This window comes from Panthera tigris, chromosome B1 (assembly GCF_018350195.1).
Source record: "Panthera tigris isolate Pti1 chromosome B1, P.tigris_Pti1_mat1.1, whole genome shotgun sequence".
Classification (NCBI taxonomy): Eukaryota; Metazoa; Chordata; class Mammalia; order Carnivora; family Felidae; genus Panthera; species Panthera tigris.
In genome coordinates, this window is record NC_056663.1 from 86539293 (window position 1) to 86611381 (window position 72089).

The 72089-nt window shown below is 41.3% G+C and overlaps 1 protein-coding gene and 2 pseudogenes across 7 annotated transcripts; all 3 read right to left on the bottom strand.

The window, feature by feature from the left end:
• Positions 1–3352: 3352 nt before the first annotated feature.
• Positions 3353–31783, bottom strand: NOCT (nocturnin). 7 transcript variants are annotated; one of them, XM_042983895.1, is made up of 4 exons: positions 31354–31397; positions 10622–10659; positions 7505–7774; positions 4771–5817 (listed from the first exon to the last, which is right to left on the bottom strand). In XM_042983895.1, exons 3-4 carry the CDS (start codon positions 7764–7766, stop codon positions 4982–4984), a joined length of 1098 nt encoding a protein of 365 aa, XP_042839829.1. In that variant the 5' UTR covers positions 7767–7774; positions 10622–10659; positions 31354–31397; the 3' UTR covers positions 4771–4981. The 7 variants fall into 7 exon arrangements, with proteins under 7 accessions (XP_042839825.1, XP_042839829.1, XP_042839827.1 ...); XM_042983893.1 differs by lacking the exon at positions 31354–31397 and adding an exon at positions 19768–20224; XM_042983894.1 differs by lacking the exon at positions 31354–31397 and adding an exon at positions 19768–20224 and having other exon boundaries at positions 10622–10689.
• A 7228-nt stretch (positions 31784–39011) lies between these two features.
• Positions 39012–39204, bottom strand: LOC102966299 (annotated as a pseudogene).
• A 21037-nt stretch (positions 39205–60241) lies between these two features.
• LOC102954026 lies at positions 60242–60917 on the bottom strand (annotated as a pseudogene).
• Between the last annotated feature and the right edge of the window lie 11172 nt (positions 60918–72089).

A 72089-nucleotide genomic window follows, 5' to 3' on the forward strand; every position in this document is an offset into this window, starting at 1 on the left:
AATAAAGACACTAAGGTTTGAAAACAATGGACTCCTCAGTCGTAGTTAGGTTAGTCAGTGGCAGACCTAAAAACAACTTCTCTGCCTCTCAATTCAGTTTTAGCCTCAATCTCCATTCCCTCCCTTCCAAAAAAAAAAAAAGGCGGGGGGGGGGGGCGGCGGGTAGGTCAGTTTAGGAATAAGTCTGTACTATCATCTAATGATCCTTACTTTCTCACAAACTAAATCTTAAAACGTTGCAGAATTTTGCTGTGATGTTCTCTTCAGATTTACCAATCTGTGGAAACCAAAATGAGGTGTTGGACATATTCTTGGTGCCCAGTCTCCCATTATCTTTCTTTTCTTAGTTTTTTTTTTTTAATCTTAGAGACGGAGGGGCAGAAGGGGAGAATCCCCAGTAGGCTCCATGCTCAGCACGTAGCCCCACGCAGGGGCTTGATCCCATGATCCTTGGGATCATGACCTGAGCTAAAATCAAGTCGGACACTCAGCCAACTGAGCCACCCAGGTGCCCCCATTCCATCATAGTTCTTGATGTTTTTACATTATAGATAAGGATTCTGTAATCCTATTTCAACATTCTTGTACGCAAATTGTCCACATCTAGAAACCTGAATCTGTTTAATGTAGCAAGGTAATTTATACTCTGCTTTATTACCAAAAGAATTTCAGATAGTTTACATATTCTAAGAACAAGTGAAAGTCAAAAAATAGGTAAAAGAAAAAAGGATGGCAAAAGATGAAAGCATACAGAATACATGTTGTAAAATGTTACACAGTAATTAAAATTCAGCTACAAGGTTTGGTTTTGAATGTCTTGGAGGCCAAGGCAAAAAAGATGATCAGTAATGAGATTCAAAGAATCCAGTTTACCAGCTGCTTAGAAGCAACTAAGCTTTTCCTAGCATTTTGTCAAGAGGAATCGGGGGGCGCCTGGGTGGCTAAATCAGTTAAGCGTCCGACTTCGGCTCAGGTCAGGAGCTCACGGTCATGAGTTTGAGCCCCACATGGGGCTCTGTGCTGACAGCTCAGAGCCTGGAGCCTGCTTCCAATCCTGTGTCTCCCTGTCTCTCTGCCCCTTCCCCACTTGCACCTGTCTCTCTCTCCTTCATTCTAAGAAATAAACAACAAACAAAAAGGAATGGCCGTGTCTGCATGTCTAATCTTGCATGAGTGTTCTTAGATGTGGGCTTTACACAGAAATCTGGGGAACAAAGGCCTGGAATTGTGAGTATTCTGTTCATCACTCAAAGGCAGATATTTTTTTACTTTACAAATCAAAGTAGGGTTGACATTCTCTCATGAAATTTAAAAACCAGATCACCCACAACCTCACATATGCCTGGAAGAACAATTAGGAAAAAAAACCCTTGCCATTCATTCTATCAACCTCTCACATATTTGGGGCTTTATTTTCTATTACTGCTATTAGTTCTGCATTTTCAAACTGAAAGATTACTCTTCTTGGAATAGTAAGAGTGGGTTGTTACAACATCCATGAATATTTTAAGACATCAAGTACAGTGCCCTTCCCTTTCTTGCTCTGAACCTTTGAAGGAAGGTTCAGTGACTTACGTGTATAACAATTTACAGTATTGTTTTACAAACACCTCCGATATCTGTGGGGTTGACAGGACAGGTACAATGCAAAACTCTGTAGATGAGAAAACAGAGGCCCTGGAGATGGAGCAGCTCGTCCAGGGCCACGCCGGTCATGTGTCTTCGCTTGGAGCCTGGCCCCTTCTACTTGATATTGTTTGTTTTCTCCTCCCCTTGTTTCGTGAGCCCAACTCCAGTCCTCTACCATTCTGGGATCCATCCACTCTAGATAAAAGCTGGACTGTGCCATATTTTTATACATGTCATTTAAAAAAGCTCTTTCTGCAAGTACATTTGTTTTTTGGATGACTATCCTTCTCTAAAATTGAAATCAACTATGATTATGAACATGTGTTTTTATCTCTTTTTAGAATTTATATCTTGGATATAAGCTTCCTCAAGCCTAAAACACATTATCTAATTATATTCCCTTCACTATTATAAAACCTTGGATGGTTTAAAAATTCGCTCAAATAGAGAATACTGGCATCAATTTCCTCTAGTTTGAAACACTCCGAGTAGCTGTTCTCACTGCTTAAAAAAAAAAAAAAAGCTACCATCAAAGTATGCAAATAGTATTAGATATTCTACTTTTGAACTACTTCGCTGCCATCAGAATAACTGAAATCTACTCTTTCGGCCACTATTTGGCCTCTGTATCTCGCTTCTGTTCTATACTGCGTATGTACTACAAAGTATTTGACTCAGGTGTTTGACCATTTTTCATTGAACCGATCTCTTCCTCCTCCACATATCACTTTTCTCTCCAATTGTACTCACTTGGGGCCAAAGGAGCATGTTGGCAGGGGAAAGAAGCACGTACTCTGGAGTCAAGAACTATTAGCTGTCATGTCACTTTGGTCCACGTATTTGATGTTTTACATCCATTTTAAATTAAGAGTAGTTGTAGAAACATTAATAATAAAGAACAGCTGTAAGATCATATATGTAAAGCTCTTAGAGGCAAAGGTGTAAGGAGTTCAAATGTTAGTTTCTTTGTAAGTATACACCACCATGCTTTGCTTGAGTAAATGAGGTGGTCATTCCTATTCCTACCACCTTGTAGAGGGGCATCTACTGAAATAGGGCACGGAGGAGGAAAAAAAAATCCATCGCCCCTCATTCTCTCTTCAAATCGGCACAATTTTACCTTCTCTCCGAAGACTCTTACTATGACCACGACTAAAATATTATGTGATATAAAAAGAAAAGCCAAACCAAAAGGTACAGAGGGATGGAATAAGAGAAAATCGTTAAATGGAACATGCTTAAAAATTTAGAATACAGATTTGTTACTTACCATTCTGCCTTCCGGTTACTCGGATAGTCCGTAAGGCAAAGGTGTCTATAAAGACTTAAAAGGAAGAATAAAATATGAAGTATAATCCAACAAGATTTAATACACTACTAAGAAATTATTTACCTAAATGCTCCCATAATTACATTTTAAACAGACAAATACAAAAGCATCAAACACAAGCATACTGAAGTGTTTAGGCCTCCTGTCACGGTAACTCCACAAGACCACTCGTAACGAAGAGTTCCATTATAGGTTTTCCCCCATCTCCTTAATTTATGGGAACATTACAATCACAAGGTGTTTCCATTTTTTTTGTTCATTAGCATTCCCACCAACCCCTAGCCTAACACTCAACCCATTGCCCGTTAATTCATATATTGGTGGACATTTTAAATTCAGACATTATTTTGGCTTTCATACTCATCTGGAATTGTTTGCTTAAGGCTGTCGTGATAGTTTCTCTTCAGGCTGGTGTACTTTGGGGTAGGCAAACAATATTTAATGCTGGTACTAGTGAGTATTCTAATCAGTATTCTGTTTCTCAACAGCATATGATTACCATTATTGAACCGAATGACAGTTGGTATAGATGTTCTTCCTGCTTACCATTCCTTCCAGGCAGCCCTAAGATTTTGTGTGTGCAATGTACTGAAAACCTCATTTGTTTCCAAAGTAGCTCCAATGCAGAACATTTGGGTGAACCATTTTGGGGGACTCCAACCTTGATGCCTAGAGATACTACGTAAGCACAGCACAGATGCCTTTCATGTGCAGCTACAGACCCACCTTTGTCCGCTTTGAAAATGAAGGTCTGTGGGTAAATGGATACTGTCAGTCACCATGTTAACAGTATTCAAAGATCAAATCTACTCCCAGATTCTTTTTTGCACTAAAAAGACAAGATATTAAAAGCACTAGCTTTAAAAGACCATTTATTATTCTTAAATATTTACAACTCATGGGTTAAAATATTTACCAGTTTATTACCAATAGGTTATTTGTTGGGATTTTGTTTGGAGGGGGCTTCGCCTGTTATCTTTACCACTTTTATTTCCTATGGAAGAGAATTCCAGGTTATCTTTCAGACTTTTTATACTCTTCTTTCTAGACGTTTTGAACTAGTCACCTGGCTATCTTAGGAAATTTCAATGACAGCTTCGTTAATAGGCTTTCTACTTCCCCGTCTCTGAAAAGCAGGTCCCACTTACTTTCTTAGCTACTGCCACGTAACAGTTCCTAATTGTGAAAAGCACAGTCCAATACAAATAGACACTGGGTGACTTCAAATGTATATACCATAGCATTCCAATGGAAAACTATAAATGCAAAACAGTGATTAAATAATGAAGACTGACTGGCCATGGAATCTCTTTAAGAAACACAATTATGGGAACATGGAGGCATAGCAAGCATTACTTATGAAGAATGCATCAAGGAAACCTGATATTGTCACTTAAATAACAAAAAAATGCCTTCAGGCTAAATAGTCCCTTCGTACACGGCTACTGTTAGACCTGAAGTAAAAATATCTTAGAGATTTAAGAAAATCACTATAAATTACTCTATAACTTATGGTTTGCAAGGGTTTAAAATGTTCATAATGTTATTTACTTCATCTTACATGAAGATATACAAAAATAAATATTGCCATGCATATCTTGTTGGCATTCTAAAAACCCACAAATAAATAACTTGAAATGCTATCTAGAGAAATTGCTCCTGTATACTTATTATTATCTACGGAGGACTCAAGCAAGTCTGTTTTTATATAGCATCCTTAAACTGAAAAAGCTACAAAACAAGCCTAATTGAAATACCCTTAAATGATCAAAATGTAATGCTAAGGGAAAGAAAACAATACAAGCCAAAACTGGAGTGCAAACACCTTTTTTTGCTGTAGGTTTTAATGGAAAAGGTTTGTGGACTAATGGGATTCCTGGGTTCCCAAGGGCATGCTGGAAACACGGAAAATGATGTAAAAGAAATTGGGAATCCTTCCTCAGGCAACTTTTTATCCTATTTCAGTTTCCTGAAACATCCCTGGTTAAGACTTCTTGTGATGAAAAAGACACAGACGAGCATTTATAAAAGTCCATCAGGTTCCTCATTAAAGCTGAAGTCACACACTAGAGACAGATGGTCTGAAGGGTAATTAAAAGACGGCAGCCGGTTGGGTCCAATCTGTTCTTCGGTGAGCAAATCAAGAGCTGACCTCACACTCAGAGCATGTTTAGAATACCAGATATAATCCAGCGTGTGCCGGCACTCCCCTGAGGTCCGGATCTTCCAGGTAGTATACGGGGGCTCTGACTGCCCGTCAGCACTCAGCAGCTTGTAGGCACTGTTCAGGTTGAGGCTGGAGGAAGCAAAGTGTTTGTAGACCTCCTCTGTTGGCTCTGCGTTGAAGTCCCCACAGACGATAAGGGGAATCTTGGCTCCTTGAGTGATGTTTTGGAGGTTCTGGAGAAGGTCACAACCCTGAGCTGAGCGAAATCGTTCCCAGCCAGTGCGTGCTTTTAAGTGGGTGACAGCGATACAGAACTGTCTACTGGACTCCTTGCACTCTAGGGTCTGTGCAATGGCCACCTGATTGGTTTTCAGTGTCATGGCCGTCAGCCTGATATTGGCACTATTGACTAGCTTGAATCGGTTCTGGAGAAAAAACAAGGCACAGCCATCTGGTCCGTTGTTGTGTTCCACATCTAGACAAGGTGACCAGGGCTTGGGGAAAAATGTGCCTTGATAGCCCAGTCTACTGAGGAGTGGTTGGAAGGTGTCAAAATAATGGTCCACCTCTTGGAGGCACAATATATCAGGCTGGTAGGCCAGGATTTCTTCTAGGATGAGACATTTCCTTTCTTCCCACTTGAGTGCTTCCACAGGGCATTGCACAAAGTTGTCTTTTCCTTCTCCAAGAGCTGAAATAAAAAAGCCAGTCAGCTGTCAGCTACTACAGGACACATGACTTCTAAGTACCTGGAAGTCTCCTTAGGTCTGACAGTACTCAAGACCCTCAGAACGCTTCCTCTACTTCAGATGCTTTGGGTGATTCTTCTCTGTCTAATCTGCATTAACCTACCAAACTAAATAACCTCTTACTATCCAAATGAGGCAAGCAATTTCTTTTCTTTCATATTAGAACTGTTTCATGTAGGGGTGCCTGGGTGTCTCAGTTGGTTGGGCAGCCGACTACAGCTCAGGTCGTGATCTCGCGGTCTGTGAGTTTGAGCCCCGCGTTGGGCTCTGTCCTGAGAGCTCAGAGCCTGGAGTCTGCTTCCGATTCTGTGTCTCCCTCTCTTTCTCCCCTCCCCTGCTTGCTCTCAGTCTCTCTCTCAAAAATAATAAACAATAAAAAAAAAAGTAAAAACAAAACAAAACAACAAAACTGTTTCATGTAACTATATTCTAGGATATAAGATCTTAAGTTTTAGCTTGAAACAGTGTTCTTTACAATCCCTGGGATCTAACCTATGTCAGAGGAAGTAAATATTTAACTCTGTACACTAATTTTTTAAGGAAGATTTTATTTTTAAGTAATCTTTATACCCAACCTGGGCTTAAAACACAACTCCAAGATCAGGAGTCACATGCTCTACTGACAGCCAGCCAGGCACCCCATCTATACGTTGACACTAACTATAATGAACCATAAAGACTGATGCAGACACTACTTGGAATGAATGGAACCTATTTTAAATAGGCAGCTTTTCCAATCAAATACTGGGAAGTCAGGGTATACACCCTTCTTAAAAAAGCTGCCTTTGTTTCTTTTTCTTAAAATTTCAACTGCAACATGAAAGGCAATTCTACAGAGAGCCGACTGACACATTTTTTTAAATTCAGCAGACCTACGAAAGACAGGCCTTCTGCCATAACAAAGTAATATCTTAATGAACTAAAGCATTGTCTCCTTAGCCTTCGGTTACAGATGCATATGGGTGGGAATCTAGCTTCAAGAACACCCAGACTCGGGGAGCCTGGGTGGCTCAGTTGGTTAAGCATCTGACTTCGGCTCAGGTCATGATCTCGCGGTTCGTGGATTTGAGCCCTGACAGTGCCGAACCCACTTTGGATCTTCTGCCCCCCTCTCTGCCCTTCTCCTGCTTGTGCGTGTTCTCTCTCAAAAATAAACATTAAAAAAAAAAAAAAGAATATCCGGATTCACCACCATCCACAGAGGCCCCATTCCCTGCAGAAAAGTCCTATATGTTACCCATCCAGCAGACTTAGTTTCCGCCTTGCCAATGCTATCTTAGTGCTGTGGACTGAAAGTTGGAGGCAACGGAAAGTGTGAGAATGATAAAAGACAGGGTCCTTTAAATATGGATGTGCTAGGAAGCAGATATTGTATTTGGATAGCCTACAAACATGAGGTAAGGTATAAATCTGGAGTTGCTGGATTTGTTAGTGAAAATCAGATGGCTCCCTTTCTCACCCTCCCCATCTGGGAGCTCCTCATACTGCCCTGGTCACCCCGTCCTCCTACACCTCTATCTGCCCACGCCTCTTCCCTCCACGTAACACATCAGTGCTTTAGGTATGCGCAGAAACAGAAAGGTAGTCACAGCAAACTTAACTGCTCAGGCACAAAAGCATCAGGCATACCTTGGGCAAGGATGTTCCACTGCATGACCCTAATAGGTGGGTGGCTGCTGGGGTGATCCGTCCTCAGGTCCACAAAATCCCTCTGGAATCGGGGGGGTCGAGTGTGCAGGACAGCCCTGCATTCCTCAAGGAGTTCTTTAGGATCAATGGGCTCCAGATGTTCTGGATCAGGTGACACCAAATACTCCGGGTGCTGGGAGGCAGTGCTGCTGTTCAGTGTCTTGGCGAGAGCACTATAGAGCCTGCTCGTGCCGTGTCCCATGGAGCACACTGCAGGGAAGGAGAGCACAGTCACACGCCCCGCTCAACCAGAAGATAAAACATTCACCGTCCCTAGAAGCCAAGAACCCGACAGAGGGCAATGTTGCCATGTTCATGCAGAAAGCCATTGCCACAGAGGTGGATTAAAGGAGTTGCCAGGTTCTAGCTTTCTACTAGGACAGGTAACTTAAATACAAATGTTAAAGTCGGTTTCTGATTAACTGAGATAATTCTTTTAAGGGAAAAATATCTTCATCTTTATGGCCTCTTCTAATTTAGGATTTGTCTTTGTAATTTATAAACCCGGTCTTGAAAGCATGGCTCAACAAACTTCACATTCCTTTTTCTAAATATTTTACTAAAAATTTGGAGGCCAGTTTGGAAAAAGCCAGATGTTAGAAAGCCCATGTTAATCTGGAAGAGATTAGGTTATAGCAAGCTGTTGCTGTGGACACCTCATCTATATAGATCCCTCCGTTATGGAAAGTAACAGTTGGGTTAAATCCATATCCGTTTCTCTTAGGTGTCTACCATACATCAGGGCTCTGGCTTTCTGTAGGCTCTGGACATCGCTGAGCAATATTAGTCTATAATATCAATTGCCAGATTTTTTAAGAATCTAGAAAAGGGGTTGTAGGTAGAAGGGGTAAGAGAAGGTTGCCCACATCTCCTGGGATCCTGTGAGGAGAAATGGGGTGGAGAGGAGCAGAAAACATTTTCTAGTGCTCCACTTTTTATCCTGATAGATTATAATTCACCAAGGAGAGGAGAGCACAATCTCCCACTAATTAGCATGAGGGAAACCGTACTTGTAAGCAGGTGATGGCTCTTTTATTCTGTTCAGTTAAGCATAAATTAGGGTCAATTTTACTTGGAACAACCTTCAAGATTCTGTGTATGATGAATGTTGGTATGGACGAATCTGGATTTCCCTACCACATCCATATCCTTGCCTTCTCTTCAAAGACACAGTTTTCTAGGGTGCATGGGTGGCTCAGTAGGTTGAGTGTCAGACTTCAGCTCAGGTCATGCTCTCACGGTTCCTGAATTCGAGCCCCGCCTCGGGCTCTGTGCTGACAGCTTGGAGCCTGGACCTGCTGAAGATTCTGTGTCTCCCTCTCTCTCTGCACCTCCCCTGCTTGTGCTCTGTCTCTCTCTTTCTCTCTCTCTCAAAAATCAATAAACTTAAAAAAAAAAACAACACAGTTTTCTTATAAAATACATTATCTGGCAGGCTGACTGACTGCACCTGAAACCAGCAATCATATTCACTGTCGCAGGACACAAAGGCAAATTCAAATATTTACCACCAAATGTCCTTAAACATCAAGGTAAATAAGCATGCAAGCATGCTCTCTATTGTTCCTTTTCATCAACTCAACGTAGTTTTTTTTCCCCCAGCAAGAAAACTAAATAAAGGCAAAGAAACAAACACATCATACATTTAAGCAAGCCTGTTCTCTCTCACACATACATGCGCAAACACATGCACACACCTGTCTCCAAAGTGCTTGATTTGAATATATTAAAATATTTTTGTCAATTTGCTTGCCTATCTGAATGCATGGGTCCAAAGGAAGAGATTTTCTTCTGGGCTGGTAGTACAACTTTGAAAATCTTTCTTCTGTACTTCTAGTTTTTAAGAAAAAAGAAGTGAAAGGTCTTACTGGTTTTTCAAGTGTAGTCTCCAGAAGAGTAGCACCACCCAAACTGTAGACCGGAATGTCACAGGGCACCACAACAAACTCCCATGTTACCACGGGGTATTTTAAATTTGAAATGTACAGCAATATTTGACATATGTCAGGCTCTAAGCAAGCTACTAGCCTGATGTAGCTTAGTTTCATTTGTCAGGCTGAGTTTTGGGGTGGTTACTGTGATAAAAAAACAAGTGTGCAAAAATGAACATGAAAAAGAGAGTAATAGCGTCCAACAGGAGTCTAGGGTCGGAGGAGTTATGTGAAGCCAGAAAAACCATCTTGAACCACATTTCTTTTTAAAAAGTTAGGAACACCTTCACATAAAGAGAGTAACATCCATTTTCAGACAATGAATGCAAACCAGAAAGACATGCCCAGAAAGCAAATCAAAACTGTATCTCACTACAAATGCAAATGAGCTTTCTTATCATTAAGAAAATGATAGTACAGCCTAAATCAGAATTAAGAAACTCAGAAATGAGGCAAGAATCAGTAATTAAAAAAAAAAAAAAAAAGATCATTTGAGAGATAGTGGCAAATATTATGTGCTTATTTTAAGCAAAGACAGTTTTGTGCTTAAACTTAAGCAAAGACGATCCAACATATGGGTAAAAGGAATTCTTGAAGCAGGAAAACCAATGCAAGGAAATGAAACAAATACTGAAAACTATAAATCAAGAAAACTTTTGAGAGTACAAATCATGGAGGGTTGAATTAAGTTCTGGAGAGGTAATTTCAGCATGGTAACTATAGTTAATACTACTGTACTGTATACTTGAAATCTTCTAAGAGAGTAGACAGATCTTCAGTGATCTCAACACACACACACAAGGTAACTGTGAGGTGACAGATGTGTTAATTAGCTTGGTTGAGGTAACTATTTCACAGTGTATTCGTATACCAAAACATCATGTGGCATATACCTTAAATATATACTACTTTATTTGCTAATTATACCTCAATTAAGCTGGAAATAAATAAAATGGTTTAAAAGAAAAAAAACTATATGAGGTTAAAAAAAAGACGTATCATGGATATATTTAAACATTACATGCATAAAGGTCTACCTTCTCTTTGCTATTCTAAAAACAAAAAAAGAAAAAAAACCTTAAAAAAACAATATTTGAAACTACATATTGAAAAACACATCACATACCTGAGAATATCAACCCAGAATGAGCAACACCAACTGGACTGTAAAGAAAAAGAAAATCCCTTGGGCATCTAGGCAAAAACATCGAGTTAACTTGTAAGGAAAGTAAATTAAGAGTATCATCAGACTTCAATTGCAATGTTTTATGCCAGAAGAAAATGAAGTTGCATATTTGAAATATATAACTCAAACTTTATATATATGGCTCATCTACATGTGAGCAAGGAATTTATATCTAGCAACATGGGAATATTGACTGACTCCATCAGCCCTTCCTGAGCAAATGAGCGGGGCTGACAAACTAGCCAAAGGTACTTTTGCACAGTCCTCCAGCTAAGAATGGTTTTAAAGGTTGTTAAAAACATACACAGACACACACACAATATGGAATAGGATCACTTTTGGCTCTCAAAGCCTAGATGTTTACTATCCAGCCCTCTTCAGAAAAATTTTGCCACCTCTGGAACTAGAGCACTAACTTCAGACCAAAATGGTAGGACTTTGATATAAGATGGGTGGTAAGCATTAAACATACTGCTTAGAAAACCAAGTCTAGGGGCACCTGGGTGGCTCAGTTGGTTAAGCGGCCGACTTCGGCTCAGGTCATGATCTCACAGTCCGTGAGTTCGAGCCCCACATCGGGCTCTATGCTGACAGCTCAGAGCCTGGAGCCTGTTTCAGATTCTGTGTCTCCCTCTCTCTGACCCTCCCCCGTTCATGCTCTGTCTCTCTCTGTCTCAAAAATAAATAAACGTTAAAAAAAAAAGAAAATCAAGTCTAAATGGGGTTGAGAGAGTACATTATATAACGGCTATGTGATCCCACAATGAACTTACAAAGATTTAATACAGCTGAGAAAGGGGGCAGGGAGTAGGGACCACAATGACGAAAATATATTTATTTAATTTTTTTTTTTTTTTTTTTTTTTTTTAAATATATTCTAGGGGCATCTGGGTGGCTCAGTGGGTCAAGTGTCTGACTCAATTTCGGCTTAGGTCATGATCTCGTGGTTCATGAGTTCAAGTCCCGCGTCGGGCTCTACACTGACAGTGTGTAGCTTGCTTGGGATTCTTTCTGTCTTCCTCTCTCTCGCTCTCTCTCTCTCTCTCTCTCAAGAATAAATATTTAAAAATATATATTCAATTTAAAAATTTTAAACTGGGGTGCCTGGCTGGCTCGGTAGGAAGAGCACACAATTGATCTAGAGGTCATGGGTATGAGCCCCATGCTGGGTGCACAGATTACTAAAATTAAAATACACTAAAATTTAAAAACCTGTAAACTGTTTTCAGAGATCATAATTAGTAGTGGTAGTGTTTGTATTGTTATTATTGTGAGACTGTTGCGTAGGTATGAAACAAAGCAAATGGATATTCTAACTCCATCATTCTCTGTTGTCCTTTTTTGGGTTTAGTTTTGAAAATGCATTTATAGACTTTTAGCCACAACACTCAAGGAAAACACTCTTGTTAAAGCCAACCCATTTTGGACTAATTGCAATGATTAAATCTGATCACCTATCTGTTGACTCAGCCTCTCAAAGTCTTTCAGTGGTTTTCAAAAATTAAATCTGCCCTCGAAAGACAAAGCTTTATAGCAAACACAATGAAGGCGCCTTGTGGCACAGCCAAGTACTCAGGCCTGAACGGGACAGATGTCAACACACCAATTCCGCTCCTGGTTCCGTCAGTGTTTAACTGTGCCCAGCTCTCTATACCTGCTTACCCAGCTTTCAAATGAGGGCCTGTCAAAGGATCCTCATTTTCTCGAGATTTTTTTTGGAAAATGAATCAAGGTTAGAACTGGTGGCAACCTCAAAATAACATTTCTATTACTTGTACCAGAGACACACATATTTCTCTTGAGAAAACTTGCATGTACCATTCAGAATGACTTTTATTCCTCTCATATTTGAGGCCCAGAATGGACAATTTCACATATTAACAGAACAGCTGACCCTGAACAACACAGGTGGAACATGTGATTCAATTATATGTGGATTTTTCACAGTACAGCACTCTAAATGTATTTTTTCTCATGATTTTCTTAACATGTTCTTTTCTCTAGCTTGCTTTCCTGTATGAATACAGCATATAATACATTTAACAGACAAAATATGTGCTAATCGACTGTTTACATTAGCAGGAAGGTTTCCTGTCAACAGTAGGCTATTAGTAAAGTTTTGGGGAGTCAAAAGTCACATGCAAATTTTTTTTACATGCACATTTTTAACTGTGCAGGGGGTCGGTACTCTTAAACCCCCTGTGTTGTTCAAGAGTCAACTGTACCTGGGTATGGAATGCACTGAAAATAAGCCTTTAAAGAAGTTTTACTAGCGTAGACCTCTTGCTCTTATTTCACTGTGGATTCATTTAGCTGCAAAAGATGTCATTAGGCTAAACTGTGAAGATTCTAGGTAGAGGGAAATTGTTAGGGAGCATTATTATAGTCTTGTCTCTGCTCCTTAGATCTTAAAGGAAACTGAAAGATGGTCCCTAAGATGGACTGATGCAAGCGTGAATACCAAGTTCTATAATAACAGTGACCCAGCACATGCCTTCTAATGGTAAAGTACCTGGGAAGCTGACTAATCAATCAACCAACGTGCTGCACAGTGAGCCTGAACTAGAAGAGAGAACAGATGATGCTGAAAGATGTCTCTGAGGTCTACCCACTCCTGGAGGAGGGCGTCAGTCTATGCCTTCACTGTACACTATACAATTTAATCTTTTACTCTCTTGGGTGTGGTCTTGGAGAAAACTTTTTTTTTTTAATGTTCATTTTAGAGGGAGAGAGCATGAATGGGGGAGGGGCAGAGAGAGAGAGAGAGAGAGAGAGAGAGAGAGAGAGAGAGAGAGAAAGGGGGGGACAGAGACTCTGAAGCAGGGTCTGGGCAGACAGCATCGAGCCCCACACGGGGCTCAAACTCACAAACTGCAAGATAACGACCTGAGCCAAAGGCGGGCACTCAAGTGAGTCACCCAGGCACCCCAAAACTCTAATCTTCTTAATCTAATCTCTCAGTCCTCAGGGATAATCTGTTGACAGTACATTAATTTTACATTCTTATTTCCCTATTCCCTGAGTTTGGGGATGGGCACTCATACCAATAAGATGTGTGTTAGATCTTTTCTCTCAAGAAATTAACAAGTGTTTGGGGAAAGATTAATACACGTGAACTAATGAGAGAAAAACTGAGTACTTACTATGCGGAATGGGCTAGGGTAAATAAGGGTTAAAATAATCAGAATGGATAACAATACCCAGAAAAAGACTTAAAATATGGAGCTCTAATTGCTGACTAAAACACTTGGCCCATCACAGGTAGCCACCATAAAGTCCTGCTTCCCTCTCTCAAACACACACATACTGGACACTAGCCCACTGGAGACAGACCAGTGAACTGACTAAAATCTGTCTTCATGGAGCTTCTGCTGTAGTGGGGAAATACAAGGTGATGGTCATCTGGTGAAAACGGCTATGGAGAAAAAAATGAAGAAAGGGAGATAGGGAATGCTAGCAAGTGGGGAGCTGCTAATCCGTGTGGGATGCTCAAGGAGGTCTCACTAAAGGATGGAATTTGAGCAGAGAGGTGAAGATGGTAAGGCAATAAATTCATTAAGTCTTATGGAGATCCAATGGGAGAACAAACATTCTGGGCAGAGGGAACAGCAAATACAAGTCCTGAGAAAGGACCACGCTTGGCAGGGTTCATAAATAGCAAGGCACTGAAATGATACACTGAATGAATAAAGAGCTAAGTGAAGCAGTGAGGACAGGGGAGCAGATTATACAGGGCACTGTAGGCCATTCTAAGGACTTGAGCCTTTATCTGAGAGGGGAAGCCACTTGAAAATGTTAAGCAGGAGTAAGAATCTGATTTACAATTAAAAAAATCTCACTGGCTGATGTCTTAAAAATACACTACACCGTAGGGAAGTAAGGGCAGACATAGAAAAAGCCATCAGAGGACAATTACAATCATCCAGGTGAAAGACAGTGTCAGTGTCATAGCTTAGACTAGTCAGTGACAGCAGTTAAAGTGGCTGGATTATGAATACTAAAATTGGAGCCAATAAGTTTTGGTGATAAGCTGGATGTGGTCTAAGAGAGAAGAATGGTCAAAAAGGTCCTGAGCATTGCCAGCAGAGCAACCAGAAAGAGGAGGTTTCCAATACTAGCTAGGAAGATTTGATGGGGTTTGCAGAAAATAGGAGTTTAGCAATTAGATACGACTAGGGTTCAGGAGAGAGGTACACACTGGAAATAAACGTTTAGAAGTTAGTGGACACTTGAGACTAAAGTGAGTGTAGAGAGAAAACAGGTCAAAGGATTGAGCTCTGCAGCAAACCGGGAAAGATGTGGTGAAAATCTGAGGATGACAAGCCAGAGAAGTAGAATAAGGGGATCCTATTCTGGAATCTTCCTGGAAACAAAGCAAAGAAAGTGTTTCACCCATGAAGTAGTCCCCTCTTGTGCCAAATACTACTGACAGTTCAAGCAAAACAAAGACTGAGACCATCTGGATTTAGCAACATGGAAAACTTCAGTGACTTTAACAATAGCCATTTCCAATTTTTGGTGGAGTTGTGGGGAAAAAAGGAAACAGGAGAGAGTGGAGACATATTTTGAGGAAATTTCGCCCTGAAAGAGAGAGCAATGTAGTGGCTAGAGATGGAGGCAAGAGAATTTTTGGAGGCTATTATACATGTTTAGTTTGCTAATGGGGGGGGGGGGGGCGGGTACCAGAGGGAAAAACGCTGAAGCAGGAGACTTTGGACATGACAGGCATGAAGAAGCCCACATATCCTGTCCCCCCCAAAAGCACTATAAACCTGAACAGAACTGTCAAAACCAACTATGTCAATGCTCTGGATACAGACCAAAGGCATACAACAAACAGAAGCTTCTGTTCATGAAAGCTACCGAACCCTGCACCAGGGCTAGTCCCCCCTGCCCCTCAAGCTCAATGCAAGTAGTTCAACTAGGGCAGCAAGGATACCAAATTATCAAGCCCAGGCCCTGTTGGCCTCCCTGGTGAGCCTATCAAATATTTAAATAAGAAATGACACCAATTTTCACAAACTGCCATTTATTGCTTCCCACGTACAGCCCCTCTAGAAGACAGTCTGGCAGGTTTTTATAAAGCCTAGACTTACATATGGCCCATAACTCGTGCCCCTAGGTACTTTAGCTAAGTGAATTGAAAACTTCTGTTCCTGCAGAAAAATACACACACAAATGTTAAGCAGTCTTATTAATAATCATCCCAAACTGGAAGCAACTAAGATGCCCTTCACCATGGGAATGGATAAACAACTGAATAACACGGTATCCAGCCGTGAAAAGGATCAAGCTGTCGATTTGCAAGAGTCATCCTTGCAACACGGATGGATCTCAACTGCATTCTGGAAGTGAAAGAAGCCAGATCCTAAAACTTACCTATTATGTGACTGTGTTCACATGCCATTTTTGAAAAGGCAAAACTATAGATTAGTAGTTGCCAAGGGATGGAGTGGGGAAGCGGTGGCTGACTAGGGGAATATTTGGGGTGATGGAACCAATCTGCACAGTCCTAGAGTGGTAGAGACACAATCCTATGCATTTGTCAAAATCCAAACAACTGTCTGTCAAACTTTAATGTGTACAAATTTAAAATATCAACCAGGAGGTGGAACGATCTCAAGAGGGAATGCAGACTTTGACAAATGAATCTAACTTTTTACAAATAAATGTATGGCAATCTCACAGAAGGGGTTCAGTAAAAAGGGAGCTATTGATCTGAGTAATTTTGGAAAACACTGTTTAATGGGAAACCACATGGCTCAAGACGAAAGGAACAGTATTCTAGTTAGTAAAGTTTCTCACAGGTGTAGTAGGTGTTAATCTCAAAACTGCTTCATATATATTGGTGTTGAGCAAGTAAAGGGGTAGTGGATGATGGGAACCCTATTTCTCACAGAGACTGAAGTTAAGTTAAAGAGCAAAAAAGGCTACAATGAATCATGTGGTCAGAGACAGGATGAATTCATGTTTCGCTTACCATACACATAAGATGTACAGATACAGAAATAACTATAGATATGTGTAGGATTCTGATTTTCCACTTGCTGTATGCCATTAGCTAACAACTGAGTTATCTCTGCCATCAACCTGCTTTTATGCATTCTAAAAACATGCATTTTATATCTTTATATGTCCAGGATTATTGTAAGGATAAAAATAAAGATATGAGTCTAAAACATTTCTTATAAAATATAATCTCTCTCCGAGAGAGAGAGAGAGAGAGAGAGAGAGAGAGAGAGAGAGAGAAAGAGAGAGAGAGAGAGAGAGAGAGAGAGAGAGAGAGAGGCAGGCGCCTGGGTGGCTCAGTTGGTTAAGCATACCACTTCAGCTCAGGTCATGACCTCACTGTTCGTGAGTTCGAGTCCTGCATCGGGCTCTCTGCTGTCAGTGCGGAGCCTGCTTCAGATCCTGTCTCCCTCTCTCTCTCTGCTCCTCCCCGACCTGTGCCCTCTCTCAAAATTAAACATTAAAAATATGTTTTTTAAAGACAATATAAGAGGTTGAAAGCAGACATGTATACAATTCATACAAACACAGAGCACATAACTAAATTTGTTTTAAACTGTTTTTTTGTTTAAAAAAAATTTTTTTAACGTTTATTTATTTTTGAGACAGAGAGAGACAGAGCATGAACGGGGGAGGGTCAGAGAGAGAGGGAGATACAGAATCCGAAACAGGCTCCAGGCTCTGAGCTGCCAGCACAGAGCCCGACGCGGAGCTAGAACTCACGGACAGCGAGATCATGACCTGAGCCGAAGTCGGCCGCTTAACCGACTGAGCCACCCAGGCGCCCCATGTTTTAAACTGTTTTAAACTGGTAGCACATACGATCACAAAAGCTAGGAAGTCACTGCTGGAAAGTTGTCTCCGTGCTGCTCCAGAGACTTCAATTACCCCAAATTATGGATAATCTTCCCTGACGTCTGTCTTTATATTTCTGGTATCCAACCTAGATTTTCTATACTTCAAAAATATTCTTCTCAAAAAGTCATGAGACAGAAAGAAAAGAGGGATTTGGGGAAGTCCCAACTCATTTTTTCCCATGTGTTCGGTTTTTCTTTTCTGTTCCTAGTCCCAAGAACATATGAGCTTACTTAGTTATTTCTTAAGGCTGTATTTCCCAAAACTTTCTGGTAACATACAGACATGTCAAAGTAAGTGCAAAATCCCAAGCTAGGGAATTAATAACTAAAAGTGAACACATAAAGACTTCACATATGGCAGCTCTTTCTGCCCCGGGGCCCTGTCCCCATGCTTTAAGAAAACCTGTTCATTATGCACCAGGGGAAAAAACCCAAAACAACACTTCACATACTATTTTTGCACTTAAAACACAGTACCAGCCAAGACTTAGACCCACATAAGGACTACAATGTAGTAAGGCTACAAAAATTTCAAAACATAAGAAAACTAAAGATTATTGGGCACCTTTCTTTCTCCCCATCCTAAAAATGATGCCAGTGACCACTAAGGATTACTGAATACTTAACAGGCACCATTTACAAATTCTGGGGTGTCTGCGTGGCTCAGTCAGTTAAGCGTCCAACTGTTGATTTCTGCTCAGGTCATGATCTCACGGTTTCTAAGATGGAGCCCCACGTCATGCGATTCTCTCTCTACTTCTCTCTCTCACTCTCTCAAAATATATAAACTTAAAAAATAAACAAACAAAAACAGAGAAAACCCAGGAGCACCTGGGTGGCTCAGTCGGTTAAGCATCCCACTCCAGCTCAGGTCATGATCTCGTGGTTCCCGAGTTTGAGCCCTGCATCGGGCTCTGCACTGACAGTGTGGATCCTGCCTGGGATTCTCTCTCCCTCCCTCTCTGCCCCTCCCCAACTTGTGTGCACGTGCACTCGCTCTCCCTCTCTCAAAATAAACTTAAAAATAAACAAACAAACCTTACACCATTTACAAATTCTGCTTGCTCTAACTGCATTTTCAATTAACTCTCATAACAATCCTAGGACGTAGGGACTCTTATTATGCCCTTTTTACAATGAGGAAATGACTTGGTATCAATTCTCATTGTTTCTCACCTGTTTTTTAAAAATAGCATTCATTTTGTTCTTTTGGAGAATTAAAACAAAATTTCTTTCCATACATAAATACATGTCCAATTTCAAGATTTTAAGTCATCCTAGTTTAAGTCTTATGCCATAATAGGGGTTGCTATGTGGCACTTTAAAAAGATCTTCAAAGGTTCAGGATGCTCAACATCCAAAGCCAGTTTCCTCAGGTGAGACAGTATAAATAATTCGTCCCCGAAAACACTGAAATGTATGAAATATTGACAAAAACCTCTGCACTAAACTTTATTTGGCACTCATACTGGCTTGTAGGTGAGTTTTTTATGTATTTAGAGATGAGTATTTTCTTTTAAGTTCTTCTCAGTACAAGGAAGTCACCTTTTTTTTTTTTTGAATGTTTATTTATTTTGAGAGAGAGTGAGCATGAGCAGGGAAGGGGCAGAGAGAGAGAGAGAGAGAGAGAATTTCAAGCAGGCTCTGTGCTGCCAACGCAGAGCCCCATAAAGGGCTCGAACTCACGAAGCGTGTGTGAGATCATGACCCGAGCTGAACTCAAGAGTCAGATGCTTAACTGACTAAGCCACCCAAGCGCCCTGGAGATTGGTATTTTTGATTTGACCCCATATTGTATTTGTTCCCCCTCCCCACCCCCACCAGGCATTTTACTAGAAAAAGTATCAGCCATCATCCTCAGTGTGATACACATTATATAATTTATACAGGCAACAGGCAGATCAAAACAGATTTCTTATGACTAGTTATGATTTAGCAATACCATTCCTGCCTTTTTCTTTTTCTAAAAGCGTATTTCCATATACATTTGGAACTGGGTATCTTCACTCCTTGCGTAAATACCTCACTGCTATTCTACTTAATAGGAACAAATACTTCTTCCCTCCCTCATAATAGCCTTTAAAGAGTTGCCAGAGAATTCAGATTTAGGTTTCTGAAATACCCATTTAGTCATCCCTTTCCTAGAAAACAAGGCAAAAGTGAGCTAATCACTAAAATACAGAATACAAGTTTACTCTTCATATCACCAATTATACATACTTCTAAAGCAACAGGCAGACTACAGTATAAGTTCCTGAGTGCCAACCGTCAGAGGGAAGTGATGAAGACTTAATGAAACACCTTCACACCATAATCAGAATGCCGGATGAGAATCCTAACAGTTAGACCCAAACTGACTGGGCCTAACATTCCAAGCAGTCCTAACAGCACTCAGAAATCACAACAGAAAGACATCTCTCCACATAATGTTTCTCTAGTTACCCAGCAGTTGCATACTCTGGAGCTTGCCCAAATCAGTCTGCGAATAATTTCTCTCACAAGTTTAGTCTCCTGAAACTGTGGCTTGGCCAAAAAATGCTGATTAAACGCCAAAAACTAAACAAAAACCAGGATAATCTGCATACACACCTGGGAAGCTGCTGGAGCTCACCAACCCTGGGCCCAAGGAAACCTCAAAGAGCAGAGTATACACAAACTGCAAACGACCAACGTCACAGGAAGCCATCATGGAAAGAGCAATCCTGTGCTGCCATCTGCTGGCCATGTGTTGAAACCTCAGAAAATTTACTTCCCTTGTTCAGCAGCTAATTTTCATTAGGCTTCTTGGGGTAACTAACCAAATACACATACATACATACATACATACATACATACATACATACATACATTAGAAAAGATGCCAAGAGACAGCAAAGCCCCAAGGAATTCTGTCAAACACTGACGAAGAACTGCCTTACACTGGTAGTGCGTTTTATGGTATACTGAGCACTTTTACTTGTGATCTGTTACCCTCTCAAAAACTCCTTGGCTCTTTCATAGATGAGGACACTAAAGTTCATAAGCTTAAGTGACTTGTCCTGAGTCACTATGAAATGTAACTATCTAGAGTTTTGTGAGACTGCAGTTGGGACCCTCTCTCTGTGGTGGTCGGCAGGTCGACCTGGTAAACACACATAACCGCCTTCAAGTTTTGTGTAGGAGTGTGGACGTGTAGCACATTAAATCCTGGATTCTAGGGGCTGGATTCTAAGTGCCAATTTAGGAAGAGACGACTTTCCGGTGAGGGTTAAGTATTTTAGCCAACGTCCAGTCTTCAAATTTCTGTTGTTGAGCACCCCTGACTGAATGTGACAGGCATGCCTGGAGCACTCGGCAATCAGGTATGTTCTTACGTGAAACCCCTGCGGCCAAAGCTTCAACTTTTCTCAGTGAGGCCAGGCTATAGTTTAGCAGAGGCAGAAACAGTCGTGAACGCGGGGACTCAAGTGAGGCTGCCTCGCTTCAAATCCCAGTTCCTCCTTTTACTAACAGGACCCTGACCAAGTTAGCCACCATTTTGCGCCTCAGTTTCTTCATCTGGGCATCACTCTAATGTACTTCACTGTGTTACTATGAGGACTGAGTTAAACCAGATATACATCCTAACTGGTCAGTTAAAGCTTAGCTATTCTACGTAGTGAAGCTCACTTTCCGGGTTTAAAGGGAAGGCTGTTCACTTTTGAAAGCCTGGCATACGCCATACTGCTTCCGTGTGTTTTCATTACTCTTTCCAACAATCTGGCAAAGGAGGTTCTGTATTCACCATTTCACAAAAACTGATACTGAGGTTACGACATGAGGACACAGTTTTTTTTAAGATTGCACAATTACTGAGAGGTCTGGCTCCGGAGCAAGTTCCTCGCACCTTGGACTCTTGCTCATCAGCATCTCCGACAGCACGGACAGCCAGGACAACTGCCATGCTGCCTTGCCAGGGCACACACGGGAATAAACAGAGGTCGAATTCCACCTGCTCCATCTGCCAACGTCACTGCCGCCACGGCACATGCGCTGGCATGGCACACGGTGTACAAAGCAGTGTAACAGCCTGCACGGCAGTGCTAGAGACACAAGTGAAGGTCGGGACTCTCAACCGAACGCGTCTAAAAATACCAGCACCTAGACACAGTGGGACAATCCGGACGACCTTTCCTCTCCAGGCAGCAGGGTATACAAGAATGCCAAAACGTTTTCCAGGCTCAGCCACACCTTCAGCCATGCCAGATTCATCTAGAAAACCTCACCACGGAAGAAGAAATCTCTCCACAGTAAGAGCTTAGGTTGCCCATTTTAATTGGTGCTCAACTGTGAAGCTGGCTGACCAACCATTTTCACAAACTGGGCTTTTTCTAGCTCAAAGTGAAATGTGAAAAGGTAGAAAAACTAACAATGTGGTGGAACTGCTCCCCACTAAGACATGAAGTCTGTGTTACTACACCTTGCCCCCCAAATAGTGCATTTTTACAGTTATGAACGGAAACGTGAAAGCTAAAAGGAAAAATCTGCTGACAGTACAGACATTTTCCCTTGTGACCAGGAGTCCACAAACTACAGTCCATGAGCCAAATCTAGCTGGCACCCTGGTTTTGTGCTGCCTGTGGTCTTTCATTTTTTAATGTTTGAAAAAAAAATAATAATAGTTCATGACATGGGAAGACCGTATGAATTCAAATTTCGGTGTCCAATTAGTAAAGTTCATGTCCTGTCTATGGCTGCTTCTACACCACGACGGTAGAGTGAAATAGTTGTGACACTGACATATGGCCCACAAGGCCTAAGGTATTTCCTACCTGGCTCTTTACAGAGAAGGTTTGCAGACCCCTGTTCTAGATTCTATTGAAATGCAATTGTATAGCTAGTTTGTATACATTTCACAAAACCAATGAACGATTTTCAGTCACTTCAAATAGGGGAAAACAATTTGCACATATAAATTTCCATGGCCTTGCTTGAATAGTTAAAGGTATATGTAGGAAAAGAATGATCTTTCACCATTTGAACTGAAACTGTAAGTGGCTTTAAAATCTTTATTCATACCACTCAATTTTCAAGTGGGAATTGAAACAAATAATTAAAAATATATATAATAGGAATTGATATGTTAATACACTCAATAGGTCACTGGGCATGAAGTACAACATACATTTACCCTCTCCTTCATTAAGAGCTTTCAGGAATAAACTAAGTATATTCAAATTTTTAAAAAGGATGAAACGATAATATGGGAAGACAAGAAAGGATGCCATCAGTGGACCAAGAATTTGGAGGAATTCCAGGAAGACAGAAACAGATTTGCATTAACAGAGAAACCAGAGGGGAGGAAAATGTAGTACAAGTTACCAAAGGTGCATTAAATATGGTTCTTCCCAAGGGAGCTTTGAAGAAACTCCAAGTGGAGTCAACAAAGATAAAGGGCAGGAGAAGCTGAGGGGCAACTGTTAGGGTAATTCATTCAAGAATGGCTTTTGAAACAGCTGTGCTAATTCCCCCCACGTCCCCTGTCTTCCCCAGAAGCAAGGGTGGCTTCTGCCTGTGGGATAGAACCAGAGAACAGCTTCAAAGAAAAGGGGGAGATGTGCCTTGGAAGGGCTCCCAAGGATGACAGATCTAAAAGGAAAGTAGACCAGGAGCCCCTGGCTGGCTCAGTCAGAAGAGCATGAGACTCGATCTCAGGGTCATGAGTTTGAGCCCTATGCTGGGTGTATAGATTACCAAAAATAAAAACTCGAAAAAAAGAAAAAAAAAAAAAAAAGAAAAGCAGACCAGATCAAGGTCTAACTCTGACCTCAAAAATATTTTTATGGGAATGCAAGCTGGTGCAGCCACTCTGGAAAACAGTATGGAGGTTCCTCAAAAAAACTAAAAATAGAACTACCCTACGACCCAGCAATTGCACTACTAGGCATTTATCCACGGAATACAGGTGTGCTGTTTCAAAGGGACACATGCACCCCCATGTTTACAGCAGCACTATCAACAATAGCCAAAGTATGGAAAGAGCCCAACGGTCCATCAATGGATGAATGGATACAGAAAATGTGGTATATATACATATATACAATGGTGTATTTCTCGGCAATCAAAAAGAATGAAATCTTGCCATTTGCAACTACGTGGATGGAACTGTAGGGCATTATGCTTAGTGAAATTAGTCAGAGAAAAGACAAAAATCATATGACTTCACTCATATGAGGACTTTAAAGAGACAAAACAGATGAACATAAGGGAAGGGAAGTAATATAAAATAATATAAAAACAGGGAGGGGGACAAAACAGAAGAGACTCATAAATATGGAGAACAAACTGAGGGTTACTGGAGGGGTTGTGGAGTGGGGATGGGCTAAATGGGGAAGGGGCACTAAGGAATCTACTCCTGAAATCACTGTTGCACTATATGCTAACTAATTTGGATGTAAATTTGTAAAAATAAAAAATAAAATAAAAAAAAAAGAATACTTTTAAAAGTAGGGAGTTAAACAGATTAGTGAACACAGAAAGAAGACTTCCTAGCTTTGGCAAAGGTAGAGGTCTCCAACCTGCTCTTGGGAAACCTGCCTGTCCAACCACCACATAACCTTCTACTTACAGAACCGTGTAAACTGTTCTCCCCCTTAGGGGAGGCCTGTGGGAGAACCAGGCTTACATATCTGCATATATTTAAAGCTACAGGAGAGTATTATGGACACAAAACAAGCTTCTATGAAAAAAAGCCACAGAGAACTAGAAAGTGTCTAGAAAATTTTTTTTTAAGTTTATTTATTTGAGAGAGAGAGCAAGAGAGAGAATTCCAAGCAGGCTCTGTGCTGTCTGCACAGAGCCCAACATGGGGCTCGACTAGAAAATGTCTAGAAATTTTATTTTTTTTTAAATTTATTTGAGAGAGAGAGCGAGAGAGAGAATTCCAAGCAGACTCTGTGCTATCAGCACAGAGCCCAATGTGGGGCTTGATCTCAAAGCATGAGATCACAACCTGAGCCAATATCAAGAGCGATGCTTAACTGACTGAGCCACCCACGTTCCCCTAGAAATTTTAAATGACTGCAAAACAGAAATAGTCAGAAAAACTGACAAAATGGATGAGATAAAGACATTAAAAAATGACAGAAGAGACACAGGATAGATCCACATGGTCAACAATCTGTCTAACGGAGTTTAAGAACATGAGAATAGATGACAGAGTTGATAAAATAATCCAAAAAATAACAAAGTTTTCCTGTACTAAAGAAAGGTATGGCTTTAGATTAAATGGGCTTGCCCAATGCTGAGACATTTTTCCTGATGGAATTTTGGAACACAAAGTGTAAGAAAAATCCTGTAAGTTTCTGGAAATACTCATAAAGACATTTAAAGTTTTGAGGACAGAAGATTTTTATTGACGGGCATGCGTTATTCCAGTAATTTTCTAAAGACTTAATTTAAAAATTCATCATGACTTTTTTTCTAAATAAAATTCAGAACGAAGTACTTGAAAGAGAAACCAATTCCAGAATACGTCTCAGGACACCTATCTGACCTATTAAGATTTGAAAGATAAACTTCTTTCAGTAGTCCCTGGATGATGGCTAACATTCATGACAGCAAAACATAAAAAGGAAATACAAAACTATTATATTCCAGGTATCTTTAGAATCTGCAAAGTACTTTACTGTGTACCCTGTACTGCACGAGACACTCAGAGTCACAAGTGTGCCTGCAGACTAGCAACGACCTGCCCAAGGGCCGGAAGCGCAAAGAGCTGGGAGCAGGAAGATAGTGGGAACAGGCAGGGCAAGTGTGAGGAACTCTCTGGACATCCTGTGGAAACAATTCTTTACTGTACTTCTGTCTGCACTGTACCTTTTACTTTCCTGGACTTCCCACACTACTCTGATTCTGAAGATGGAACAAAAAAGGTTTTAAATTTTTCTTCTCTGCACAGTCCCTCATCATCTAACAGCAGAATCTAACTTTTGGAGGCATGAGAATCAATGCACTGGTAAGAAATTTCTAGCAGGCTGCTATGCATTTAGTAAAACAAATCTCCTCACTGGCAGTAAAACAAATCTGTGTGGTAACAGGCTCTCTGCCTGGGCTATGCATCAGAATCATCGGATGCTCAGGCCCCATGAGTTAAAATTCAGAAGATCTGAGTGGGCCCAGGTATTTTTAAAAATCAATTTATTTGAGAGAAAGCACAAGTGGGGGAAGGGCAGAGAGAGTCCCAAGCAGGCTCCACACTGTCAGCATGGAACCAAATGCAGGGCTCCATCCCATGAACCTTGAAATCATGACCTGGAGGGAAGTCAGAAGCTTAAGTGACTGAGCCACCCAGGTGCCCCACCCCTCCCCCAGGCATTTTTTGATACTGAAAGGAGAAAAAAGTATTTCTGGGGAGACATTCAAAGTAGTAATTTTCTTTATCCCTCTTTCCCCTGAGCACTCCTGCCCACAACAGATACTGAATTCTTGGTAACCGGTATCTTAAGTGTTGCTTTGACACCAGCTAAAATCATCCACTTGAGGTATTACTCCTTCCTGTGGGAAGGCTGGTTTTCACCTATTCTAAGAATAACAATAAATTCAAAATATTTTGGCTGCTTTTCATGAAAGTACAATTGAGTTTATTTAAAAAAAAAATTTTTTTTAACGTTTATTTATTTTTGAGACAGAGAGAGACAGAGCATGAACGGGGGAGGGGCAGAGAAAGAGGAAGACACAGAATCTGAAGCAGGCTCCAGGCTTCGAGCCATCAGCACAGAGCCCGAAGCGGGGCTCAAATTCACGGACCGCAAGATCGTGACCTGAGTTGAAGTCGGACGCTTAACCAACTGAGCCACCCAGGCGCCCCCAATTGAGTTTAGTACAGAGTCAAACACCCATGCACATTACCCTTGAATTTCTCAGTATTTATTCAAGTATGATAACCATTTTCAAGTATATAAATCCTGATTAGAATTTAAGCAAATGGGGCGCCTGGGTGGCTCAGTCGGTTGAGTGACTAACTTCAGCTCAGGTCATGATCTCACAGTTTGTGGGTTCGAGTCCCGTGTCAGGCTCTGTGCTGACAGCTCAGAGCCTGGAGCCTGTTTCGGATTCTGTGTCTCCCCCTCTCTCTGTTCCTCCCCTGCTCTGTCTCCCAAATATAAATAAATGTTAAAAAAAAAAAGAATTTAAGCAAATATAGGGGTGCCCAGGTGGCTCAATTGGTTAAGCGGCCGACTTTGGCTCAGGTCACGATCTTACATTCATGAGTTCGAGCTTGCGTCAAGCATAGTTCAGAGCCTGGAGCTTTAGATTCTGTGTCTCTTTCTCTCTGCCCCTCCCCCACTCACACTCTATCTCTCTCTCTCTCTCAAAAATAAGTAAACCTTAAAAAAAAAAAGAATTTAAGAAAATATAGACACTTCCTCTTTTCTTCCTCCTCCTTCCAAAAAAATTTGGAAATCGCCTCATTTATTCATTAGTAAACATCATTGAAATCTACATGATACTACATTTATCCACACTGCTACACTTCCATTACAATGTCAGTCTCAAATTTTTCCTCACTGAATTTTCTTAAATGCACCAATTCTTTCCTTTTTTTAAAAAATTTTTTAATGTTTGTTTATTTTTTGAGAGAGAGAGCCAGAGCGTGAGTGGGGGTGGGGGTGCAGAGAGAGAGAGGGAGACACAGAATCCGAAGCAGGCTCCAGACTCTGAGCTGTCAGCACAGAGCCCAACGCAAGCCCGAACTCATGAACTGTGAGATCATGACCTGAGCCAAAGTCAGACACTTAACTGACTGAGCCACCCAGGCACCCCTCCTTCCCTTTCTTAAAGCCTGTTTTTTGTTCAGGTAAATGTTCTTACTCAGAGGCCTCCTAAATTGCCTTGGAGCCCAAGTTCAAAGATCTTAACTCCTCCAGAATCCTCTCCCAGGTTTCTCAAATTTTCCAGAAATAAATACTTTTGAAAGGAGGAGTGGAGCTTATAAAATACTCGCCAAGTTTTCCAGAAAGAATCACCTGGGGCACTTGTTAAATATTCAACTTGGGGTGCTTGGGTGGCTCGGTCAGGTAAGCCTCCAAGTGTCCGACTCTGGATTTTGGGTCAGGTCATGATCTGGCAGTTCGTGGGTTTGAGCCCCATGTGTTTGAGCTCTGTGCTGACAGTGTGGAGCCTGCTTGGGCTATTCTCTCTCTCCCTCTCTCTCTCAAAATGAACACACACACACACACACACACCAGGCTTCTCCTAGGAGGAAATGATTCAAGTACATAGGTGAAAGACAAGAAATCTGTCTTTTAACAACTGTCCCAGATTCTAGAAGTACATCTTTTCTGATGGTATTCATTCATCACTGCTTCCATACCTGCCACCTTCTCATGTGGTCTTTTCGCCCTGCCTGTCATCACTGTGCTCCCTTCCAGGGATGTACCCTCCTTTCACCTATTCAAAAGCACTTTGCTTCCCAACAAATCCAGCCACACTGATTTCTCTTTCTTCTCAATTCCTGACACAATCAGTCATGTGATACAATATTTGGCCTTTTAAGTATACTGTATTCAGTAAAACTTGTGGACTGAATGATGTCAATTTATCTTCTTTATTTTTTCTAGGTCAAGTCCAGTGTTGAGACAGTAAGCAAGATTAAATGCTTTGCAAAGGTTCATACGTAAATGTGTTGAATGTGATTCTGGAGCTATGGTTATTAACTCAAACACCCCCAATAGCTCACTATTTAAACTATTAGCACTGAATGCTACAGGAAAATGATACCTTAGTTCTCCCACAAGGAAAGCAATTTATTCTGTAGGAACTTGATAATTACAAGCTTTCCCATTTCTTCTCTCTCATCAACAGCTTACTCACAGAGTTAAGGGACATACTAAATAAAGCCACCTCTTGAAATGAGCTGGTATTTGCTTTTAAAATTGTCCCAAGAAAAAAAGCAACATGTTCCAGGGGTGGCAAACAGTCATTCAGCCAAACTCTTAATTATCTGAGGAGGAGGGATCTGGAAGATAGCACTTATAAACCCACAGATGACTCCCGATGGCATTTCATCCAGTACAGTAACCGTGGCAATTGCTGCTTCTTTATGGGGGTGCTGTCCTTGTGTGAGAAAAGACAGCAAAACACTGAAGTTGTTTCCAAGTTCCCCTTTAAATTCTAATAACCTAGGATGTGATGACTGTACTCGTCTTTCTAGTGACCTCTGATGGACTGCCAAGGGACCTACGTTATGAAGGAAACGATTACCAAATGGAGTCAAGGGTTGGGACTCATCACCTACCCCCAAGCCTCGACAAGAGACTCTCTGGAGGGAAGAGTAGCTTTCAGCTACCTGAGGACTTCTCTTGCCAGATGTCTAAACTTTGGGGCATGGAAGAATAATGGGGAGGTTTATTCTTATTGTTAGCTTGTTAAGTAATGTGGAATCTGTTAAGTAATGTGGAACCAATTCTTTTAATAGGTCTCTAGTAGGATCCATTAGTCTGCCATTTTTAAAAGCACTGAATGCTGGTTCTGGGGCTCTTTGGAAAACATTTTACTGGGGGTTTCTTCTCTCACCCTGCCAGCTGCTTCCATGCTTCATGCTTTTCCCTTTTTGTTCCTGCCTTTTCCCAAATAAAATGATTTAATTTCTTTCAATCTTAACCATGCTTCAAGGCCCAGCTCAAATACCAATTACTTCTTGAAGGCTAAAAAGATCACCTTTGCTGAAAGGGACCTCCCCATCTCTGGCACCCTTGTGTCATGAGCAAACCTCTAACTGTAAGAGAATAAAAGGTGTTTCATTTCATTCAACAGTTATTTCTTTTTGTAAGTTCTTCTCTCTTATTAGGCAGTAAACTCTATAAAGGCAGACTAAGGCTCACATTCTTTTACTTCCTGTAATAAAGCACCTACAGCGTGTGTAAGGCATTCTGCAAAGACTTCCTGAATGAATGAGTGATCCAGCAATGAGTAAATGAATGTATTCACATTTCTTAACAAGTAGCTGAAGCTAAAACTGCATGAAAAAGGAAAACTGCCTATTTATAGTAACTGTCTATGATATTATAAGCATCCTAAAGCCTTTCAGTTTCTTTATTTGTAAAACTAGGGGGTTTCAGAGACTTTTTAAAAAGTTCATTAAATACCTGTATCAAAAGCCTAATGTTCCAAATACTCTAACCTGACCTTTTTTCCTCAGCCAACACCACAGCTATCTGTATCACACAAGCTATCTGTATTCCCAAGATGTAACTACGGACAAACTCTGCCTAAGGGACTTTGAGATCTGAGCTGGTTCTGGAGAAGACACTAACTGGCTTTCTCTTTTACCTCTTCTTCTTCAAACCAAACAACATTCCTCTTGAAAATTTCCAGCAAGAAAAAACACTAACAGTTATTAGGTGGCACCCATCCTAACAGCTATTTTCACACAATGTGCCAAATTCCTACAGAGTGGGGGGTGGGGGGGTGGGGGAAGAAACCCTGTGAATTTCATGTAATCGACATGTTCATCACACTACAAAAAACAAAAAACCAAAAAAACTCAATAGGACTGTCAAGTTCACCCTTTGTAAAGAATAATATGGAGTTGAGTCTAAAGTAACCAGTTTAGCATCCTAATTTTAAAGGTACATCTCAGCCTAAACATCTGCTAATAATCTGAGAAGAGTTTAAAGTCTTTTTTTTTTAATGTTTATTTGTTTTTTGAGAGAGACAGAGTGCAAGTGGGGGATGGGCAGAGAGAGGGAGACAGACTCCCAAGCAGGCTCCTGGCTCCTAGCTGTCAGCAGAGTCCCAAGCAGGGCTCGAACTCAAGAAACAGATCATGCATGACCTGAACTGAAGTCGGAGGCTTAACCTACAGAGCCACCCAGGAACCCCGAAGAGTTTAAAGTCTTGGCTTCAATCACGTTTAGATTTTAGATTATCACTTTCATTAATAAAAGAAAGTCCCATTAAACATATTTTTTCTACTGCTCAGTTCTTAAATCAATCCAAAACTTTCTGAGGAAAATGCATTTATAACCTAGGATGGCTATACAAAGGTCTTAAACAGCAATAACCTAACTTGAGCATGGCCAAGATACACTTTTTAGTGTGATGTAGTAATTGCCAGATTTGAAAGAGAACCTTCATTCTTATTTAAAACAGTATCATTACTTTGTAGGTAATTTTTAGCTTCAGCAATGTGTCCTCAGGCAGAAACGGAGGTGGCAAAAAAGGTAAAGTCCAGGGTATGTATGTGATGTATCACACTGGTTCTTGACAAACGAAGGCATCGCCTTTACAAGATCTTAACCCAGGTATACAGTACACAGATTGACCTAAGTAGTAAGAGTGGAAGACTCCGGAAAAATCCAAATACGTAAATGTAAAACCAGTCAATGTGTGTTATAATGTAGTCAGCATAACTTTAAAGAAATTCATAACATCTAAATCATGCAAGCTCCATGATCAAAAAATACCACTTTCGATGGCTTTTTTTTTTGCACAAAATTTGCTTAATTAGCGCAATAGGAAGTAAAACAGACACAAGTTAATTTGCGGCCTTGGAAGGGGCAGATTTAGCGTTAAGAGCGAGAAATACCAAAGGCACCGCATCCAAGGATCAAACGGGACCCTGAAAGGTGTTCCAGTTCTTTCTGGACGCAAATCCCAGGATAGGCAGGGCAAGGGGAAAGCGGAAAACGGGAAGAGTCGTCTGTTCGGGGAGAGGAGGGCCGGCTTCCTGGCCAGAACCCCACACCCTGGCAGCCCCGGGCTTCCCATTCATTCCGCGCCGTCCCCAGGAGGCGGCCGCGGGTCGGCGGCCGCGGGGTTCTCCGCCCGGTACCGCGCACTCACCTGTTCGGGAACACGACCTCGCGGCGCCCGAGGCCGCTGAGGCCGCCGCCAGGAGCCGGGGGGACGCGGGCCGGGGGGCGGCCGCCGGCGGAGGCGACTGGCGGCGCAGCCCGGGGGTGGGCAGGCGGCGCAGGCCGGACGCGTCCCTCTGCAGCAGGGCGGAGCAGAGCCGCCGCGGGCTCTGATACATGCCGGGCGCCGCCGCCACAACCGCCGAGGCCCCTCGCGCGCGGGAGGAGCGGAGCCTGGCCGAGGCCGAGGCGGGCGAAACGAGCAGACTCTCGGGGACCTTCTGAGCGGATGCTCCCAGGCTCCTAGTCGCCCAGCCCAGGCCTGAGGGCAGTGCTGAGCAGACCAGCCCGAGAGGGAGACGCGGGAGCTACGACAGCTCAGGGAGCAGCAGCTCGGTCTGCCGCCGGCCGGCGAGAGCTGGAGGGTAACCGGCTAGCGCAGCGCGCTGACAAAGCGGGCGCGACCAAACGGGACCAGGAGGGGGGATCCATGGGACCGGACCCTGGCGCGACCAGGCTGCGGCTCCCTGACTCGGAATAATAGTATTTTGAAAGGAAGGGGATCTTAAGCTCTTCGTAGGGCGGAGGCTGTAGAAGATCTAAAGTAACAAGTATCTGTTAGAGTGTTTTAAAGGAATGAGCCTCCCCTTCCGCTGGCTGGAATGGAAGCGCCCACAGGCGGAGGATCCCGAGACAGTTCAGGGCTGTGGCCCTAGGGACACGTGTGTGTCCAGGTGGAAGACAGCATCTGTATGTGCGTGTGAGTGTATGTGTGAATACGGCAAAGGGCGTTCGCCTCCGGTCCCTTCGGAAGTATGTGTTTCATTAAACGAAATTGAGCGTGTAAAGCACCGACTGTGTGCGAAGGCCATGATGGATAAGACAATGTCCCTTTCTTCAAGGGTGCTCTACTCAGGCAAAGGGGGCAGAAGATGGCAAGAGAAATCAGACCATAAAGCTCTACAAGGTAGATTAAAATCAGTGCCACAAGATCCACAAGCGTGACAATCGAGGTTATAACCGGCTTGGGTGTTCTAGGTTTATTAGAATTGGCATTTGAGTTGGGCCATGACTAGGAGGTCTAGAATTCAACACATGTGGAATTTGGGAGGGGAGCGGTGGTGATTTATACACGAAGAAAGGAAGTAAGCAGAAAGCCCTGGTTGTATTTGTGGAAACAACTCCTCTTGGTTATGTAGGATGGAAGCTAAGGAGTAAGAAGACAGATGCTTAGATAGGTTATAGTGTGGATGGCAGAGATTATACCAGACTTAGTATAAGTCTGAGAGTGGTTGATGTTTTGTGAACTAGGCAAAGATATGAATTAGGGTCATGTTTTAATTGGAGGTCGTGTATTCTTGGCACATGAAAAGGCAGGAGAGGGGCGCCTGTATGGCTCAGTCTGTTGAACATCCCACTCTAGATTTCTGCTCAGGTCATGATCTCATGGTTTGTGGGATGGAGCCTTTCATGGGGCTCTGTGCTGACAGTGTGAGCCTGCTTGGGATTCTCTCTCTCTCCCTCTCTCTGCCCTTCCCCCGCTCGCACTCTCTTTCTCTCTAAAAATAAATAAATAAACATTAAAAAAGAAAAGGCAGGAGAGAGTTGACCAGCTGAAATGAAAGATAATCTAGATCTGCATCTGGTACTAGAAAAGAATGGAAGAAACTTCTCCAATTGGGCTGGAAATGACTAACCAGGAATGAAGTGGGGGAGGGGAGGCACGTTAAGGGGGAAGAATATCCAAGATTGGATTCCTCTTTGAGTGACTTATGAGCTAGAAATGTTTTCTTGTTGGTTTTCCCATGATTTTGCTGATTCTCCTATCTTACAGAATTGGAAGCTTTTCATTAGCAAGAATATTCAAAATACTTTTCAGAGGAGGGTTATTTATCTAACACCCAGTAAGGATGAGTCAGCTGGCACAAGTTGATCATAACTCCAGGAAATAATCTCCTTAGGAAGTCATTAAGCCCTCTTGGTCTCAGTTTCCTTATCTATAAAACATAGAATCATACCTTAGTCATTACATGAAATAAAAGGTGATAACAAAATTAGCCCATAAAAAGTATTCTGCAAATATAAAAATATGTCAAATTAGAATCTAGGTGATGGGTGCATGGGTGTTCACTTACAATTCTTTTTCTTTTCCATATGTTTGGAAATACTTGTAATAAGTGTTGGGGGAAAGGTGCTTTGAAAAGTTAAAAGTACTGTTTAAATATAAACTGTTATCATTAAAAGGGTTTTAGAGGGCAATTCTATCCTGAGAATGGGTCAGTAGTATTATTTAAGATATATTAAACACTGTGTACTTTAAGAAATCAGAAAAATATAAAACTTACTCATTTCAAAATTTCATTCAGTCAACATTTTGTTGAGTACATATTCTGTGCCAGGCTCTACGTTAGGGCACGTACAACAATGAACTGAACAGTCCGTTCACAGTTTAGTGGGTGAGACGTTGTATAAACACAAATATAATTATCCGATAATAAATATAGAATCATGATATGAACGAGGTACTGTGGAAACACAGAGAATTCCTATTTGCCTGGAGAAATCAGGAGAGGCTTTTGGAACAAGGTGACTTCTAAGTAGGAAGGAATGAGGGGTGATATCCACCGAGAACAGCAAGGCAAAGAAGGACAGATGTTCCAGGAACAGCAAGTACCACACTTTGATAAGGCTTGAGTGCAGGGTGCCCAGGAGGGAGTGACAAGAGATGAGGTGGAAGCTACTGGTAAGAACCAAAGCGTGAAGGGTTTCCAGAGGAGTTTGGACTTTATTCTTCAGGATAAAGAACCTGAAGGTTCTGAAGAACCTTTGAAAAAATAAGCAGACAGTTTGCAGTATAATCAAGGTTGCATTTTTGAAAAGATCATTCTGGGTGGCTCAGTCGGTTGAACGTCTGATTTCGGCTCAGATCACGATCTCGAAATTTGTGAGTTCCAGCCCCACATTGGGCTCTCTTCTGTCAGCGCAGAGCCTGCTTCTGATCCTCTGTCCTCTTTTCTCTGCCCCTGTCCGACTTGTGCTCGCTCTCAGAAACATTTTTTAAAAAATTTTGAAAAGAAAGGTCTTTCTGTCAGCCGTGTGGGAGATGGACTGGAGATCAGGGAAGAATAAGAACAATGCAGGTAAGGAAGAGTATATGTTGGTTCAGATCTCTGGAGGAGGGGCATAACACACACACACACACACACACACACACACACACACACGTGATTCTGATGCACATCTCTAATCCTCTCTCAGTGAATAAAGTGGGGGCAGTGATGGTGGAAAAGAATCATGAAGGAGACAGAAACCATAGGGTTGAGTGACAGATTAAATCTAAGGGTCGAAGGAGGGAGGAGAGTACAGAGTCTAGGGATGACTCCTGTGACTGGTGGATAACAGTACCAAATAAGGAAAACAGGTGCAAATGCTGCTCTCAGGAACACAAAACACTGAGTTAAGGTCAGAACATATAATTGTGATGTGCCCGTGGAACCCCCAGGGGGAGTCACTTTGTAGACAAATAAAATGGTGGACCTGGAGTTCATAGTAGGGTCAGGGCCAAACACTTAAGAGCCCAGGAGTTGAAGCCATAGATGGTGAGATCACCCACAGAAAGCCTTTTGAGTGAGATAAGAAAAGCAGTAAGGATGAAATCCCCGTGAAACATGTACCTTTAAGGATTGGTGGAAGGGAAAGAGACTTGAGGCCTGGTCAGAGGAGAACAAGAGATTGGTGTCTTAGAAGCAAGGGGACAAATGGGGCACCTAGGTGGCTCAGTTGATTGAGTGTCCGAATCTTGATTTCTGCTTGGGTCATGGTCCCAGGGTCGTGGGGTTGAGCCTTGGCGGGCTGAGAGTGGAGTCTGTTTAAGATTAGCTTTCTCTATCCCTCTGCCCCTCTCTCCTGCTTGTGCACACACTCTCTCTAAAATAATAAAAAATATTATGTATATATATAAAAAAAAAGGGGGACAGTAAGTTTCTAGAAGGGTGTAGCAGTGATAACTGCTCCCAAGAGATCAAGGTGGGGACTGAATCCTTTGAGTTTGAGTTAGAAGGTGGCTCTTTAGCTCATTGTGAATAGTTGCAGGTAGGCATGGTGATGGTGGAAGAAACCAGAGTGCACTGATTACTGGGACTGGAAGGCTGGAGACCGATGAAAAACAATGGAATAAAGCCCCAGGTGAGCCTTTCCTTTTCTTGTAAGATTGGAGCAACCTCAAAATAGAAGTTGAGGAGAAGGAGCCCAATAAACGTAGGAGAAAGTGTAGTTTTTCTACTGTTGAGACTTCCTGCTTAGCACCACTGTTTGCCCAGCAGTTCTGCTAGTTCCCCTATTTACGTTAGCAGTCTGGGGCAAAGCTACATAAAAAGAGCACACAGACAGGCTGGGGGGCAAGGGAAATCTCTCTCTCTCTCTCTCTCTTGTGTTTTTTTTTTTTTTTTTTTTTTTAAGTAATCTCTATGCCCAAATTGGGGCTCAAGGTCACGACCCTTAGATCAAGAGTTGCATGCTCTACTGACTGAGCCAACTGGGCACCTCTCCCTTCTTATAAGCCTGATGAGGGAGATTGAGGCAAGCTGAGGGTGAAGTACAAGTTAGTACACATCCCCTCCCTCTGTGGGACATGCATGATATTCCTTGGACACTCCCAGCTACTCCAAAACAGGAAAGGACAAAAAAAAAAAAAAAAAACCAAATGGTTAAACTGGTAAGAGTCTCCACAAGTTTATGGGAAAAATGCAATCTCATCATAGCCTAAAGTCCAGGAACTCCCTACTGTCTTAATATTAATGCCTTGCTAGGGGGAAAAACAACCTTAGCTTGACAATAGCTAGGCCTCCAGTAAGTCTTTAGCATGTGAAAGTCTCTTTGGAAACTCCCTCTTGACTTTTCCTCCCTGGACTCCATAAAACAGTGCCCCCCCACCCCAACCTCAGTGCAGCTCTTCCTGCCCACAGGTCCTGTCCCCATGTTTTAATAAAATCACCTTTTTGCACCAATGATGTCTTCAAGAATTCTTTCTTGGCCGTTGGCTTGGGACCCCACGAACCCCCCATCACCCCATAACTTCCTCAAGCCTAATAATCCTTTTGGATTAGGGTGCCACCTTTATGACCTCATTTAACCTTTATTGCCTTCCTAAAGGTTCTATCTCCAAATACAGTCGCTTTGGGGGTTAGGGTTTCAACATATGAATTTGGGGAGACACAATTCAGCCCATAGCACTGTCAAAAGCTGGAAACATCAGTTGGTGAGTAATCAAACAAAATGAAAAAGTAATAAGGACTCTCAAATTCTATCACTCTAAATTATTCTAATTTTTCATAACTGAATAACTGATATTGTCTTTAGCATATTTAACAATGCAGAAAAACCCCAATTGTTTTCACTAGATTTTTATAGTTAATAAATTCATTCAAAAATCAACGTTAGTCTCCTTTGGAGTTTTCTCATTCATTATATGCTTGTTCTCAGAAGGTAACACTTTTTGCAAGTATCTTTTCAGAGGCTAGCTCATCAGGCATCCTGAGCTAGGAGAAATGTGTCTTTACATTTCCTACTGGGACTGCAAAGGTATGATTGCTCTAACACCCGTCACCACTGTGGTGCTGAGGCCTTGCTTCCCACAAAATGCGTCCAGCCACAGCTGATGTGCACTGAGCTCAACAGGGGCACCAAGGCAGTAGGGTTCCTGCAAAATGTAGGACTACTTTGAGGAATGATTGAATTTGACTCAGTAAGTCCCCACTGGCCTTATCAAATTCTCTGAAAACTGCACTGCTGCCTAACCTTCCTTCTCCCTTTCCTCCTTTCCAGCTTTCCCTGTATCCTGCCTCAGAACTTCTGAGGGCAACAGCTCCCTCCACCTCTTCCAGGTCCTTTCTGTTTCCTTCACTGACTTTGCCCTATCTTTTGCATGTATTAAATGCCAGTGCCCAAATATCACCACCACCAACAAGATAAAATTGAATTTATTGCTCCCTGTGTTGCACAGGAGAATTACCACCTCAAGAGAACTTTGTTGTGTCTCAAAGAAGGAAGGGCAGAGTCTGTTCTTACTGAGATTTTGAAGTTTGGTTTAAGACAGGTCCTTCAATGAGGAGTGACATAATAGTGATTTAGGATTGGTGGAAATAGCAAGAAAAGGATTAGGAGGCTCGGAGTCCCAAGAGTATTGGTAAGAAAAATGTTGATACCTTCTAATAAAGAGTTGATGATCTTTCTTTTTTTTTTTTTTTAATGTTTATTTATTTTTGAGAGAGGCAGAGCATGAGCAAGGGAGGGACAGAGAGAGGGAGACACAGAATCTGAAGCAGGCTCCAGGCTCTGAGCTGTCAGCACAGACTTGATGTGCTGGACGTGGGGTTTGATGTGCCTGACATGGGGCTCCCACTCATGAATGGGTGAGATCATGACCTGAGCTGAAGTTGGACGCTTAACCCCAACTGAGCCACGCAGGTGCCCCAAGAATTGATGATCTTTCAAACAAATTCCTGCAATGAACAATAAAGTTATTTGCCTGAGGGGCACCTGGGTGACTCAGTCAGTTAAGGGTCCGACTTTGGCTCAGGTCATGATCTCATGGTTCATGGGTTCGAGTCCTGCATGGGCTCTGTGCTGATGGCTCAGAGCCTGCAGCCTGCTTCGGATTCTCTCTCTGCCCCTCCCATGTTTGTGCTCTCTCTTTCTCTCTCAAAAATAAATAAACGTTAAAAAAATTTTTTTTAAAAAGCTATTTGTCTGAGCAGAAGTCTCCTGGAATAGTAAAGTTATGCAAGTGAAGACAATAGAATAGTAAATCAGGTTAATGCAGATGTGGGAGTGGCTGGTTTCAGTTTCGAAGTTAATTACCTCTCGGCATCTGCTTCTTGGAGGACAGATACGGGTACAAGTTTAAAAGCAAATTTCAAAAACCTTGTTTTCTTTGATGCAGTAATGAACACTCCAAACTCTTGTAGTTGTCCATGACCAGAAGTTAAATTTTAATCTCCTTTTCTGCATGGGCTCGAGGAACTCTCAAGATTTCCTCTTTATTCCTGCATTTATAACATCATCCAAAGGTATTTCATGGTCTTTCTCGTGGAAGGTCCGGTCCAATGATGCCATATGAAATTATTATTCCCCGCTTCCTGTCAATGGACCAAATGTTCTTTTTCATGATTAAAATTAAAACATGGCAATCAGCTCAGAATAAAAAGCCCATATTTTATTCTTTAAAAGAGAAGTACATAAAGCAAAAGATTTCTCATTTTTTTTTTTTTTTAAAGTCGCCAACTTTTGTTATAATTCCTGTATTTCATAGAAACAGGAGTGTAGCAGACAGGGTAATATGAAAAATGTGTTTTAAAACTGCAGGTGTAAGGGCGCCTGGGTGGCTCAGTCGGTTCAGGGTCCATCTCTTTGCTTCGGTTCAGGTCATGATCTCACGGTTTGTGGGTTTGAACCCCGCGTTGGGCTCCATGCTGCCCGTGTGGAACCTGCTTGGGATTCACTCTCCTTCTCTCTCTGCCCTTCCCACCCACTCAAAAATAAATAAATAAACTTAAACTAAAACTTTGCTCTTACAAAAATAAAATAGAAATGAAACTGCAGGTGCGTACCTGTTGCTCTCTCTCCATCTGGAACAGGCTCTCCCCCACATCAGGCACAGCAGCAGCACCATCAGGTGTCTCCTTGCGGATGCAGCCCTGGGCACACTTGGCACGGCCCACGGGGCAGCAGGAGCAGCAGCTGTCCCCGCAGGGGGTGTGTTTGCACACTTTACATGTACAGGAGCCGGCACAGGTGGAGGAGTCCCCGGTGGAACAGGAGCAGTTGGGGTCCATTTTGAGCCAAGGTGAGGACAGACTTCCAAAGCAGGCGACTCGGGAAGACACTTGATGTCTCATTGTTTTTAAAGAGCATTTATAGTATTACTGAAATCCTCAGGGACCCCTGGGTGACTCAGTTGGTTGAGGGTCTGACTTCGGCTCAGACCATGATCTCACAGTTTGCTCGTGAGTTCAAGCCCCCCCATCAGGCTTACTGCTTCGGAGACTGTATCGGATCCTCTGTCCCCATCCCTCTGCCCCTCCCCTGCTCTCTCTGTCTCAAACATAAATAAACCTTTCAAAACAAAAACAAAAAAAAAAAAAAAGAAAAGAAAAGAAAAGAAAAATCTTCCAAGATTTAGGAAGATGACAATCAGTATATGTGGTTTATCAGTTAGAAATTGTGTTTAGCTGATAAGAAATCTGAAATAACTGGATTACAACAGGATAGTGCTTTCTTTTTTTCTTATGTAAAATAGCATTTAAGAAGGCAGTCCAGGGTTGGTGTGGTCTATGTTGACCAAGAAAGAATTCACTGACAATATAAGCAAATGGGCATTTATTTGGGCAATTAAAATTGCAATTCAAGAGACACAGAGTCAGGTGACTTGTGTTCTGAGAAAGACAAAGAAAGGGCAGAGTTATAAAGAAAAAAGGTCATGAATGCAGTTCTCATTTAGGAACTCTGTGCAAAACGGAGATTGAAACTAAGTTACCTGGTATGGTTGGGTTAATATGCAAAAGAGGGATTGAAACTTGTCCTGGAAACTGGAGGGTATTATGCTAAGTGAAATTAATCAGTCAGAGAAAGACAAATATCATATGACTTCACTCATATGAGGACGTTAAGATACAAAACAGATGAACATAAGGGAAGGAAGCAAAAAAAAAAAATATAAAAACAGGGAAGGGGACAAACCATAAGACTTAAATATAGAGAACGAACAGAGGGTTGCTGGAGGGGTTGCGGGAGGGGGGATGGGCTAAATGGGTAAAGGGCTTAAGGAATCTACTCCTGAAATCATTGTTGCACCATATGCTAACTAACTAGGATGTAAATTAAACGATAAATACATTAAAATAAATAATAAATAAAAATAAAAAGTTCATGTCGAAAGAAAGAAAGAAAAAGAGAAAGAAAGAAGGAAAGAAAGAAGAAAGAAGACAGAAAGAAAGAAGGAAAGAAAGAAAGAAAGAAAGAAAGAAAGAAAGAGAAAGAAAAGAATGAAACTTGTCCTTGAATGGCGTTGGCTCCTTTGGAAGTGAAAAATGTGACTGATTCAGGTATCCTGGCGAGGACGGAGTTAAATCCAGGCTGAGTGTCTGTTGCTGGCAAAAAGTTCAAGGTTTCTTTGATGAGGACCTGCATAAATTCCTCCTCCCTCATGGCCCCCTGACCCCATTTAAACAAAACTCTTAGCTAGGCTTGCTTGTTCTATTTTGAAATCTCATTTTACATCTCCACATCACCAGAGATTCTGATTCCTTCTATCTTTCTGCTCTATCATCCACTGAACAGAGTTTCCATCCTTCAGTTTACCTCATTGTACAAGACAGGGTTGTTGGAACCATCATGTTCACATTAGAGGCAGGAGGCAGAAGGAAAACAACCATGCCAGCTATTTGTTCCCATTTCAAAGAGCTTTCCTAAAAGTACTTCCAACAGTTTCCATGTATATCTTACTAGTCATCTGACCACACCTGTCTGCAGGGAGATTAGAAATGTGGTCTTCTAGGGGCACCTGGGTGGCCTCGTTGGTTAAGTGTCCGACTCTTGATCTCGGCTCAGGTCACAATCTCATGGTTGGTAAGTTCAAGCCCTGCATCTCCTTCTGTCTGCTCCTCCCCCACTCGTGCTCTGGCACTCTCTCTCTCTCTCTTTCTCTTTGTCAAAATAAATAAACATTAAGAAAAAAAATGTAGTCTTCTGGATGAGCACATTGCCTTCAAAAAGCAAGAGAACCTGAAATTAGATTGGCAACTAGCAGTTTCTGCTGCATATGAGAACTGAGGAATGCAACTTTTATATTTGAAGTAAGCATGTGATAAACGGTTAAAGCTTAAATTGTGCCGTGATAAATAATGCCAGAGAATGGGATAAATATAGGAACATATCCACTTGCCAGTGTTGTTAAAACCTGCTACTGAATCTTGTCACTTCAGTGTTGGAACTGATAATAAGATTAAAAATAGGGACGCCTGGGTGGCTCAGTCGGTGAAGTGTCTGGCTTCAGCTCAGGTCATTATCTCGAGGTTCACGAGTTCGAGTCCCACGTTGGTCTCTATGCTGACAGCTCAGAGTCTGCAGCCTGTTTTGGATTCTGTGTCTCCCTCTCTCTCTGCCCCTCCCCCGCTCATTCTGTTTCTCTCTCTCAGAAATAAATAAAACATTACAAAAAGATTGAAAATAAAACTTTTCTCTATTTCATTTGTTCTTGAAACACATACTTAAATGTCTTCCATATATCAGGCACTGTTCTAGATGCTTGAGATATATCAGTAAACCAAGACTCCTGCCCTTGTGGAGCTTATATTCTAGCAGGGGTATATGGACAATGAACAATAAATAAATAAGTACTGTATTTCAATGATGAAGACCCAACTTAGAAATGTTAGGTCTTAAATACACTAAATCTATCTTAACTATCTCTGTCAAGTGACAAAACTACAACAACTGATTTTTTTAAGAACTTAAAAACAAATTATTTACTTTGAGAGTGAGTGAGCAGGGGAAGGGCACAGGAAGAGGGAGCGAGAGAGAGAATCCCAAGCAGTCCCCACACTATCAGCACGGAGCCCATTGCTGGGCTTGAACCCATGCACCTCGAGATCATGACCTGAGCCAAATCCAAGAGTCAGACTCTTAACTGACTGAGCCATCCGGGTGCCCCAAAACTGCAACAATTTAGTAACCAGTTGATGTTCTTTATTCAAGGAAAAACAATCTGTGTATGTCCAGGGAAGTACAGTGCCTCACAAGCTGGGGAGTGCTCTGCCTGAGGAACTTGGGGGCAGGAGCAAGTTTCACAGAGCCTTAGAAAAAGCAACCCAGAAACAGGCATGATTAGCTAGGAGGTCAGGGATCTCCTTATAAGGTTAGCAGGTCCTGGCATACCTGGGTGGCTCAGTTGGTTAAGCTTCCACTTTGGCTCAGGTCATGATCTCACGGTTCCTCTACACTGATAGTGAGGAGTCTGCCTGGGATTCTCTGTCTCTAGCCCTCTCTCTCTGCCCCTCCCCAACTCACACTTTCTCCGTCTCTCTCTCTCAAAATAAATAAGCTTAAAGGAAAAAAAAAAAAAAAAAAAAAGAAAGGCTAGCAGGTCCTATTTTCTAAGGTAAGGTAAAGTAGCTATGGCTGATTCGGATGATTATGATTGATGTGTATTTTGGGTTTTCTTGACAGGTGCTTCTGATCTGACTTCAGTTTAGATTTGTGACTTGGACTGGGCCCCTAGGTAACCTCCATTTGGTGGGTCTCCATATATGAATCAAAATAATTATACCACTTCTCAGTATAAACATACATTGGTACAACTTCTTTAAAAAAATTTTTTTTAAACATTTATTCATTTTTTTGAGAGACAGAGCATGAGCAGAGGAGGGGCAGAGAGAGAGGGAGACACAGAATCCAAAGCAGGCTCCAGGCTCTGGGCTGAAAGCTCAGAGCCCCATGTGGGGCTCGAACTCACGAACTGCGGGATCATGACCTGAGCTGAAGTTGGATGCTTAACCCACTGAGCCACCCAGGTGCCCCAAATTGGTACAACTTCTTGAAAAAAGCTATGAAATGGTCACATCCTTTGATTCATTCATTTTAATTCTTAGGAATCAGAATCGATCCAAAGAAATGATCCTAAATACCAAAAAGCTTTCTGTATAAAGATATTAATCTTTTTCCCATTTACTTCAGATAGGGGAAAACTGGAACCTGTCTGTCTGCCCAGTGATAGGGTAATGGTTAAACATACCATGATACCTCCATTGGCATTAAATGATGTTTATAAAAACAACTTAATGATGTGGAGAAACGCTTATAATATAATGTTAATGGAAAAAAACTGCAGTGCAAAATTATTGGAAGAAAACACACTGAAATATTAAGAGTGATTATCTTTGAAGGTTGGGCTCCTCCTCCTCCTCCTACGTGGATACATTTTTCTAATTTTCTTGATTGGTCATCTATTTTTTATTAAAATTTTTTTTGAAGTTTATTGATTTATTTTGAGAGACAGAGAGCACGAGCTGGGGAGGGACAGAGAGAAAGGGAGAGAGAGAATCCCAAGCAGACTCCCCACTATCAGCATGGAGCCTGATGTAGGGCTTGAACTCATGAACTGTGAGGTAGTGACCTGAGCTGAAACCAAGAACCAGACGCTTAACTGACTGAGCCACCCAGTAGCCCCTTGATTGATTATTTATAAACTAGGTAAAAATAAGAAGTGAACACAGCTACTGGAGACTTGATTTACTGTTCTAGTGTGAGTACTGGGTAACTGACCTCCACAAATGTTAAACTCACATTGTTATGCATATTTGCTTTTCTGTATATACAAAAATCTGCCAGAGGTTTTTCATAATTGGCCCTGCTGATCATCTAAGTAAATTGAAATCATACCAGATTTTGACTATTTGGTGCTGAGGAGAAAAAAACAAAACAAAACAGCAGTTCCACTGATGGGAGTCCAAGCTCTTTTAGTGTCACAGGAAGAACTTTCAGAGATCATCTGCACAATCTTTTTTATTCATAACGAGAAGACAGAGATCCATAGGTTTAAGATGTTGATAGCTAAACAGGGATTGGGAGTTAGGTTTACAGATTTTCTAAGAAATCAAACCTCTACAATCCAACCAGAGCCTTGTGATTCAAATCCCCAGTACTGGCTGTCATTTAAAAAAGAAAAGAAAAGACAAGCTCTCTGAGAATGCTGATGGTAAGGAGAAACAGAGTGACTAGTTGTCAACTGGCTATTTGGACAACATCTGCTTGAAAATATAAACAAAGAGGGGCGTTGTTAAGCATCTGACTTCTGCTCCAGTCATGATTTCACGGTTCGTGAGCTCGAGCCCTGCTTCTCTCTCTCTCTCTCTCTCTGTGCCCCTTGCTCACTTGCACCCTCCTCTCTCTTAAAAAAAAAAAAAAAAAGAAATAAAATATAAACAAAGAGACTATATAGGTTTTTTTTTAACAGCTTTATTGAGATAAATACCATATAGTTCACCTATTTAAAAATTTTTTTAAGTTTAAGTTTTTTAAGTTTTTACTTTTTTAAAAGTTTATTTACTGTGTGAGAGAGAGAGAGAGAGAGAAAGAGAGAGCGCATAAGTGGGGGAGGGTCTGAGCGAAGGAGATACAGAATCCCAAGCAGGTTTTGCGCCATCAGCGCAGGGCCCAATGTGGGGCTTGAAGTGATGAACCGGGGGGATCATTTCCTGAGCTGAGATCAAGAGTCTGACGCTTAACCGACTGAGCCCCCCAGGCGCCCCTACCGTACAATGGTTTTTAATACACTTGTAAGATTGTGTAACCATCACAGCAATCAATTGTAAAATATTTTGATAACCCTAAAAAGAAATCCCATAGCTACTAGCAGTCACTCTCCATTTCTCTGCAAACTTCCCATCCCTGGGCGACCGTGAATCTGCTTTCTGTCTCTGCAGATCTTCCAATCACGGAGGTTTCTTGTAAGTGGAGCCGTGCAGTTCGTGGTCTTTTGTGGCTGGCTTCTTTCATTGGGCATAATGTTTTCAAGATTCATCGGTGTTATAGCATGGATCACTACCTCATTCCTTGTCCTGGCCGAAAAATATTCTAAGGTCACACTGCATGTCGTTTACCATTCGTCAGTTGGGGTATTCACGTTTGGGCTATTGTGAAAAATGCTGTTTGAACATTTGTGTACAAGTTTTTGTGTGGACATATGTTTTCGTTTCTCTTGGATATATAACATAAGAGTAGAATGGCTGAGCCGTATGGTAACTCTATCTTTAGCCTTTTGATGGACTGTTGGACTGGTTTTCGAAGCAGCTGCACCATTTTACATTCCCACCAACAAGGTAGGAGAGTTTCCATTTTCCCCCTCCTTAGCAAGCACTTGTTATTTTTTATTTGCTTACAGCCATCTATAGTGGGTGTGAATTGATATTTCATTGTGTTTTTGATTTGCATTTCCTTAATTAGTAATGATGTTGGGGGAAATGTTTATTAAGATTATGTGCCCATTTAAGAAAAGTGGATGATTGGGGCGCCTGGGTGGCTCAGTCGGTTGAGCGTCCGACTTCAGCTCAGGTCACGATCTCACGGTTCGTGAGTTCGGTTCGTGAGTTCGAGCCCCGCATCAGGCTCTGGGCTGATGGCTCAGAGCCTGGAGCCTGCTTCCGATTCTGTGTCTCCCTCTCTCTCTGCCCCTCCCCCATTCATGCTCTGTCTCTCTCTGTCTCAAAAATAAATAAACATTAAAAAAAAATAAAAAAAAAAAAAAGAAAAGTGGATGATTTCTTTTTATTATTGCGTTATAAGAATTATTCTTATATTCTAGATGGAAGGCCTTTATCAGATATATAATTTTCATAAATTTTTTCCTATTCTGTGGGTTGTCTTGATGGTATTATTTAAAGCACAAAACTTTTAAATTCTGATTAAGTCAAAAGTATATTTTTATCACTTGTGCTACTGGTTTTGTGTCTAAAAAACCATTGCCTAACCCAAAGTCACAGAGATTTACCTCTACACTTTTTTCCTTTTTTAAAACAGTATTTATTTATTTATTCTGAGAGAGAGAGAGAGAGAACGAGCAAGGGAGGAGCAGAGAGAGAGAGAGAGAATCCAAAGCAGGCTGGGTGCTGACAGCACAGAACCTAATGTAGGGCTTGAACCCACAAAGTGTGAGATCATGACCTGAGCTGAAATCAAGAGTCAGACACGTAACTGACTGAGCCACCCAGGCACCCCCCCTGTACTTTTTTCTAAGACCTTTGTAATTTTAGTTTTTACACTTGGATCTATGATCTTTTTTTGTTTTTTGTTTGTTTTTTTGCTTTTAGTAATCTCTACCCCCAACTTGGATGGGGCTGGAACTCACAACCCTAAGATCAAGAGTCACACGCTCTTCCAAATAAGTCAGCCAGGTGCCCCTCCATGATCCATTCTGAGTTCATTTTTGTATATGGTGTTAGGTAAGGGTCCAGTTTTGAATCGTCTCAGCACTCTTCTTGAAAACCATTTCACCACAAACGTTAGTTAGGGTTTATTTCTGGATTTTCAATTCTATTCCATTAATTTGTGGATTTCAGTCCTTTTCCAGTGCCAGACTGAGTGATTACTGAAGCTTTGTGGTAAGTTTTGAAATTAGAAAGTATGTGAGTTCCTCAACTTTGTTCTTTTTCAAGATCATATTGGCGATTGTTGATTCCTTGACTCTCTTTTTGAATTTTAGGATCAACTTAACAATTTCTGCAAAAAAGCCAGCTGGGATTTTGAGAGGAAATGTGTGAATCTGCAGATCAATTTGGGTAGGATTGGCATTTTAACAATATTAAATCTTCTGCTCCATGAACATCGATATCTTTCCATTTATTTAGGTATTCTTTAATTTCTTTCAACAATATTTTGTGGCTTTTAGAGTACAAGGACTATTTGGTTTTGTGGAAACAACAATAGCTTTGCAATCAGTCAGGTCTGGATTTGAATCCCAGTTTTACTACTGAGAAACTGAGTGACATTGGGAAAGTTATATAATTTCATGAAACTATTTTCTTTCTTTTTTTTTTTTAAATCTTTTTTTTTAACGTTTATTTATTTTTGAGACAGAGAGAGACAGAGCATGAACAGGGGAGGGGCAGAGAGAGAGGGAGACACAGAATCTGAAACAGTCTCCAGGCTCTGAGCTGTCAGCACAGAGCCTGACGCGGGGCTCGAACTCCCGGACCGTGAGATCATGACCTGAGCCGAAGTCGGACGCTTAACCGACCGAGCCACCCAGGCGCCCCGAAACTATTTTCTTCATCTGAATAATGAGAGCTGCAGTACTTATTCTACAGTTAATGTTAGGGTTAGATGAGATAATCAAAATTCTAGCAATAGAGTCTAGCACATAGTAGGTATTCAACTATATATATATATATATATATTTAATGTTTATTTCTGAGACAGAGCATGAGTGGGGGAGGGGAAGAGAGAGAGGGTGACACAGAATCAGAAGCAGGCTCCATGCTCTGAGCTGTCAGCACAGAGCCAGAATCAGGGCTTGAACTCATAAACCGTGAGATCCTGACCCCAGCCGAAGTCGGTTGCTCAACTGACTGAGCCACCCAGGTGCCCCAGGTATTCAACAATATTAATCCCTTTGGGAACTTCCTCATAGCATTACATTATCTATCTTCCTTCCTTCCTTTTTAAAAGTAGTTTCCATGCCCAACATGGGGCTTAAACTCATGACCCTGAGATTAAGAATCCCATGCTCTACTGACTGAGCCAGCCAGGCACCCCTCACGGTATACTTTCTGATTGACTGATGTCACTGTTTGTTTTTGTGTGTACCTGTATTTATTTATTTATTTATTTATTTATTTATTTATTTAAGTTTATTTATTTTGAGAGACACAAAGATAACACAAGTAGGGGAGGGGCAGAGAGAGGGAGAGAGAGGGAATCCCAAGCAGGCTCCACACTGTTAGCACAGAGCCTGATGGGGAGGGGGCAGGTGGCTCAAACTCACGAACCATGAGTTCATGACCTGAGCTGAAACCAAGAGTCAGACAGTTAACTGACTGAGCCACCCAGGCATCCCTGTGTGGACGTGTTTTTAAACTGTAAGTTCCCTATGTACTCTATTTTCTGCACCATGGTAGGCAGACCAATTTCCTACCATACTGTTTCCAATTATATTATACTCTGTTGAATAGCCTGCAGTTTTATTCTGTTACTTTCTCTATAGTGTCTAAACATCTCTAACTTTCCAGGTCTCACACTACCCAGTCAGCATTCTTTTCTGTATAGTTTTTTCTATCTAGAAATTGGACCAGAGATTCCACGTTGTGTAATAAAGCAAAGAGAGTTGGGATGCCATCTTGGGCTTTCTGCCACAGACATCTGTTCCTCCATCCCAACAATATGTGCCCAACAAACCAGGTGTGGACAATGCAGACTGCTAGACAATCAAGAACATTCTATCTTTTAGGCTTCAGGTTGCATGATTCTATTATTAAGCAGAACTCCCCTTTACTGATAGCAAAGAAAATATAAACTGTCTCAGTTATACAGACAGTTGACAAGATTAGAAATTTAGAATGTTAAAACCAATAGCCCAAAGCCAATCATTCATAATATAAATAGAGAAAATATTACACTGTACTTATGAATATAAACAGGATAGAATCCTTTTGACTAGAGTTATCAGTCCCTAGCTGATAGAATTCCAAGGCTACCGTGGCAACCAAAATTTATTTAAATCCCCAGAGTCCATCAGTGAAACCTATAACAATAAACAACAACAACAACAAAAACCCTGTAACATATAAATTGATTTAATAACCATGTGGGTTCAACTTCCTTGGAGGTGTTTTTGGGGGAATAAGAAACCAATTGGAAAGTTTCTCCATGGATATCTAAGACTAATGCAGTAGGCTTGGAAGGAAGTGTGACTATTTCAGTACAAACTAATGACTTCATGGGGCCTAGATATTGACACAGATCTTCTTTGTAATGGACTCATGTATAATAATAGTCCTCCCACTCAGAGCTCCTAATTACTTTGGCCTACAGTTTGTTCTGAGCACGTACCCAGTTCTGAGTCTTGTCCTAACAATATTTTTGCCAACCTAAAACAATCGTCATTATGTTTTTACATACATTTCTCTTTGGCTTCTTTCCCAGTTGAGGAAATGTGTGCCTCAGTCCAGTCCTCATCTACCAAGCTATGTGTCATCAATGCTAAGATATGTGTTTGCTATTTTTTTTTTCCTTTTTACATTTTACCACCTTGGAATTTGAGGCGGTTTTTTAAATTCAATGGAATTCAATATTTACATTCATCAGAGGTGTAATTATAACCAACGTTTTCCTAGATCTTTTTTGAGATCTGCTTTTATTCACCTAAAACTGACTGGGAGGTTTATGATTTTCCTGCCTTATGCTAAATCCTGGTTGGGTGAGGTAGGCCCAACCACTCTAAGCTGTGTCAGAAACAGGGGCATCATAGAGCCAGAGTCTTGGATCCTAAAGGACAGAACTTGTATGACCTTCAGGATGTTCTTAGACATTTTTTCCCCCAATGTCTAAATATTCTGTGTTCCAGTGTAGCAAATGCAATGGCTCCAATCTTTCTTTTTGTTTGGCTTAAATATCATTTACAAGAGATCAAGGTATTAGAAAGTGCAATTTCCCACATCTGAGATTTCAGATGCTCCCTCTTCTCCCTTTTCCCCAACCAATCACCTCAGAAACCTGTATGTTAGCCTTAGGCAAATTTGATGAAGTTTTGGAGTGATGGGGGTTCTGGGTTGACAACCAAGAAAGAATTCTGGAAGATATCTTTGGTGCATAAAAGGTGATTTTATTAAAAGCACGGGAACAGGACCCGTGCAGAGAGAGCTGCGATGGCGTCCTGAAGAGTGACTGGTGATGTACTATGGAGTTGGGGGAGATAAAGTCAAGAAGAAGTTTCTTAAAGGGATTTCCATATGCTAAAGAGGATTTACAGATTACTAGAATCCTAGCTATTGTCAAACTAAGGTTGTTTGTCCCCCTAGCAAAGCATTATCATTAAGATAGTAGGAAGTTATTGGAGATTAGGCTATTGAATAGATATTTGTAAACTTATCAAGACTCTATCAGTTTAACCATGTTTTCTGTTTTTTCCTTTGTTCTTAGGCAGCCAGAAGTGCCTGAGGAAAGTCACACATAGCCCACCTTGGTGGGGTGTGTGTGTGGCCTATCGTCGTGCTTTATGCTCACTCATCAAACTGACCAAGCTGATTTTTGTTAACATTAGAAAGTCTCTGAGTTACTTGTCCATATAAATTAGAATCCATTTTTCTCATTATAGTCAAACTTTGGTATATTTTGATAAGCCGTTTTGTATCTGTGTCTTAAAAAAAGAAATGTTTTTTATGTATATCCTAAATCTTTCTACTCATTTGTGTACCCATCCATCAGAAGTCTGGAACCAATTTGATAGTCCTCCAAATTGTTTTCTCAAACTTCATTAGCTTGTATACTAACTGTAGGGAACAAACACCAAACTTGGTGGCATTCTACTAAAGCTTTATTTAAAACTGAACCACAACATTTAAGCAGACACCATAATAGGATCTCATCAGCCACATGAAGCTCTGCAGTTAAAAGTTCCACCCATGAACGATCCATTTGCGGGAAACTTTGTCTGGAAACTTAGCATCAAAGGAACTGTGAGAAATAAGCCCATTGACCCAATCAAAGGAGGGATGTGGAGACTGGAGCACAGTGAAGGGAGGTTTAATCAACTGTCTTGCAAAAGTGGGTGTCTCAGTGGACAGGCACGCCCAGGGCAGTTATAGCAGGCAACTTATTTCCTGGCATGCGGGTCCTTCCCCTGGTTCCTCATTGGCTGACTCCTACAGAAGTTACAGCCTTTCCTGGATGTCGCCGATGCCCATGCAAGGCAAAAAGTATTCTGAATGGAACAAAATGTACATTCCTTGAGGTGATGCAGACTCTCAGTCCTTCCTTTGTTCTTTGGCACATGCTCATTGCAAAGCCCGAGAAAATAACCTCATGAAACGGAGAGGGGAAGAAGAACTAGGAAGTGAAGTGTCTGAAAAGTTAGGACTCCATTATGGGGGTGGGGTGGTTTGTACACATTTCCAGTAGGTTGTAAACCTACTGTTAACTGGAGAGCACAGCTTTTATTTAGCATTTCTGAAAACGAATCATCTCTTTTACTTCTCACAGGAACTGCTAGGCTGTAAATGTAATCATGAGTTAAAATTGTGTGTCTTCAGGGTCACAAGGCCTTATTTGTCACGATTGAGACCCTTCCTGGGGTGCCTGGGTGGCTCAGTCGTTAAGCATCAGACTTCAGCTCAGGTCATGATCTCAGGGTTTGTGAGTTCCAGCCCCACCTTGGGTTCTCTGCTCTCAGCACAGAGCCCACTTCGGATCCTCTGTCCCCCTATCTCTCCCTGCCCCTCCCCAGCTGTGCAGTCTCTCAAAAAAAAAAAAAAAAACATTAAAAAAAAAAAAAGAATTGGGGCGCCTGGGTGGCTCAGTCGGTTAAGCGGCCGACTTCAGCTCAGGTCATGATCTCGCGGTCTGTGAGTTTGAGCCCCGCGTCAGGCTCTGTGCTGACAGCTCAGAGCCTGGAGCCTGTTTCGGATTCTGTGTCTCCCTCTCTCTCTGACCCTCCCCCGTTCATGCTCTGTCTCTCTCTGTCTCAAAAATAAATAAATGTTAAAAAAAAAAAAAAAAAGGATCAAGTCCCTTCTTTGCAAATCAGCAGATATTCTTTTTTTATCATTTCATTTCATTTTATTTTATTATTTATTTATTAATTTACATCCAAGTTAGTTAGCATATAGTGCAATAATGATTTTAGGAGTGGATCCAGTGGTTCATCCCCTATGTATAATACTCAGTGCCCATCCCAACAAGTTTCCTCCCTAATACCCCTTACCCATTTAGCCCATCCCCCCACCCACAACCCCTCCAGCACCCTCAGTTTGTTTTCTATATTTAAGATTCTCTTATGTTTTGTTCCCCTCTGGGTTTTTATATTATTTTTGCTTCCCTTCCCTTATGTCCATCTGTTTTGTATCTTATATTCCACGAGTGAGGTCATATGATACTTGTCTTTTTCTGAATGACGAATTTCACTTAGCATAATACACTCTAGTTCCATCCATGTAGTTGCAAATGGCAAGATTTCATTCTTTTTGATCGCTGAGTAATACTCCATTGTATATATATATATATATACCACATCTTCTTTCTCCGTTCATCTGTTGATGGACACTTGGGCCCTTTCCATACTTTGGCTATTCTCGATAGCGTTCAGCAGATATTCTTAAACCTGTGTGAAATGACTGGGAAATTATATTTTGTAGCAATAATATTGTTACATAGGGCCCCTATCCAAATGGGATCACCAGTCATTTTCCAGCTTTTAAAAGCATCAAAACATTTCTATTAAAAGTCAAAGTTAAAAAAAATCAATTGGAGTGTTAAAAAACAAAATTGAATCAGGCTAATTTTGAAGATCTAATTGGCTTTTTTTTTTTTTTTTTTTTTTTTTTTTTTTTTTTAAGTAGGCTCCATGCCCAGAGTGAAGCCTAATGTGGGGCTTGAACTCATGACCCTGAAATCAAGGCCTGAGCTGAGATCAAGAGTCTGACTGCTTAAAAGACTGAGCCACCCAGGCACTCCTGGCACTATTAAATGATTAATGAATTGGGCAGCATCCCATCAAGTAGAGTTGTACAAAATAGAACGTTTTAATAGGAAGGAGGGTGGGGCAAGAAAGTTATTAGCAAAAGAAAAGAAAGGCTTGTTTCAGGCAAGGTCACCTAACTTCCCTTATGGGGAGGGCAAGAGGTCCTATTATGCAGATGACCTCATCTTCCTTTGGGGGCTAGAGATGGGCAGGGGGACAGATTACCTTATTTCCTCATGGGAAAATTCCTGACTCACCCAATTAAGACTTACATTTCCGGGGGAGGTTGAAACTGTAATTAGGTTAGGTATTAAGCCCTGGTTTGGTGACTTGGCCAGGCCCAAGTGATACCATTTGGGGTCTTTAGTTTTCTTTTTCACAGCAGCCCATAAAAATCAATACTATGTAAGACGTGAGTACTATTGGGATATAGAGGCTACAGGTTCATAGTACAGTAAACTCTGCAATTGATAAGGTCAGAAGACAGTAAATAGAGTCAACATATAACACCAAGCTGGAGAGCACAGTGAAAACAGTGCAGGGCAGTGAGGGGCTTCTTAATCATGGCTAATCTTGGCCAGTCCACAAGGACTGACCCATTGTAAAATTTCTTCCAAGTCTTTTGTTTCATCATAAAAATAAGTGCAAATTTGGCCTTCTGTACCATAACGTATCTATGTTTGTTTCAGATAAATTTGCTTTATTCCTAAACCCTGGAGTAAAAGGTGTCTTACATGAATGTGCTATGTGTATTGTGTGGCTTCAGAGAACCTGGCCTGTTGCTGAGCACCAAACTCTTGTGCTGAGAGTGAGCCGGGCTAGAAGTGGGTGTTGAGAAGTCCACCAGCTTTGAAAGGAGATAGAGCTGAGGTGAAATTCCAGCTGCGTGAATTTGGGCAAGTTATTTAACCAGTCTGAGCTTCAGTTTCATCAACTATAAAATGGTTTTAGTAATGCCTATCTTAAGATGGCTATTCATTTTCCCCTTCCTTTTGAGCCACAGCATCCTGAGTTTTAGCAGGACCCGGTACCTCGAGTTAAAAGACTACATTTTCTAGACTGTTTTGCAAAAAGGTGGAGCCATATGACTAAATTTGGGTTAACAAGGAGTGGAAGTGTGAGAAGTGAGATGATTCATTTTCAGAAATACCAAATAAAAGCTGTGCTGTCTAGTTAATAGGCTTACCTCCTATGGAAATATGTACACCCCCCCCCCCCCCCCCGCCAATGGAGTCCCAAACCCCTAGATACTTCACTTCCTCGTTTTTTCTTCTCCTCTCCATTTCGTGGGCTTATTTTTTGCGAGCTTTGCCATGAGCATGTACTAAAGAACTGAAGTCTCTGGGTCACCTCAAGGAATGTCTTTTTGGCCTTACATGGGCACGGGCAGCTTCCAGGTAAGGCTGTAACCTCTGCAGTACTCAGCCAATGAGGAATCAGGGGAGGGACTTCATGCTAGGAGATAAATTGCCTGCTGTAACTGCCACAAGAGTGCCTATCCATCAGACACCTGCTCTTGCAAGAACGTTGATTAAAGCCTTGCTTCACTGTGCTATGAGTCTCTGCCTCCCTCTGTTGATTGTATCAGTGGGCTTATTTCTCAAAGAAGGAAGTGTTATATGGTACTTCTGAGAATTCTCCATGACGTTTGCTGGGATGTGGGTGTGATGACTGGAACTCTGGAAGCCATTATGAACCATGAGAATAAGGTGAACACTTCATAGAAGGTGAAACATGACTGGAAGGAGCCTGGGTCCTGGAGCATCTGGGAACATGTGACCTGGAGCAAACTCCCTCAGGCGTAAAGTTCCTCTTGAGAATGTAACAGACACCACCTACTCCCCCTCAGGTTTCCCTCAGGAATTTGACAAAAGACCTGACTAAAAATAAGTAGTAGACCATAAAATGTATGACCTGCAAGGAACATAAGGCCATAGACCACCCCTCATACAGTAGAAATGAGCCAATTGAGAAAGAATGACCAGGCCTTTAGAGTTACCTAGCCAATAAGGGTAGAACCTGAGAAAGAACAGGATAGAGGAGGAGGGAGCCAACCAAACCCCTGTAAAACAGATTCTCTTGCCTATAGTCGGGGGGTATTCACTTTCGAATGCCCCCTCTCTGCAAAGAGAGCTTTCATACTATTCTTTCTGACCTTATACTCTAATAAACCTTTGCCTGCTGCTCATTTTATTCTGTGTCCACCTCTTCATTCTTCGAAGAGGCAAGACAACGAACCCTGGTACTGAGGTAAAAAATCCTGCAACAATAGTGTATGTACAAGGAACCCACATAGACATGGAAATTCCAGAGACAGTCAAGCAAAATGAAGGATATAGGTCATCCTGAACTAAGGAAAAGGGAGTAGAGGTCTGGGACGTCAAAGGGAAGAAATACAATCTTCAGGAAGATGAAAAGGGAGAAATGTTTGGTAAACAAAAGTTTGCTGGGCCACTCAGAGACAATGGGGCACAGAGGACTTTGATCAAACAAGGTTCCTCCATATTCACCATACACCTAGTTCGTATCCTACTGTAGTTATCTATGGTGACAGGTCTCTTCTTCGAGCAAGTTCCATAAATTATTTTAGACAGTTGTGGAGAAAGTAGGTCCATCTTGGGATGGTCTGCTATTGACCCCTACAAAGGCGATATAGTAAAAAATCAGCCTCGGGGCACCTGGGTAACTCAGTTGTTTAAGCATCTGGCGACTCTTGATTTCGGTTCCAGTCATAATCTAATGGTCTGTGAGTTTGAGCCCAGTGTCGGGCTCTGTGCTGACAGTGCACAGCCTGCTTGGGATTCTCTCTCTCTGCCTTTTCCCTGATCTCTCTCTCTCTTTCTCTCTCAAAAATAAATAAAATAAGGGAGGGGGGATGGGCTAAATGGGTAAGGGGCATTAAGGAATTTACTCCTGAAATCATTGTTGCACTCTATGCTAACCAACTTGGATGTAAATTAAAAAAATGAATAAATTGAAAAAAAAGAAAAAATAAATAAAATAAAATAAAATAAATAAACATTAAAAAAAATTAGCCCCTTTTCATCCATTGTCCCCTCACTCACATGTGCGGCTCCTAACCCTAGAGACCATCCCTGTTACTGTTCTCTTGTGTTTCCTTCCAGATATTCCACACATAGACAAGCCACACATGTACACATTACTCTGTGCCTTGCTTTTTTTTTACTTTATGTATCTTGGAAATCGTTTTTGTAGCTTACCCTAATGCTATTTCTTCCATCCTGCTTTCTTGATCTATGATTATTGTTTCTTGACTGCACTATCTTAGAAGTACCCAGAATGACCTGTACCAATGACAAATATTAGTTAATACTACCAAACGCCTGTCCCATTTTTAAATTAATGAGCTGGCATTGCAGCTTATAGTGGATCTCTCGTGTGTTTGATTCTCCTCAAATTGTCATCTTTCCTCCAGATAATAGCATTATCAAGGATCATTTCATCCAATTCTGTAACCTGGCAATTACCCTTACCAGATTGGTAAATAAAAATGCAAGTGCTCAGTTAAATCAGAGTTTCAGATAAATTAAAAATACTTTTGGGGCGCCTGGGTGGCTCGGTCGGTTAAGCGTCCGACTTTGGCTCAGGTCATGGTCTCGCGGTCCGTGAGTTCAAGCCCCGCGTCAGGCTCTGTGCTGACTGCTCAGAGCCTGGAGCCTGTTTCAGATTCTGTGTCTCCCTCTCTCTCTGCCCTTCCCCCGTTCATGCTCTGTCTCTCTCTGTCTCAAAAATAAAGGTTAAAAAAAATTAAAAAAAAAATACTTTTTTTAGCATAAGTATGTCTCGTGTAATATTTGGGAATACTTATACCACAAAATTATTTATTTTTTCCCTTTGAAATTCAAATTTAACCAGGCATTTTCTCTTTTATCTGGCAGCCCTAATTTCTCAGAATCTCTCAAAGTAGCACAGACTGCTATTCGAGCTCCAGAATACTCTCTCTCTCTTTCTCCCAGTTTGCTTCCCAGCTTTACAACATTTCTCAGTCTCCCTTGGAGTTGGATAGAGCCAGGTGACTACGTGTTCTAAAGGAATATAAGCAGGGCATGATACATGCTACTTCTAAGCCTGATCTATAAAATATCCCACACACATTCCTTTATCTTCTTTCTTTCTTCCTCTCAGGGGCTAAATTGGCCTTTCCAGGGATGGCCAGAGTGGCTTGGGAAGCAATGTATTCAAGATGGTTGAGAGTCAGCCTGGGTCCCTGAATGACTATGTGAATCAGAGCCCTCACCAACTTGGGATCTCTGCCCCTGAATATTATTTGAAAAAAAAAAAAAAAAAAAAAAAAAAGTTTGGTTTTGAACCACTAAGTTTTAAACTCCATTTGTTAGTGCAGTTTGCCTTACCCTAACACATGCACATATTTCAACCATTTTTCTCAAATCTAACAAGGCCTTCTACCCTGTTGTGTGCTGGGGCTGGCTTGCACTGACTCATAAGGGCCAATTGTGAGCATCTCTTTTGTTTCTTACTGTTTATTTTAAGTTTACTTATTTTGAAAGAGAGAGAGGGAACACATGCATGCGTGCGTGGGATGGGGGGAGAGGCAGAGAGACAGGGAGAGATAGCATTCCAAACAGGCCTCCATGCCGCCAGAGGAGCCTGATGCGGGGCTCGATCTCAAGAACCTCAAGCTCATGACCTGAGCCAAAATCAAGAGTCACCCAGGCGCCCCGTGAGCATCTCTTTTCAAACCCTGTTCAGTAACATCACATTGGTAGCTTGAAAATAGCCATGGTGGGAATATTTATCCTGGGAAATGGGCAGATGTTACAAAATCAGGTCTTCCCCCACCCCCAGCTGTTTGTTAAACATTTACCACACACCACTGCCCTTACTTCACTGTATTTCACTAGTTCAGGCACTTAACAGCTTATACTTGGCATATTTCATTATCTCCTGAACAGTTTCCTTGCCTTTGTATTTACCTAAAAATCCCTTTTATATTTCCTTGATGACTTCCGGATTAGTTCGAATTCTTTAAACTTCTCACAGTCCAGTGTCTTCAAAATTTGCCTCCATTTTTAAGTGTGCAGTTCTGAGTTTTGACAAATGTATACACTTCTGTAATCACCAACACAATAAAGATGAGAACATTACTAATCCCCTGAAAAGTTCCCTTGTGCTCCTTCCTAGTAAATCCTTACTCCCAAATCCTGACCTCAGGCAACCACTGATCTCTTGTATATTGTTATATTTTCAGTTTGCTTTTTCTAGAGTTTTATATAAATGAAATATACACTATATATTCTTCAGCATACTGTTTTTGTGATTCATCCATGTTGTTGTGGGTGTCTCTTTTTAAAGAAAAATTTTAAAGTATTTATTTTGAGAGAGAATGAGCATGAGTGGGGGAGTTGCAGAGAGGGAGACAGAGAGAATTCCAAGGGGTCTCTGTGCCATCAACACAGAGCCCGATGTGAGGCTCAAACTCACCAACCGTGAGATCATGACCTGAGCCAAAATCAAGAGTTGGATGCTTAACCAACTGAGTCACCCAGGTGCCCCAACTCTTTTTTTTTTTTTAATGTTTATTTATTTTTGAGAGAGAGAGAGACAGAGAGTGAGCACGAGTAGGGAAGGGGCAGAGAGAGAGGGAAGCACAGAATCCAAAGCAGGTTCCAGGTTCTGAGCTGTCAGTGCAGAGCCCAATGTGGGGCTCGAACTCTGGAACTGTGAGATCATGACCTGAGCTGAAGTTGGATGCTTAATCAACTGAGCCACCCAGGTGCCCCCTCTCTTTCTCTCTCTTTTTCTTAATGTTTATTTTTTTTTATTTTTGAGAGACAAAGAGAGAGAAAGAGAGAGAGAGAGAGAGAGAGAGCACAAGTGGGGGGGGGCAGAGAGAGAGAATCTGAATCTGAAGCAGGCTCCAAGGTATGAGCTGTTTGATAGGGTCTGATGCAGGGCTCGAACCCACAAATTGTAAGATCATGACCTGAGCTGAAGTCAGCCACTTAACTGGCTGAGCCACCCAGGTACCCTTGTTGTGTGTCTCTTTAGTTCCCCTCATGTTATTACTGGAAAGTATTCCGTACATACCACAGTTTGTTTATTCACTCAGCTCTTATTGGGCATTTGAATTGTGTCCAGCTTTGGCTTTTAAGAATAAAGTCCTTTTGGAGCTCCTGGATGGCTCAGTTGGTTAAGTGTCCAACTCTTGGTTTCAGCTCAGGTCATGATCTCATGGTTTGTGAGTTTGATCCCTGCATCAGGCTCTGTACTGGTAGCTTGGAGCCTGCTTGGAATTCTCTCTCTCTCCCCTGCTCTCTCTCCCTCTCCCCCACTCACATTGTATCTGTCTCTCTCAAACAAGCTTAAAAAAAAAAAAAAAGAACCAAGTCCTTTGGACAGTCATGTACTAGTCTTTGTGTGGACTTGGATAAATGCCTAGGAGTACAGTTGCTGGATTGTGTGGTAAATGTACATTCATAAAAAGGATAAATTATTTTTCAAGTGGCTCTTACCCAGGAAGACAATCTCATTCTGAGAAGATAAATTAGAGGTTTGTTTTTAAAGTAAGGTTATTTTCTCTTTTTATGGTAATACATATATACAACCTCCCTTTAAGACATTTAATCATTCAAACAACAGAAGAACAGCCTTACTTGTGACTCCTCCTTCCTTTCCAGATAACTTTTTTTTTTTTTAGTTTTTATTTATTTATTTTGAGAGAGAGTGAAAGCACAAGTTGGGGGAGGGGCAGAGAGAGAGAGAGAGAGAGAGGGAGGGGCAACAAGAGAAACGGGGAGCGAGGATCCCAAGCAGGCTCTGCACTGTGAGTGCAGAGCCAGAAGTGGGGCTCCATCCCACAAACCTATGAGGTCATGACCCGAGTGGAAACCGAGTCGGATGTTTAAGTGGCTGAGCCACCCAGGTGTCCCTCTCCCAGGTAACTCTTACTCAGTTTCCTTGGAAGGAGCCTGCCCAAGGCACCTGGGCATCTGCCCAAGTGCCTGGGCCAGCAGAACAGAAGGAACAGGAGGTGCCTCAGCAGCATTGAGCAATTGGGTCCCTTTCTCAATGGCTCCTGGGCTTGCTAGCTATGAAAGGATTACTTTTCACTTTTGCAGAATAATTATAAAGAAGGACTGGTTATTAACCAGGTATGCTTTTCCCAAGAATACACAGTGTTTGAGAAACACAGGCAGATTCTTTCTTCTGGTACTCATTTTTTAAGACCCCATTTGAACCACAGCCCTCTAGGTACTTCTTAAAAAGAAGTTTAAGTTTCTTTGTGAGTGTGCATGTGTTCCAACACATTTTATTTACAAAAATAGGCAGCAGGGCAGATTTGGCCCAAGGATTGTAATTTGCCAACCACTGCCCTCCATGACCACTGAGTAGATGACCTGGCTGCCTGGGGGACTATGGTCCGTTCTGCTCCTCCGTGAGATGGAAACCTCTAAGGTCTGGTGCTTTGCTGAGTTGTACGTGCGTGCAGCACAGGATACTGCGTATGGGAATTTCTGACCAAGTGATGGCTGCAGAGGCCACCATGTAAGGGCCCCAACGGGACAGGTTGAGCCTCCTTCTTCATAAGAAACTGGTTTATTCCAGATCAGGCCCAACCCTCCCACCCGCATACACACATGGGCCCTGGGTGGGTACTGTCCTCACTGGGCACTTAAGAGCCCTTGTGCCGGGACCTGCCCAGCAGCCCCTCTCTGGTGATGGCCTGGTTGTAGCTCTTCTGGGAGTCCAGCGCTTCTTCCACCCCCACCTCCAGGTTGTCTTGGGTGATGAAATGTTTTTGCCTCCTCCTGCAGCTGCAGCACTTCCTGCTCCTTGAGCTGCACGGGCCGCCTTCTTCTGCACCTGCCGCTGCTTCTGCTCAGGCCCCTCCTGCCGCAGCCTCGCCAATCGCGCAGCCCGAGCAGCAGCTGGTTCTCCTCTTGGTTCCAGGCCCTCAGGTCACGGTGCTCAGCGGTATCCCGCAGCACCTTGCGCTCTGCCGGGACCGCGCCCGGGCCTCGTGCACCTTCTTCTGCATCTCGGAAGCGAAGCGAACTCCAGCCCGGGCGGAGACGCGCGCAAAGTCGGCGCCCTCTGGGCGCGCCCGCTTCGACACACCACCCACGGGGCTGACGGCAGCCTCTTCCCTGTCACACACACCTGAGGGCGCGCACCGTCTGGCGGGACTCAACCGGATCCACCACGGGCGCGTCGCCACGCACCCCCTTGCACTTGGCCGGCGGGTCCTGGCGGGTCTTGTGGCCGCGCATGGGCAGCAGCAGCGGGGCTCGGAGGCCCGTACAGGGGCCCCGCACCCAGGCCTCCAAGAAGCTTACGTATTGTAACATGTCTGTGCTCCAGTCATGTCTTCCCGAATATACACCCTAAGTGGAGATTTAGCAATCACCTGATCTTTTCTTAAGCTTTTTTTTTTTTTTTTTTTTTAAATATTTATTTATTCTTGAGAGAAGGGGAGAGACAGAGCATGAGCAGGGGAGGGGCAGAGCGAGAGAGCCGCACAGAATCCGAAGCAGGCTCCAGGCTCTGAGCTGTCGGCACAGAGCCCGATGGGGGCTTGAACCCACGAGCTGCGAGATCATGACCTGAGCTGAAGTCAGACGCTTAACCGACGAAGCCACCCAGGCGCCCCAAGCACCTGATCTTTTCAACACCTGGAAGATGTGGGTACTAGCCATTGGGCGTTCTCTTTTCAAACGGTAAATTTATCCCAATTTTATCTATTTTGGGGATGGGACCGAGACACTTTCTTAACTGTAATTCTTAGCACATTGAGTATTTGCCTTTTTCTCTGAGAAGAAACTTCAGACTGTAAATTCTTGGTTTGCATGTTACTTCTTTTCCTACAACGTGGTATGCTCAGTTTCATGGCCACTATGATTTGGGGCAGAGGGTATAGGGATTTTTAAGCACTCATTCATTTGTCTACCCAACACACACTTTTACTGAGCATCCCTTACTGCAGGCAGTGCTAGGTGCTTGGTGCACAACAGTGAGTGAACAAGACAGACAACAGAGCCTTATGAAGTTTACATTCTAGTTCAGGGAAAAGACACAGATTAATAGGTCAGCAAAATCAATGGGACAATTACACAGTGTGGTCAATGCTATGAAGAAGGTAAGACCATGTGATAGAAAGTAACATTTGATTTGAGACTGAAGGATGACAATGAGCCCCCATGCGGGAAGAGCTGGGGCAGGGTACTGCCAGGGTAATGAATGGCCTTGGGGTGGGAAAATCAATGACTTTGAGGGACAGAAGGAGCCAGTGTGATGAAAGCCACATCACAACTGTCGAATAAAGAATTTTGATATTATTCTAAGAGCAATAGAAAGCCATCGGAGGCTAAGCAACAAAGAAACAATATCTGATTGATGTTCTTAAATATAAAACACATTTAAAAACATAGCATATAAAACACAAAACATCTGGCTGGGTGGAGAAGGTGTTGTAAGGGGATATAGTATCAATGGAATCAGATTCTGTTGTTTCCCTAGTGACTTCCTAGCTGAAGGCAGCACCTTTTATGCAAACAGCAGGAGCAGGAAACTCCACTTTCTTTCTTTTTCTCTTCTCTTCTCTTTTCTTTTCTTCTCTTTTCTTTCTATTTCTTTCTTTCTTTCTTTCTTTCTTTCTTTCTTTCTTTCTTTCTTTCTTTTCTTTCTTTGTAAATTTACATCCAAATTAGTTAGCATATAGTGCAACAATGATTTCAGGAGTAGATTCCTTTATGCCCCTCACCCATTTAGCCCATCCCCCCTCCCACAACCCTTCCAGCAACCCTGTTTGTTCTCCATATTTAAGAGTCTCTTCTGTTTTGTCCCCCCACTGTTTTTATATTATGTTTGCTTCCCTTCCCTTATATTCATCTGTTTTGTATCTTAAATTCTTCATATGAATGAAGTCATATGATAATTGTCTTTCTCTAATTTTGCTTAGCATAATACCCTCCAGTTCCATTCACATAGTTGCAAACAGCAAGATTTCATTTTTTTTTTTTGATTGCTGAGTAATACTCCGCTGTATATATATACCACATCTTCTTTATCCATTCATCGTCGATGGACATTTGGGCTCTTTCCATACTTTGGCTATTGTTGATAGTGCTGCTATAAACATGGGGGTGCATGTGCCCCTTCGAAACAGCACACCCGTATTCCTTGGATAAATACCTAGTAGTGCAATTGCTGGGTTGTAGGGTAGTTGTATTTTCAGTTTTTTGAGGAACCTCCATACTGTTTTCCAGAGTGGCTGCACCAGTTTGCGTTCCCACCAGCAGTGCAAAAGAGATCCTCTTTCTCTGCATCCTTGCCAACATCTGTTTTTGCCTGAGTTGTTCATGTTAGCCATTCTGACAGGTGTAAGGTGGTATCTCGTTGTGGTTTTGGTTTGTATTTCCCTGATGATGAGTGATGTTGAGCATTTTTTCATGTGTCAGTTGGCCATCTGGATGTCTTCTTTGAAGAAGTATCTATTTATGTCTTTTGCTCATATCTTCACTGGGTTATTTGTTTTTTGGGTGTTGAGTTTGATAAGTTCTTTATAGATTTTGGATACTAAGCCTTTGTCTGATATGTCATTTGCAAATCTCTTCGCCCATTCCATTGGTTGCCTTCTACTTTTGCTGATTGTTTCCCTTGCTGTGTAGAAGCTTTTTATTTTGATGAGGTCCCAGTAGTTCATTTTTGCTTTTGTTTCCCTTGCCTCTGGAAACGTGTTGAGTAAGAAGTTGCTGCGGCCAAGCTCAAAGAGGTTTTTGCCTGCTTTCTCCTCAAGGATTTTGGTGCTTCCTGTCTTAACATTTAGGTCTTTCATCCATTTAAGTTTATTTTTGTGTATGGGGTAAGAAAGTGGTTCAGGTTCATTTTTCTGCATGCCGCTGTCCAGTTTTCCCAGCACCGCTTGCAGAAGAGACTGTGTTTATTCCATTGGATAGTCTTTCCTGCTTTGTCAAAGATTAGTTGGCCATACGTATGTGGGTCCATTTCTGGGTTCTCTATTCTGTTCCATTGATCTGTCTGTTTTGTGCCAGTACCACACCGTCTTGATGATTACAGCTGTGTAATACAGCTTGAAATCTGGAATTGTGATGCCTCCAGCTTCGGTTTTCTTTTTCAGGATTGCTTTGGCTATTTGGGGTCTTTTCTGGTTCCATACAAATTTTAGGATTGTTTTTTCTAGCTCTGTGAGGAATGCTAGTGTTATTTTGATAGGGATTTCTAGAAACTCTCCACTTTCAATTCCCCTCTTCATAACCGCAGGAGTCTTTTCTTTCTGGATCCCAGCGTTATGGAAAAGCCCCGTGTATGTGTGAGGAGAGCAGAGAGGTGATAGGAAGACTCGGGCTTCAGGGCCCTAAGGGCTGGGAGAGGTCTTACCTCCTTCTCCAGACTTTTCTAGACTTTGACCGTGGTTTACTGGGCTAATGGGAAGTGCCGGTTAATGGGTGATGACTTAATGATCCGGCCACAGGACCTGTGTCACAAGAACTGAGGAAATATCAGTTCATGGTATCAGTCCATGAAAATGACAGAGAATAGTGAAATATGAGCAAAATACCAGATGAAATTACCAAAAAAAAAAAAAAAATCAGCAAGTAGCAGGAAGAAGACCTCTAAGTCTTCTGAACCAGAAAAGAAGCATAAACGGAACTTAAAAAGCCTTGTCATCCCAAAAGTTTGATATAGAATAACTGTCTTCTCTGAAGTAAATTTACAGCAGTATCAGCAGTCTTTAGGATGAGAATATAATTTATTTATGTTTCTCTAATGTGCCCTCGCTTCCTGTCCAATTTATTCATGACAAGACTTTCTATTTTATAAACCTCAAAATAAAGATAGATTTAATCTTTTAAGAAGCCCATGTTTCTTAGAGTATTGAAAAGAAAAGTAAGATATTAGACATGTTTTCTTTACTCATTTTTTTTTCCTTTTGAGGAGAGTACATTGAGAACCAATCCTTTCATTATAAAGTAATAAAGTAAAAATTTATATAAGTGTATATATAAATTCTTATATATGTGTATGTGTATATAAGCATCACTGTCTTTGTGTCTGTGTCTGTATCTATCATCCCCAACTAGATTATATTTTAATTCTGATAAAATATACAGAATATAAAGTTTACTTTAGCTGCTTTTAAGTATACATTTCAGTGGCATTAAATATATTTGTATTGTTATGCAACCTTACCACCATCTATCCCCAACTGGGTTTTTATTATTATTTTTTTAATGAAGGAAATAAGAACAATGTTCAGTAAAATTATCACACTGCCATGGCATTTGGGACAGGTATTAAAGCTGGATCTTTTTAAAAAATTTTTTTATAAATATATTTTTTATCACCACTCAACTTATTTTTTTAGTGCTTATTTATTTTTTAGACAGAGAGAGTGTGTGTGGGAGGGGCAGACAGAAAGGGGAATAGAGGATCCGAAGTGGGCTCTGTGCTGATAGCAGAGAGCCTGATTTGGGGATCGAACTCAGGAACCATGAGATCGTGACCTGAGCCAAAGTCAAATGCTTAACCTACTGACCCGCCCAGGTGCCCTGGGATCTTATTTTCCATATTCTTAAAATTAACCCTCCAGAGTGTCAGATAAAACCATTTATTTAAAACCTACGTTGTCTAGGTGGCTCCTAAAGAAATACAAATGACAAGACAACCATGAGCACATCAACCTCATCAGTAATTAAAGAAGCAAGGCAATAACTACTACCAAAAAAAAAAAAAAAAAAGAAAATCCTGATCCTTTTTCACATATCAGATTGGCAAAGAGGGGAAAAAAAGAATGATAATATCCTGTGTATCCAACGTGATGGTGGAAAAATGCATTTTTGTGGGATGTGGTTTGACCCTATGTATCAGAATTTTAAATGAACACACCAGCCATCTTTCTCTTAGGACATAATTCTAAGGAGTTAATCACACAGATGTGGTAAGATACATATGCACAAGGATGTTCACCACAGTGTTGTTTATAGAATTAAAACACTGGAAACACTTTAGTTTTTTGTCTAACTAAAGTATCAGATTGAGCTACGTAAATTATGATATATTTACACCACAAAAGGTCTTGTCATTATAAATGAACATACAGATCTACATTGATGTAGAAAGATTTATATCACATATGGCTGAATGAAAGAGATGGTTACAGACAGGCATGCATAGTATGATTCAATTTTTATAAAAATGTGTATTTAAATATACATGTGTGTGTTTGTGTGTAGGTAGACAATGGATAGATATCTGAGCAGTTCTTCACTACAGTGTTAACAGTCTTGGTTGGTTAGATTTGCTTCCTATTTCTATTCTCTATTATATGATTTTTTTTTTTTTTTTACTACAAGTATGTTTTTAGTTTTTACTATAAGAAAAAAAACTCTTCCACTTTGGAATAAAATTAAATACATCATCAAGTTTAAAAATAAATAGAATAAAAGGAGAGGAATAAGTACAACTCTGCAAACACAAATTTGATAACGTAGATGGAACGACCATTCCTTAAAAAACACAAACAATCACAGTTCATCCAATCTGAAATAGGTAATTTGAATACCTCTATAACTATTAAGGAAGTTAAATTCATAATGTAAGTATTTACAAGAAAGAAATCTACAAACCTGGATAATTTCACTGGAGAATTCTACCAAACATTTAAAACGAATGAACACTGGGCACCTGGATGTCAGTCAGTTGAGGGTGGAGCCTGCTTGAGATTCTCTCTGTCTGCCCCTCTCTCCACTCACAAGCTCTCTCTCTCTCTCTCTAAAAAAAAAAAAAAAAAAAAAAAAAAGAATAAAAATTTTATGCAATTTCTTTTTTTTTTTTAAAGTATTTAATTTTGAGAGAGAGCAAGAGAGAAAGAGCTAGAGAGAGAACACGCAAGAGTGCTTGCTCAAGTGGATGAAGGGTAGCGAGAGGGAGAGAGGGAACCACAAGCAGGCTCTGAGCTGTCAGCACAGAGCCCTACTTGGGGCTCAATCTCACAAATGGTGATGGTGAGATCAAGACCTGAGCTGAAATCAAGAGTTGGGTGTTTAACTGACTTAGCTACCCAGGTGCCCCTCTTTTTTTTTTTTTTTTTTAAATTTTATGCATTTTCTTTAGAAGAAGAGGAAACACTTCATGATTCATTTTGTGAAGCTAGTATTATCTTATACCAGAACCAGATAAAGACAGTACAAAAAAGAAAAGTATAGACCCATATCCCTAATGAATATAAATGCAAAGCTCTTTTTTTTTCCCAAAATTTTATTTAAATTCAAGTTGGTTAACATATAGTATAATATTGGTTTCAGGAGTAGAATTTAGTGATTCATCACTTGCGTATAACATCCAGTGTTCATCATAACAAGTGCCCTCTTTAATACCCACTGCCCATTTAGCCCACCCCCCACCCACTTCCTTCCATCAACCCTCAGCTTGTTCTCTATCAGTAAGAGTCTCATGGTTTGCTTCTCTTTCTCTTTTTTTCCCTTCCCCTATGTTCATCTGTTTTGTTTCTTAAATTCCACATATGAGTGAAATAATATGGTATTTGTCTTTCTCTGACTGATTTTGCTTAGCATAATACATTGTAGCTCCATCCATGTTGTTGCAAATGGCAAGATTTCATTCTTTTTGATGGCTAATATTCCATTGCATATATATATATATATATATATATATATACACACACACACACACACACACACACACACACACATATATGCATATGTACATACATACCACATCTTCTTTATACATTCATCAGTCGATGAATGGGCTCTTTCCATAGTTTGGCTATTGTTGATAATGCTGCTGTAACCATCGGGGTGCATGTGCTCCTTCAAATCTGTATTTTTTATCCTTTGGGTAAATACCTAGCACTGCAGCTGCTAGGTCATACGGTAGTTCTATTTTTAACTTTTTGAGGAACCTCCATACTGTTTTCCAGAGTGCCTGCAGCAGTTTGCATTCCCACCAATATTGTAAGAGGGTTCCCCTTTCTCCACATCCTCACCAACACATGTTGTTTCCTGTGCTACTAATCTTAGCTATTCTGACAAGTGTGAGGTGTTATCTCATCATGGTTTTTATTTGTATTTCCTCAATGATGAGTGATGTTGAGCATCTCTTCAGGTGTCTGTTATCCATCTGAATGTCCTCTTTGGAAAAATGTCTATTCATGTCTTCTGCCCGTTTCTTAACTGGATTATTTGGTTTTTTTGGGTATTGAGCTTGATAAGTTCTTTATAAATTTTGGGTACTAACTCTTTATCCAATATGTCATTTGCAAATATCTTCTCTCGTTCTATAGGCTGCCTTTTAGTCTTATTGATTGTTTCCTTCACTGTGCAGAGTATTTTTATCTTGATGAAGTCCCAATAGTTCATTTTTGCTTTTGTTTCCCTTGTCTCCAAAGATATGTCTAGTGAGAAGTTGCTATGGCAGAGGTCAAAGAGATTGCGGCCTGTGTTCTCCTCTATGATTTTGATGGTTTCCTATCTTACATTTAGGTCTTTCATCCATTTTTAATTTATTTTTGTGTATGGTATAAAAACGTGGTCAGGTTTCATTCCTCTATAGATGTAAAACTCTTTTTTTTTTTTCTAAATTTTTTTTTAACGTTTATTTATTTTTGAGACAGAGAGAGACAGAGCATGAACGGGGGAGGGTAAGAGAGAAGGAGACACAGAATCCGAAACAGGCTCCAGGCTCCAAGCTGTCAGCACAGAGCCTGACATGGGGCTTGAACTCACGGACTGTGAGATCATGACCTGAGCCAAAGTCGGCTGCTTAACCGACTGAGCCACCCAGGCGCCCCTAGATGTAAAACTCTTTAACAAAATATTAGCAAATAGATTTCAGCAGTATATACAATATTGTACAAAGACTTATTTATTCTAGAGATGCAATGAGAATCATCTAGCGATGAAAATGAATCAAATATAATCTACCATGCTAACAAGCTAAAGAAAATCACATAATTACATTAATTGATGCAGAAAGAGCATTTCACAAAATTTAACACCCATTTATGATAAAAATTCTCAGAAAAAATAGGAATAGGTGAGAACTTCCTCAAGTGGATAAAGAACATCTACGAAAAACTTACAGCTAACATTATACATAATGGTGAAAAAGTGCATGCATGCTTTACCCCTGTATTAGTTTGCTAGAACTGCCATAACAAAGTACCAGACTCAGTGGCTTAAATAACAGAAACTTATTTTCTCACAATTCTAGAAGCTATAGCAAAGTGTTAACAGGGGCGATTTCTTATGAGGCCTCTCTCCTCGGCTTGCAGATGTCCATCTTCTATGGTGTCTTAACATAGTCTTGCCTCTATGAGTCTGTGTCCTGATCTCTTCTTAAAAAATTTTTTTTCCTAATGTTTATTTTTGAGAGAGAGAGAGACAGAGCACTAGCAAGGGTGGGGCAGAGAGAGAGGGAGACACAGAATCTGAAGCAAGCTCTAGGCTCTGAGCTGTAATCACAGAGCCCAACATGGGGCTTGAAGTCATGAACTGTGAGATCATGACCTGAGCTGAAGTCCTAACCGCTTAACCAACTGAGCCACCCAGGCACCTGTTGTCCTTAATCTCTCCTAATAAGGATATTAGTCATATTGGATTAGGGCCCACCCTAAGTATCTCATTTAATTTTTTTACAAATTTAAAGACCCTGTGTCCACATAAAGTCACATTCTGAGGTTCTGAAGATTAGGAATTTAGTATAGGAATTGTGGCGGGGGGGGACCACAATTTTGGCCCATAACACTCCCCAGTTTTGGGAACAAGGCAAATATACCTACTTTCACCACTTTTATTCAATTATAGTACTAGAAATTTCAGCCAGGACAATAAGAGAGGAGAAAGAAGTAAAATGCATACAGATGCAAAGGAAGAAATAAAATTGTCCCTATTTGCAAATAATATGATTTTCTCGGTCCTAAGAAATCTACAAAAAACCTCCTGGAACTAATAAATGAGTTTAAATATTTACATGATACAGTGTAAACACTCAAAAATCAATTGTATTTCTGTATGTGAGCAATGAACATGTAGACACTGAAATTAAAAATACTATGCCATTTACAGCTGCTTAGGAAAAAAAGTAATACTTAAGTGTAAATCTCATAAAACATGTACAGGATATGTATGCTGAAAACGACACAAAGCTGAAGAAAGAAGTCAAAACAAACCAAATAAATGGAGAGGCATGTGTTCATGGATTGGAAAACTCAGCATAGCAAAGATGACAATTCTCCCCAAACTGATAGAAAAATCTAATGCAATTCCTATCAAAATCTCATTGAGACTTACTTTTTTCAATACAGATAAGGTTATAATTTATGAGAAAAGGCAAAGAAATTGAAATAACTAAAGCAATTTTGGAAAAGAATACAGTGGGACAAATCAGTCTATCCAATTTCAAGACTTCTTATGTAGCGATATTAATCAAGACCGTACAGCACTGGTAGAAAGCAGACAATTGATTAAAGGAACAAAATGAAGAGCCCGGAATAAAACCCACAGGAAAATGTCAACTGATTTTTGACAAAGATGCAAAAGCAACTCAATAGAGTTAAGGTAGCTTTTTCAACAAATGATAGTAGAGGAATTGGATATCCATGGACAGAAAAACGAACCTTGACCTGCCTTACACCTTACATAAAAATCAACTCAAAATAGATCACAGACTTAAGTGTAAACTATACAATTATAACATTTTAGAAAAAAATAGGAGAAAATCTTCAAGATCTATGGCTAGGCAAAGGGTTCTTAGACTTGACAATAAAAATGCCATCCTGGAGAAGTAAGGTTGATAAATTGGACTTCATCAAAATTAAGACTTTTGTTCTATGAAAGATTCTGTTAAGAGGATGAAAAGACGAGCCCAGAATGGGAGAAAATACTTCCAAACCATATATCCTGCAAAGGACTAGTACCTAGAATACATAAAGAACTCTCAAAATTCAATTGTAAAAAAGCAAACAATCCAGTTAGAATATGGGCAGAATATATGAAGAAACAGGGGCGCCTGGGTGGCTCAGTCGGTTGGGCAACCAACTTCACTCAGGTCATGATCTCACGGATTGTGGGTTCGAGCCCTGCATCGGGTTCTGTGCTGACACCTCAGAGCCTGGAGCCTGCTTCAGATTCTGTGTCTCCCTGTCTCTCTGCCCCTCCCCCACTCATGTTCTATCTCTCTCTTTCAAGAGTAGAAAAACATTAAAAAATTTTTTAAAATATATATGAAGAAACATTTCACCAAAGAAGATATATAGATGGCAAATAAGCACATGAAAATATTGTCAATGGCATTGGCTATTAGGGAAATGCAAATTAAAATCACAATGAAATATCATTACATGCCTATTAGCATGGCTAAAATGGGGCACCTGGGTGTCTCAGTGGGTTAAGCGTCCAACATCGGCTCAGGTCATGATCTCGCAGTTCGTGGGTTTCCGCCCATGTCAGGCTCTGTGCTGACAGCTCAGAGCCTGGAGCCTGCTTCGGATTCTATGTCTCCCTCTCTCTGCCCCTCCCCTGCTTGCACTCTGTCTCTCTTTCAAAAATTAGCAAGTATTAAAAAGAAAAAAAAGAATGGCTAAAATAAAAACTAGTGGCAACACCCAATGTTGGCAAGGATGGGAAGAAGCTGGATCTCCCATACATTACTGGTGAGAATATAAAATATCACAGCCACTCATTCTGGAAAATCATATGGCAGTTTCTTGTAAAACTAAACATACAGCTGCCATACAAACCGGCAACAGTACTCCTGGGCATTTATTCCAGAGAAATGAAGACTTGTGTACAAAAATCTATACATGAATGATTACAGCAGCTTTATTAGTAATAGTCCAAATCTGGAAACAAGCCAGATGTTCTCCAAAAGGTAAATGGTTAAACACACAGTGATACATTCACACCATGGAATACTGCTTAGCAACACAAACAGAAAACTATTGATTCACACAACAACCTGGATGAAATCTCTAGAGAACTAAATCCCTAAAGATTATATACTGTGTGATTCCATTTACGTAGCATTCTGTACTGTTGTCCTTATAGAAATACCAGATTAATGGTTGCTAGGGGTTAAGGAGGGAGGGGAGTGGATGTGACTATAAAAGGCTACCATGAGGGACCCTTGTGGTGGTGCAGCTGTTCTGTATCTCGACGGCATCGTTGTCGGTATCCTGGTTGCGATATTGTAATTTAGTTTTGCAAGATGCTACCACTGGGGGAGCTGGGTAAAGGCCACACAAGGTCTCTGTGTATTATTTCCTACAACTGCATGTACATTTATAATTACCTCAAAAAGAAAAGTTTAATTAAAAAAAAAAACAAAAATCTGCTTGTTCTGTTCTCTGGTTCCCCTTTCGTGGCATTTGCTTTGACCTATGAGGGAGGCCTTGTTCTTATTTTCTTCCTGTGCCCCGGGAACTGTGTCAGTTCATCAGAAAGTGTTTCTGATGACTCTTCCAAATATGTCAGCCTGTA

Bases quoted from the DNA above. Each gene is read 5' to 3' on its own strand.
- NOCT (XM_042983891.1), bottom strand. From the start codon at position 31,543: ATGTATCAGAGCCCGCGGCGGCTCTGCTCCGCCCTGCTGCAGAGGGAC. The intron at 7,775-31,353 runs GTGAGTGCGCGG...CCTTCCCTGCAG, and splicing joins GAGGTCGTGTTCCCGAACAG to TGTGCTCCATGGGACACGGC. The intron at 5,818-7,504 runs GTATGCCTGATG...TTTTTATTTCAG, and splicing joins GTGGAACATCCTTGCCCAAG to CTCTTGGAGAAGGAAAAGAC.